A 69743-nucleotide genomic window follows, 5' to 3' on the forward strand; every position below is an offset into this window, starting at 1 on the left:
TTACATTCATAAATTAAGAAGAAAACCTGTATCTACATTTAAAGATGAATAACAGTACAGGGAAACTGTACTTTATATAGGGCCCAGTTACATACTGATAATGTGGACAATGGTTACTGTTATAATCCCTTTTCAAATTGGTTTGGTGGAAGGATGACCTTTGGCTGTGGTCCAGTTTAAGACATGTACCTAGTTGAAAACACAGACCAATTTCTCCTCTTTGAAAACAAGGGCTGTTGCTCTGACATAATCAGTCACACACCTTTTAAAAGGCTGAAAAAACTGTACTTAAGCAACTGAATATTGATCTGTTTACCTATTGATTTGTGAAATTGGTGTGATAATGGCCTGCAACATCACCTCTGACCCTTGGTATGTAAAAACTTAATGGAAGGCTCTCCAGCAGCTCAGTGCCAGCTCAGCTTGTGCTGCCGTCCAAGGCCAGACGCTCTGGGGAGGGAGGGCAGTTTGCTCCTATGCACAATAGCTTCCAAATTGGTGCCAGCTGCACCGAGCTTATTGAATTGGAGCCTCCAAGCACGGCTGTGGAGGCAGGGAGGGAAGGAGTCAGCCACACTGGTTTAGGAGATCTTCCAGGCACATTGCCAGGGTCATTTCCTGGAATATTTTATTGCAGTGCACTGGGCCAGAGGATCCATTTATCAGCAACAGCAGCACCTGGTTTGCTTTTGTATGGAAGAAAGCTATTGAGGATCTAAGTCTGCAGGGCAAACGAGCATGCTTCAGGCTGCTCATCTAATCTAGTCTGTGGGTGCCTCATCTGGCGCAGCCTGTACAGCACTGGGGAGGAGGGCAGCTGACTCCAGGAGAGAGCTGCCTGAAAGGGGCTGGCTTCTGCTAACAAACCACAGTAGTGTGTGGCTCAGTGCTCACCCCAGAAGGCACATCAATGGCAGCTAAATGCAGACAATGTTCCAGCAGCAGTTTCCTCCCCGTCAGACTCATCCCAGATTTTTGGTCCCATTCAGAGATGCAGACCACTCTTCCCAGGCATCACTGGGTGCAGTGTGAGCCCTCCCTTGCCAAGGGTAACAGTGACTAAAGCACCTTCCTGCTGCGCCTAAGCTGTTGTCATGATGTGTCCTAAGTGTGTGCAATAAGAAGACAAAAAAAAAAGGGCTGTTTATAACATACAGAAGCTCCCTGCTCTGTTGGGGTACATAGCTCTACGTAAACCGAGGGTAGGGCATGGACCCAGCTGTTGGCTGGAGCTTGCCCAGTGACAGCAGAAAACAATTTCTTAGATGTATTCATGCCTTTAGCATGGCACAAATACAAATGCTGTGTCACTCAAAATCCAAGTGAGGCCAAAATGTGTTCACCCTTTTATGCACCAGCAAAGTAGGAGACCCCCACCAGCAGTACTGCAGTCACCTCTGGGGCCCCAACACAAGAGGGAAGTGGACCTGGTGGAGTGAGTTGAGAAGAGGCTCAGGGCACTGGAGCACCACTGGAATGGAGACAGGCTGAGAGCTGGGCTTGTTCAGCCTGGAGAAGCTTCCTGTGTTCAGCCTGGGAGCAGCTTCTAGTGTCTGAAGGGAGCCTACAAGAAAGCTGGAGAGGGACATTTATATAATGGCATGTAGTGACAGGACAGAGGGGAGATTAAAATTAGGGATTATTAGGAAGAAATTCTTTACTCTGAGGGTGCTGAGGCCCTGGCACAGGTTGCCCAGAGAACCTGTGGCTGCCCCATCCCTGGCAGTGCTCAAGGCCAGGTTGGACAGGGCTTGGAGCAACCTGGTCGAGTGGAAGGTGTCCCTGCCCATGGCAGGGGGTTGGAACTGGGTGAGCTTTAAGGTCCCTTCCAACTCAAACCATTCTGTGATCTTCCTAACCTTCTAACAGCAGCACAAGTACCACAAATGTATCTATCTCAGTAATTTATCTTCTGAGTAACTACTAAACAGTCTGCATTTACAGAAAACATTTATGCTGTAACATAAGTAGGTGAAACCTCAAACTGTTAGATTAACATTTCAAGTCTTTCCAAGACAGTCACGTCAGGGAGTTGCTCCAAGGCTCCAGCCATTTGCCTTCTGGAGTGGACAGCATGGAAATCGACATATAAAAGTCCCCTCCCTCTTCAGGCAATGAAGTACAACAAAGAAATAATTACAAGGCTGCTACTAGAAAGCAAAATTTGGGGTACTTCTTAATACTGCTCAAAGTCACTTGTGCCTAATAGCTTTCTGTTAAAGGAGAATTATCAGCACTGCCTATGAGAGAGGTGGTTATCGCAAAAGTCCCCAGCAAGAGACATTTAAAGAATGCAAATAAAAGAGGATGCAAATGAAACCACGGCACTGGAGGGTTTGAATCCCCTATGATGGCATATACCAAGGGTGCCTCTTTTAAGTAGCACTTGGAATTAACTGCGTATTGATGAATTCCATGTGTGCATGACAGCATTTGGTAACTTGGTCAGATACAGAAATAACTCTCTGAACACTACGTGCCATTTGGGACACACGGAAACACTTTGTCTCTTTTTCTCTTTGAAGATACCATATCTAAGCCTTTATTTTAAGGAGCTGCTGTACCAACTTAGCAATTATGTCATATATTAAAAGCAGATGCTCATGCGAGGCAAGAACCCCCTCAGTAAAACAATGACAGCAAACTAAGCCCAGCCCCAGTTCTTTTTGTTACTGCCAGGGCTGTTAAATTCAACAAGTAACATGGAGTACTTCAGGCTTTTGAAGGATTCTGGGAGTAGACCAAGGAGCCACTTTACCACCTTTTTAGATGACAGATTTTCACAGCTTTCTGTTAGGCACATGTGGACAGAGTTAGATGAACAGAGATCTCTTGGGCCTTCCTCCCATCCCTTCACATCCCGTCCATGCTCTTCCCCCTCTCCCACCTAAGCAGCCCAGTCCCTCCATTTCTTTTGCTCTGCTGCTTCTGTCTCTGCTGAGCTGGTGGCCCAGCAGAGCAAATTCACACCATCTGTCTCATACAGCCTGAAACTAAACTGGGTGCATAAAACACATCAGCATCCCTCCCCTCTGCCTTCCAGGTATGAACCTTCTGTTTTCCCTCCTTTTCCTCTGCACAGCAATTCCCACAGCTCTCTCCAGCAGCATGGATGGCCGAATGATGGCTTTTGTGCTTGACTGGAGGATGTGCAGGCATGGAGAGCAAGGGAGAAGGAGGTCACTCATTCTTGGAGCAAGAGGAGCCATTTTAGCTCATCTTCCTGCTACTTTCAACTAACTTGCGGAAACACTAACAGAAGGGAACTCCACTTACCTTCAGATCAGTGGACAACATACTAACATGATTTCACAACTACTAACAGGAGGAGGAACGCATTAACTGCTAACACAATACCAGCAGCCAGTACTCCACCCTGGAGATGCTTCAGCATCAGAAATGGAAGCCAGAGTAAGAGCCCTGGTCTTTAGCTCACTAAGCATTGTAAAAATACACCAGGAACCAGCTAACATGACAAAAAAGAAATCCCACATTGTTTTTAAGATAAATTCAGAAACCAAATTCAAGTCTGCCTTAAAGAGAAGGTTACTCCTACCTGAAGAATCTTAAGAGGAAGTAAAAAGCACAATGAGGGAATTCTTCACCGATTGTTTAGTTTTTTCCATGTTTTCCACTTACTCAAGGATCACAAAATAACTGAATATGACATCAGTTACTCTATTATAATAGCTAGGAACACAAGAAGAAATCAGTTCACAGCAGACAGCTTTTAGCAGTTTCTTAAAGAGGTCTAGAAACAATCCACAGACCTTTCCATTCACTCGCTCCTCTGCTTCTAGAAACATGTACTCCTTATTTCCTAAGGAGCTCCCTATAGTCAACTGCCACACCAGTTTAGCAACTCACCCTAAGACTGTGATGTTTTGTGCAGAGCTGGACCTGCACACAATTCATATCCTTAGAAGCTGCCTGAGCATGGGAAATGCACGCTAATATCCCATCTTTTTAGCAAACAATGCAATACCAAACTCCTTGTCATTCATTTTGAACAGTAGTGACATAAACACACCCTCTCCTCCAACAAATGTACTCACTTCTACCATCCCCTTTTCTAAAGGTGGTCAGAAACGTGGAAGTTTGTACGCGCACACCTCTGAAAAACACAGACATACACCTCAGTGTTTACAATGTGTTTGATAGGACAACCACTTTATTACAAAGAACAAACAACGCTCTGAAATAAGACTGATCAACTTGAATAGTACAAAATGTCAGTTTCCTTGTAGAGGTCATTAAGTAACAGGCTGTAAGACTAAGTTCACGTCAAAGCCGCTACCCTGAAATATCAGGTAACAACAGTAATACTTATTATATCCTCAGAGTTTACGGCATGATCATGTGCTCTACTCCAAACTACATTCAGAAGATATTGCTATAATTACTTTGAAAACACAAAGTGTAGGTTATTGTTCACTTAATTTCCATTTTCACAAGAACATTCTTGAGGTGAAGGTGTAGCCGTGTCTGCCGTAACTGGCATGACCTCTGCTTACACAGTCACAACTTCCCTAAGGAGTTTAGTAAACCTAGACACGTCTACAATGTGGATACTGTCATCTGATAGATTCAGCTTCTGTTACAATGTCCTTTAGCAATATAGGAAGTAAATGGCTAACATGGATTCCCAAAGAGCCAATGTCAACAGTCTTCCAAACAAATTCAAAAATCAAACAGTCAGTATTTGTCTGATATCTACTTGATAGATAGGCAAACAGGTGGGATTTAGACGTTATAAATACAGTTCTGAAAACAGACCACAAAGTGTATTTTACAGTGTGAACCACGATTTCATCTTAAAGTAAAACTGTGAGGAACTGAAGATTTGCGTATGATCACTATTCAACGTCACCCAACTTGGACAAAGAGGAGAAAAGTGACATCTTATGTCAGGGCAGCTGGAGAAAGCACACTTACAAGGAAATTATACTTTCATTGAAAACGCCACACTTTTACCCTTTGGTAGTTGTGACATACCCACTGAAAAAGAAATTGTGCAAAGCATGTGAAACCAAGTGCAAAGAAACCCCACCCAGACATACCCAACAGGTTTTATTCTTAAATAACAACTCTACAATCACAGCTACCAACCAACAAAATCAAAGCCACAAGTGTTTTCTCTAAAGGCTTCTTTCACAGTACTAATGAGAAAAACCAAGTTCTATTCTTCTAGTTAGCAGTTCATGTGTATGTTATTTCAGTTATCAGACAGTATTGGTATTGATGAAATGGACCATTAAAAACACAAATATTTTAAAGCCAGTTAACTTCAGGAAAAGTCCTATACATTCATACTATAAACACTGTTTAAAGTGAATGTGGGGCATCTGTCGTTGTCATAAACACAAGATTTTTCTCTGGAGCAAACCCACGTGTATTACTCCTGTGCCACAATTAACACTATTATGGCAATTAATGGTCCCCAGCACTTTTTATATGCTATTATAGCATGTGATGTGTTGTGACAATTAAGGCTGTATCAGCACTTCCATCACAACCCTGATTTTCAGGGTAGCCAAAAGTTGGCTATTAAGTCTGTTCTGGGATACTGGAGCTGTTAAATCTCTACTATTTTAGTGATCCTTCTCCCACCAAACCAGGCACATCATTTGTTTCAGTTTATATATTTACATACGCTCTTAAGACAAATTTAACTGGCAGAGGCAAGAAATTCTACCTTGACATACAGTCTTTTGGCATTTGGGGCAAAATTAAAGTGCAAAGTATAAACTTCATTGCACAGTAAATAATTTAGGTTTTCTTTTAAAATAAATCTTATTTAGGTGCCTCAATCTATTCACCTAGTGACCTTGTCCAACTCAGCCATTTTCCTCTACGCTTTGGTAAACATAGGTTTATATATAGATACATAAATAGCATTTAAAATGTTTACCTTTATTTCACTACTGTGAACACTTTTTTTTCCTCTTAGCATAGGAATGGATCAACCTATTCCTAGAAGTAATGCTTGTTGAATTCATCAGCTAGCTACTTAATGTAAAATGATGCATAGTAAAAAGGGAGATACTGAACTTGATTGGTAGAATATACTGGTAAAGCAAACAAGCACTTAAGAAGATTAACTGGAATAAATATGTTGAAAGTTGCCATGTAATATGTGCAAAATTGCTTACCATGTATTCAAAACTTTGGTTAACGTTTTCAGATTGAAGTCTTACAGAAACATGATGGAAGCAACACAAGTGATTACAAACACAGGAATGAGGTAAGTTATTATTAGTGCAAAAAGCAAGCATATGCTAAAAGCAAAGCATATGGATTTAAAACAAAAAAAAAAAAAGAAAAAAAGAGAATGAATCTCATGGAAGTTTTAATCCAAGACCAGAAAGGTCTCTTGTAAACATTGGTATTTACAAGTTTAAGATTTGTACAACTACAAAAGGATAGTTCTAAATAGTAGTAGTGCATTTACAATGAATTTTCGGTTTTCTTAGTAAGAGAAATGACTAAGTTTTATCTTTTTCCTTTTAAATCTTCAGGGGCTATCTTTCAAGATTAAGATATTTGTTACAAATAGTAGAAAAATCACTTCTTTACAAAAAAAGTATATATTAAAATATTTATACATTTTAAGTTACTATATAATAACTGGAAGGTTTTGCCTTGTACTCAGGCACTGCAATGAAGAATGTGCTATAAGGAACTGAAACCAAACAGAATTTGCTCATATACCAAATCTTATGAATTACCTATGCAGGATCTGTAGCAATCATGGGGACTCTACCTCAGTACTACTGCATGTGCCAATTATATATGTATTCATTTTCAATCTGAAGGTGTGTCTTTTTTACATTTTAACTATCACTACCAAAAAGAGCTGCTGGATAGAGTATGGTCCTCCAGCCCACCATCCTCAATATACCTTCTATATGGTACTCATACCTGAGCAAGGCTGTATAATGCTGATGTTCCAAACGTAAAAAAGGTTATATATTTTTAAGATAAAAACAATGCAAAAATAAAATATTTGTAGCATTTACAAATAGTACAAGAGTTACATTAAACACTACATTCGAAATTTGAGATTTATCATGTTGTTTCTACTTGGAGCTTGATGTTTTCATATCTGCAAAACAAAGGAGACATTGTTAAATGTTTCATAATTTCACATTGTACACAGGGTCAAACACCTTCAAACGATGACTATTTCAGAGTTCTGGGGTACAGATCAAGGTCAAACCCCTTGCTAACTAAATGGTTAAACCAGCACTGGAATACTCCACATTACAGAAGACAACTTCTTCATTGTTGCTCTCCATCTTAGAAAAAAGATCAGAAAACAAGCAGTGGTGTATTCAACAGCTGGCTTTCAACCACCCCCTGGGGATCACAGCCCACAGACTGAGAGGTCAGCTAAACCCATACAACAGTTCATTGCTCCCTGAGGGAGCGTGCACACTCCCCTCACTCTGCCCTTCCTAACCTTACTCCATGCTCACAGGACCTCTGGCTGAGCAAAACCAGCTCCCAGCTACCAGAAAGCTAAGGTAGAGTGAGGAAGGAGTGGGGTAAAAGGCAAAGGAAGCAAAACTTCTTGTTTTGAGCACCTGGATTTGCTTGCTTAAAAAGGTGAGCCAGAACTGATCAGGCTTAAAGCTAATCTTTATTTTCAGGAGATCCATTCCCATCCCCAACTCATCATGAGCCTGTACATATTCAAGCACGGGGACAAGGTGACAAAACCTCTTTTGGCTGTAATGTACACTTTAAAGTGTACATGCCCCACAAAAACACACCTTACATTATGAAAGATTCTTCTAGTGAAGAGTGGGGAAGGATTGAAAAACACCCTGATTACACCCATGCATGTAACTGGATTGCTTCTTATTAGAATAAAAAGCTTTTGAGCTGAAGTGAAGCCCAAGGAACTTGGAAACATACTGGGCTTTTATTATTTGAGGGGCTGGGTAAGACTCAATAATCAACATTCCAGTCCTTGCTTGTCTTTGCTTGTGAACAAAAATGCTTTTAAAATGTTAGGCCAAATTCAACAACTGAATTTTCTTAAAACTTCTATGAGGAATAAAACAATATTTCAGGAACTTTACGTGCATTGCTCAGAGAAGCATTAGTTCTAGTGACACAATACACCACTTCCTCCATTTAAATGCTGCGCCTGACACTGACTTTACCTTGAAGCCATCGAACTTGCGTCGCTGGTCCATATCCTCGCTCATTCTTTGCGGAAATCCTGAACACTATAGCAGGTCGGGAAGTATAATCAACATGAGCATTTGAAAGCTGGGCAGCAGTCACTATACATGAAGTTTTAAGACCACAGTATATTCTCATAAACACAAGCTGACTTGGGTTTTCCTGTAACTGTGTGGAACGGATTGCTAAGTAGGCAGAATATTCCAAAATATTTCCAGAGGGTGAAGCAGGAGGCTCCCAAGAAAGATGAATACAGTCTACGCTCTGAAGAAAAAGGAACAAAATGGGATGGTTATGGAGGTAACCCCATTAGATACTTAAAATATATATATATATATAAAAAAAATCAATATTTACATATATCTTTACATATATCATGTATTATATATAATACAGAGAGCAATGCAAAATGCCCAAGTTTTCAGATTTAGCTTGTGATGAGAATTTTACACATCAGAACTAGAATTACTTCTATTTCTCACCTTGGTGATTTTGACTGTTGAAGGAGCTCCAGGAAAACCTGGAATGCAAGTCTTGAATTCACTGATTTTACTGAAAGGCCCAACACCACAGCCATTAATTGCAGCAACTCTGAACCTGTACACTGTGCCTGGGAAAAGATCCTGTTTCTTAAGTAATCTGTAGTCTGGTACATCTGCACTTTCCATCTGAAAATAAAGCAACATTTGTGTTAATTCTTAAAATATTCTAAACATGATTAGTCTACAAAAATATAAAGTGGGCAGTGATAAATTGAGATTAATATGTTCAACTGAAGCTGAAAATCTAATATTTTTGTATTTAAATCAGAATTTACAAAAAAGTTCTAACTGAAGCATTAACTCACCTCAAAACAGCTGACCTAAGATGCAATATGAGACTCCATCTCCAACCAACCCCATTTTTCAATCATTTAAATTGAACTGAAGCTCTTGGCTATTTTTACTTAGGAAAATAAAAGCAAAGTAGCGTTTCTAACTGTACAGATTATGATGATTTAAATATCAGACTTGTCTGCCCTAAAAAAGTAAAAAGTTTTATTTCAAAACCAGTTATTCCTATGGTTAGGAGCTGCACCACAGGTAATCAAAATGTTTTTGAAGAAAAGCACTGTAAGTTAGTATCAAACATGTTTCTGAAGCATTACTTGCTACTATAGTTCCATGTTTAAAATATGCATCGATGCATCACTAAAACATTCAACAGAAGTATTTTCCTTCTGAATAATGTATAAGACATCACAATTGATGATAACACTGTAAAATGTACCACCCTTCAAAACTAAGATGTGCAATATTTTTTAGTGAAGTGCTTTCAAATAGTGTTATGTTCTTTGGTTTCTGTCTCAAGGAAACATACAACCACCAGTTTTCGTTTCTAGTTCACCAGGATATCATTAATTTAAACACCATCAAAGCCGCAACATTTTTTCAAGTTTCACACATATGGCATTTTAATAGATAAGCTTATACATGCAACAACATTAAGTTAGAGAAATCTAACACAAAACCCACTACAGTTCCATATCTAGTCTTTTTAAACAGCCTAGCCTATGTCTTATTAGTATCTCTAACAACTGGTAAGCAAAGATTCTGAAAACAAAGAAGAAACTTTGAAATGTTTCAAAGCTGTTCTGAAATAACATATTTAAAAGTTGTGGGTCTTTTTTTTTGGGGGGGGGGGGGGCTGGGTTTTGTTGTTTTGGGGTTTAGTTTTAATATTTTTTACTAGTTTTAAAGTTCACTAAGTTTAAAATTCTTTACTAAGGCTAGAAATTGAAATCTGTAAAGAATTAGCAATAGCAAAATAAGATGTTCTATATTATCATAAAAAAACAACATAAGAAAATTCATCTGTTTTAGGAAATGGTAAAAAAAAGGTGAGCAAAATACATGAGGAACTATGGGTCACAAAATACAAGACTCCTACAAGTACCTGATCCTGCTGTGGTTATCAGGAATCCTACATTTTGTTGTCAACCATATAAGCAACAGATTCCAAAATATGTATGTGCAAGTTATGTCAGAGAAGAATCAGCAGCTACCTTGTTAGAGATGTTCAGTGTTTCCTCTGGCAGCAAGTAGAACTGGCTCACCACAGCACTGTTGTTCTTAAAAATCCCAACGTCGTACCACTGCCGGTCTCTTGCTTTCACCAGTGGTCTTTGTGGAGTTTTCTAGTATTTGAAGAACACATTATGTAGACTACCCATACTTCAAGGTAATGTAAAAACAAGAAGTTAAGACTAATATGTGTAAAAAACAACCCCCTTTTATACCAGTGTTACTTTCTTATGCTTGAATTGAATATGCATATGTTAAAATACTGTTCAAAACCAACTGGTTGTAATACACTGACAGACACAATCCATCATTTTAAAAAACCCCACAACCAACCAACAGTTGGGATGCCACCTCTGACGTTCTAGTTTAAACAGGCATGGGAAGAAGTTTAAAGCTGTAGAACTAGGTGTCTGTAGCAGAATGTAGTTGCGAGAGGTCAAGAAGTTCCACAACATGGTCCAACGTCAGCAGCTCTACCTGGGATTCAGCTGTACCTCAGCCCCAAACACACTCTCTTTCAAGGTGCTGCTGAACTCACTTGCAGCTGAGAACAGAGCCTCTGCTGTGGCATGGGGTGATGGTGGTGGATGGCATGGGAACTGTTCCTGACTGACCCAGAAAGACAAACTGTCTTTCTTGCTTGTCTCCCGGCACCAGGGAGGGTGCTGGGGTGGTCAGTGTGCCCCACACAGCCAGGCCATGGTCCTGCTAGCATGGAAGAGGGGCAGGAGTGGCAGCTGCTCTTGGCAAAAGCACCCCAACCCTTTAGCAGCAGCTGCTTCTTCCCACTAGCTACCAAAAGCTACTCCCTTTTGGTGGCAACAATGGCACCTTGGTTTTATGCATTAAGTTGTAAACGGGTGAAATAGGAAGCATTTACTTTTTCAGGCAGTATTTACAGCTTGCATAGCCAGTCCCCATCTCCTCTAGGGAAAAACATCAAGATATCAGTTTAGTAACGTTTCAAACCTACAGATCAGCAGCTAACACTAGTCTGATGTAATACATACTTCACTTTAAATCCTGCTGTCCATTACAGAAAAAACATTTTACATTTGCACATCATGCAGCAGAGAACCATACCACTGTGCCAGTCGATAAAAATGATTCAACAGCTGAACACATACTTGGATCTCCTCCCAACTACACAACTGCTGCTTAGACTCAAATCAAACCCACACAATGCAATTAGTTTTACAACAGAAATGTTTACTCCTGTATTATTCACTTCAAGCCCTAAATATACATTGCTTTTCTTTCAGAGAGATAATAAAAGGAAAACAGAAGAGTCCTTGCAACTAATCAACAGAACAATAAATACAGCTACTTAATTATACTTTTTCAGACTTACAGAGGAGTGCGAATCATTTGTCTGTCCAGAACCGACCCTTGTTGAAGGCATGACATACGCAGTTTCAGCAGCTAGAAACAAAAAGTTTAAAAAGCTTAAGTGATAGGAAAAATTTAATACAAAGCCCACAGAGTATTGAAAGTTGACCTCAACAGGCATTTACAAGTATTTGTTGCAAAAATAGGTCTCAGACTCCTTCTGCATGCAGTTCTATTTATAGCATGGACAGCTAATTGTGGCTTGCATCATATTTACAGAACAATTGTAAGAGCCTGGAATTGCAGGCTGCTACAGATAACAGAAACAGAAGGCAGGACTCATAAAACACTAAAAAGTGATAGAATTATGAAATCAATATGCAGTATTTGTGAACAAATAAACTAAATTTTAGATCGAAGCACATGCTGGTAACATTGTATGAATAGTCTAAACATGAAATCTTAATTTGAATGCACTCTGACATCAATACAGTCTGAATGCTGAACATAAGCAGGTCATCCTTATACAATCCTAACAAAAAGAACATTTATTAAATTCAAAATGGAAACTTAAAAAAATTAAAAAGAAATCAAAGCACATAAGCACATGGGAAAATCAGAATTCTATACTTCTGTTTCTGGGGTTTGCTTTTAAAATAGAATATACTGTTTGGTAAAAATTCTACTACTCACACAGCATCAATAAGAGAATACAGTTCTTAACACTCAAAACAACAGCAAGCACAGCCTGTCGATATTCTTGAAAAACAGAACCTGAAAAACTACTAGTATGTTTAGTTTCTGCATCACCGCTTATTTTGGCTATTTCTGTCAGACTGAAGAGGTCACCACATCCGACTGGCGGTGAGTGAGGCACGTGAACTGGCCATACTTGTTACAGAGGTCAATTGTTTAAAATCAGAATCAGAGATTACTAATTGTAGTCTTTTGCTGACTGAATAAACAGACAATCACTGAATACAGCAAATGTGCTATGGGCACCAAAACTGGATGTCTCTGCTGTTCAGAAAATTGGCTTCTGTGTAAATGCAGATTTAACAGACTTTTCACTTACAGGAAACAAAGTGGTTTACAAAGGTATAAAAGGAATATCCTGATTTTAAAAGATGTTTAAATCATAGCAGAGATCATCCAGGCTGCCCAAGGTCCTCAATGCCCAAAGCCCTATCTCAGTCCCAACACAGTCAAGATGGGAATCCCACCACACTAGAGGAACTCTGATGGCCTTAGATATATATGGCTCAAAATACAGTATGTGAAACACATTTCAAACCTTCAGATTTTGAATTGAATGTTGTTAGTGAAGTTTCATCTTTAACAACTGCCCCATTTGTACTTGATGATTCAGTTTTAACAGCCTGCTGGGTTACCATAGTTTGTGTGCTGGAGACAGTACTGGATACAGAAGCATCAGGATTTACAGTTTGTTTATCCAAGTCATGTAATTCACCTACATTTGCTGAAGTTTGAGGACCTTAAAAAAAAAAGAGAATATTAACCAGAATTCAATATTGGTAACACCAAATCTCAACTTCATCTAACAGCTTCAGTTCCATTTAAAACCAGCGTTTAGCTCAGATTCAAATTAGAACAGATCTGATTATATTAATTGCTTTCTTTAGGTCTGTAACTTAACAAGAGTCTGTCTGCATGCTCATAAACAGGTATATGTAAACAGTTCAATTAAAACAATGATTTCATTTGTTTTAAGCTTGCTATTTTATATCTATTTGGTTACAAAATTATTAATTTGAAAAAAATCCTAATATAAAGTATCCACACAAATCAGTATCACAGATTTGGAACCATCAGCTGAAGATTAACTACTGTGGAACATCTGTTTCTAACTTAGCACTAAGATTCAAAATTTCCACATAATACTTAAATTACACTGTGAAGAAACAATCTATAAATTACATGAAAGACAAATATAAAGATCAGGTGATTCTGGATTCACCACACTGAACTTAAGGCACTTCAGTACAACAGCTGTATCAGTGCCTATTCGTCTTCTATTTCCTCTACAGTCAAAGGGAAATCTGCTCCTCCCTATGTTGCCTGAAATTTTACATCAGCTAATAGCTTTTCACGATTAACAGACAGAAGTAGTGTCAAAGAGAGCCTGGAGTTACTTTTACCTTAATGCTGTAAAATTAATCTGGTCCTGTCAGACTGTTCTTTGATGTTAAAAACAGCTATTTATGTTTAAAGATATGCATTTGCTATCATAATAATGATTATATTGAAAATTTCATGTCCCTTGCAACACTTCAAACAACTTAAGATTTCATTTTTCCTCGTATCATCTAAAAATACGTATAGTAATAAGTAGCACAAGCTGGGGTTTATTTAAACTACAAAGGCCTCAAACAAACTGCAAGACAGATATAATCTATGTTTATGAGACTAATTTTAACTCTCAATTTTTGATTAATTTTTATTCTACAGTCATCTTACTTGAAGTACAAACAGGCAAAAGAGAAGGGGCATTTGATTCTTTGAATCCTGTAGCATCTGCATGGTTTTTCATAGTCTCATGTGTAATCTTGTTTTCAGGTGCTGCAACCTTTTCTTTTCCTTCTACTTTTAATAATGAGTTGGATGCAAGGGAAACTTGGACCTAACCAAAACAACAAATTTATTAAATGTTTAACTGCAAAGTTCAGAAATGTCAGTTGCAAACATGGCATGAAAACGCTCAAAACCAACAAAAATCCTCCAACAAATCCCCCTAACATTTTAATCAAGAACCACCCTCACAACCCACATCATCTTAGCTAAAACAAAGACTCAAACTGTAGGTTGGCCTGGAAGTGTCCCTGACACATACTAAATTTTACCTGAGAGTGAGCTCACCTTTGTTTATTGTATAGAAGCTCACTGATGCATACATTTAGTCTCTTGAAGGAACTTGAGGGAATGGGAGAAATCACAATTACAGAGGTTTTCAACCTTTGCGTTCCTGGCACATGCTTAGGATAATTCTACTGTTAGTAAAATTTATAGTACTTCTACATGTGTTTTCTACAAGAACACACTATGAATCCCATATAGACCTGAGGCCTTAACCCAATTATGAAATTATCTACATTTCTAAAAATGTAATTCTTTAGCCAGTTTGTCCTCCCTCATTCTTTTAAATCTGCAACAGTGGAACACGCACAACTGCACAACTAGAATAGGTAATAACTGAATTTATTCTGTAGTAGGCACATACAATTAAGCAGGCTAGCATAAAAACACTAACAAAGAAGGAATATGCTTTTCCTTTTTGCCTCCCACATTAATTTCACCAACACTGAGAGTGAATTATATTTCTACAGATATCAGGCTTCCAGTTAGCATTCTAGAAGTCAATACAGTTGCATTTTCCTTTCTTGATTACAAGGAAGACTGCCAATCGTAAAACTAAAAGGACATAAGAAAACAGACATAACTACTGCAGCAGGTGTCTTTTTTTGTTGGATCTGGATCTTTTTCTAAGGCCTGAGAAGTATGGAGGGACTTATAAAACTGAGAAAGTGTTTTGGCAGTTCTCCTGCTTCCTATACTGCTTTGCCACTTAGAAGCAGTTTTCAGTTTACACTTACATTATTAGGAATGACATTATTTGTTTGGCTGGGATGATCCGCCTTCATTTCTGGATAAGGGACATTAGGCAATGATTGTGGACTTTGACGTAGAGAAGAGCCACCTTTCAGGTAAACAAAAGCAAATTCCAATCAGTTACATAAAGCTTAACATTATGATCATTGGAATCTATTCCAGTAAGCAAGAGGGAGACCCAAAGCTGCCTGAAGGAAGACTTGGTTGTAAGACTAATGAAACTGCATAGCCAAACAGCCAGATAAAATCCTTTCCTCATTGTTTCCTTTCTCAAATTGTGCCCAGCACTGTACAAATACCTTCAGACAGATGGCCATAACTGACAAGGAGAAGTTAAAGCTGAGATTTCCATAATCACAATGCTTGCATTTAGGGAATAACCAAAGAAACAGGGTCTATGTGTCTCAAAATCATATTTAAAAATTGCTTATTTGTGCAATCCTCTACCTTAGCACAAACATTAGCATATTATGATCTGACTACTACCTTGCGGACTCAGCACTGATGTCTCAGGAACCCCAGTACCAGGTATTCCGGCCGCTGGTGGCACTGGTGAGTCAGCATGTAACTGAAGAAGATAGCCTTCAACTGTAGGTACTTCATCCCATTTCACCTGGAAAGAGTTGGTTGTAGCTCTAATCAGCTGTACCTGTGATGGTGCTGGAGGTTTCTCTATAAAAAACCAATAAAATACACATGGCATGTTTAAAATTGTCGTCCTTATCAGTTTAAGAAATACCTATATAATGCAAGCCAAATCAATAGTCCCTTTTTTGCAATACACAATATATACCATGTTCAAAAAGAAACAGTTGTCACAGGTAGTAAGTCAAGTCAGAGAACTGTAAGTCTTCAAAAATGCTTAAATTTTAATGCTTTGGGTTTTTTAATAGCTCTTCTGCTGCCACTAAGTCTTTGTTTGTATATACATTGTTATAGGGATTACAGAGAGAAGAGATCCTTATCCCTTCCTAAAAGGCTGCAAGCAGCTCTTTGCCTCCTAAAGCTTTATGCATTCCAGGAAGGGATTCACAGAAGATTGTGCTTTCTTTTTTCTTGCTCTCAGGAGCTAAAGTGAACTTCCCCTTAAAACTTCTCCTGCAGAGGCTGAAGTCTAGGCATAATTCAATACCTATGACCTGCTCCTCCCACTTGCCTTCATGGCTGACTAGGCTGCACTCTCAAGCACATACCTCCCCTGCTATTTTTTTTTTTTTCCCATTTTCTGACCTCCCTGAAGATTAAAAAAAAAAAAAAAACCCAAAACAAACATAAACCAAACACCAAACCAAACCCAATCTCCTAAATGTTTCATAATCTCCAGTAACTATTCTCATGTTACCGCTTGAGCGGGCAACAATTCCCTCCCAGAAGTACTATTCTAGTTCCCTCTCTCCCAGTACCATTTCAGTGTTCTGCCATCAAGCCAGCCAATGAGTGACTGGTGCTCCAGAATTCCCTTAAGACCCAGGAACAATTTGGTCCTTTCTCAGATTTGGCAGTATCTTTTTATAGTCCAAGAGATGAGGTAGCAGCAGCAGCAGCAGCAATGATCCCAAGAGAAGCAGGGGTTTGGTAAAAAAGAGTAAGTAGCAGCAGAAAAGATCACTAAGAAGAGAGGCCAGGAACCCTGAGTTTAGATTAAAAACCCTTTAGCACCTTGTATCTACTATGACATACAATGAAGAATCTAGCCACAAAGTTCTTTCAGAGGCTTTAAGCAAGCCTTCCTACTTTTCAGTTTGAGCTGGAGCCTTCAAACAACACTGAAGCATGGTTTATTTAAATCAGGTTTAAGATCTAAACAATCTTTGAGTTTGCTACAGCTTTAGATGTTGTGTTCATCAATGATGCCAGCTTCCCACATAATAATAAAATTTGGAACATAGTACAAGTCACTTATTTCTGACTCACCGGTATCAAGGTACCAAAGATCTTTGCAGCAGACTTGATTGTTCCAAGCTTTTCTGTAACCATCTCTACCACTCCAGATATACAGACGAGTGCCAACTGCTACAGCACAGTGTCCTGCTCTTGGCCCTGGTAACAAGTTACTTTTGTCCTCCTGGCAATCTGAGATCAGACCTATCCATTCTGTGGTATCTAGTGAATGAAACTCAAAAGATTTAGTTTCTAGATGTCTTCCAAAACAAGCAAAGCAGATGTTAATACACTCTGTTAAGGTTAATACACTTAACTGCTCAGAGAAAAGAAAATAAATCACCTCTGGTTTTCTACACAATTGCATTTAAATTTGCAATGTTACAATGAGAGAGTCACTTTCCAATTAGTTTGCAAGATACAATCAGTTAATACAGGATGAATTTCTGACCTCTGGTTGTCTGTCTCAGGCAAATACAAGATCAGAAGTTGAGGATTCAGGGACAGTGCATTTAGAAAAAATTCATTTCAGGATCTGTCTTTTGTGTTCTTCTATAAATGAAGGAGGAGTATTTATATCACTGAGTATTAAAGTCATATTAACAAAGATTTGCAGAAGAAAACCTGCTGAATGTTTGAAGAAAAGTATTACTAATTAAAATAACAATTTCTTAAGGAAGATGTAAAAAAAAAAATAAAATAAAATAAAATGGCATCTTCTTTAGTCAGCCAGGATTACAACTGTGTATCCTAAACGTTTTCTCAGGATATTCAAAATATTTACTCCATTCCATTATGAAAGTATTAATTCCAAATGCCCACTCCCAGAAAGGCAGAAACACTAACCCAAATTAAGATAAGAAAATGAACCGGTACATTTCCATTCACCATCATGAGCAGAAATTTCACCTCCTGCTGACTGTGGAACCCATCCACCAAAAACATACATTCTGAAATACAGGAAAAGAAGGAAGAGGGGAAAAAGACAAGAAAAGCCAATTAATATCTAGATCTGCTGCATGTGCTCTCTCAAACTAGGACAAAACAGAAAATATCCAGTGCTTCACAGTTCTGGTTTACAGCAGATTTTATTGTGTCTACTCTCTTTAGAAAGTATTGTTGCAGACATTCACCTTCTGAAACTTTTGAGTAAGTTAACTGATTAAAAAACCCCAACCAAACAAATAAACCCAAAACTACTCCAACAATTTCTCAGAAACAGAAGTTAATACTGTGTCTTTTTACAAACCACAAAACTGACAATACTCTCCAAAAATCACACATGTACACACAGGATTTCTACAACCCTTTACTGCAGACTTCTAAATAAACCCTTCTAAAATTAGAGGACCAGTATCTAAGTCAGATATCAAAATTTAAAAACATAATGCAGGCTACAAACTATTAACATCTTAGTAAATAATAAAAAGAAGCTGTTGGATCATAAGATGGAAAGCTTTCATGCTTACTTCCTCCCTTGTCTCTGACTCCTCATACCAGCTTGTAAACTAATATAAAATGGACTGAAACCCATGTTTAAAAGCCCATTTTATCAATGCTATCCACCAAACCATAACGGCAAGAAGTAATGAGAAAGAGTACAGAAAAACTGGCCCATAAAAATGTGCAAAGGTTTTACTGAGAAGTAGTTCCGCCCTTTAGCATTTTCTTTGTTTAGCTAGTTCACTGTGTCACAGACACAGAGGGACTCAAGTTGTCTCCTGACAGAGCCAGCTCAGGTCCAGCTGAGACTGCTCCAGAATGCATGAAGAAGCCAGGAAAGCTACTTGTGGGCTAGGCAGATTACCCTGCTAAATGGACACTGACAGCTTGATACCCTTAAGTTAACAATGGTATTTTCACATTTCCTCTGAGATAGTGTAATAGAAGCAGAAGAGTACTCTACAGGGCTGATGGTTTATACTGAGCAGTAGTGGATAAACATCATCATTCTCCTACTAGGTGTACCTTTCTAGAGCTGAGCTTTTAACAACAGACATACTTGTTTCCTATTACATTGGCTGTATGGAGACTGCGAGGAAGTGGTACTGTTCCTTTAGTTTCTGGTCTTGACCAGGTCATGGTTTCTAAAAGAAAAAGAATAAAGCTATTCAAAAAAGTGCTGCTGTGTAGTTCACTACCTGAATTTCAGGATGGAACATACGTTTAACATTCAACAAAACAGAATTCCACCTTCTTTAAATGGCGATTTTAAGAAAGAAGGTGCAATAATAAGCACTTAAAGCTTCTTTTAAAAATCACAGGAAAACTAATTGCTAATCAGTTTATCAGAAAGATACGTTATGGTTTCCTTATGGTTGTTCAGCTTGGTTATCATACTGACAGTCTTTAAAGCACTCTATGGAAATAATCTCACAGTGTAACCAAAACCAGTAAAGATAATATGTGCAAACAATGCTATATGTATTTAATTCCAAAAGGCTAACACTATGGTGTAAGTCCCAAAAATATCTGCACCACGTCATGCCATTAATCATTATATACTATAATTTTTTCTCTTAGCCTGTAAGGCCTCTGCACTGACTACTAGTGGCTCATCAACTTACCTATGTCAAGTTCCCAGAGATCATTAAGCCGACAACCACACATCCCTCCAAAAATATACATCTTTGGACTTCCCAAATCTTTTCTGCAGTATATGATGGCTGTGTGAGATTCTCGTGGAGATGGCAAGATCCCTTTGGTCACAGGAATACTCCAGCCGACAACGCCAGAACCGTGTTGCAGCTCCAGTTCATAGAAATCATTTAAATATCTAGGGTATTATTGTCAAAGTATAAAGAATTCACTTATAAGCAAGATTACAAGTGAGCTTTAAACCCTGACCCCTTACAAGTATCACAGACTTCAGTCTTGGGAGAGTGTAGAATTTAAAAAATCTCAAAACATCTGATGGCGCTGTGGACACTACCAAAACTAAACGGATTTATAACAAAAAGTGAACTACCATAACTTATGGCCTCTAAGAAAACATGCTTTTGTATCATACTTGATACACTGTATTACATGAAAGAAACATTAAACATTGGCAAAAAAAACGTTTGTAGCAGAAATGGCTACATATGGACAAACCTGGAATAATCTGCAAAGTTGTCCCACATCATCATTTACTTCTCACATTTAGAGATTAATTTCTGCAACTCTAAGGCAACAAAGGTAGAAAGAAGCTGTTTCTGATATCTTCAGGCTGGCCAACAGACAATTAGCCATTTGTTGATGAATCTATCGGCAAGTTACTTTTAGATAATGGTCACTGAATTTTGGCATTCACACCAGATACCTCTTGCTTACTGAGCTTAAAATTACCAGTTCATAGCTCAGTGTACATAAGCTCTCTGAACTGCAGGTGAATGTGGATATAAAACTTTAGCATTATCACAGAATAGGTTGGAAGGGACCTTAAAGGTCATGTAGGTCCAACCCCCTGCCATGGGCAGGGACACCTCAAAGCCCCATCTAGCCTGGCCTTAAACACTTCCAGGGATGGGGAAACCGCAACTTCTCTGGGCAACTTGTTCCAGTGCCTCACTACTCTCACATGGAAGAATTTGCCCTCTCTCAGTTTAAAGCCATTCCCCGTTGTCCTGTCACTACATGCCCTTGTAAAAAAGTTCCTCTCCAGACTGGAAGGCTACTCTAAGGTCTCCCCAGAGCCTTCTCTTCTCCAGGCTGAACACGCACAGCTCTCTCAGCCTGTCTTCGTAGGAGAGGTGCTCCAGCCCTCTGAGCATCTTCGTGGCCTCCTCTGGACTCACTCCAGGAAGTCCATGTCCATCTTATGTTAGGGCCCCAGAGCTGAATGCAATACTCTGACGGGGGTGTGTCTCACCAAAGCAGAGTAGAGGGGCAGAATCACCTCCCTCGACCTGCTGGTCACTGAAGCCAGCTCATGTTCAGTTTCTCATTGAACAACACCCTAAGTTCTTCTCCGCAGGGCTGTTCTCAATCCAGTCTCCACGCTGACCCACATGTGTTTGGGACTGCCCCGACCCACATGCAGGACCCACATTTGGCCTTGTTGAACTTCATGGGTTTTGCACAGGCCCACCTCTCAAGAGTGTCCAGGTCCCTCTGGACAGCATTCCTTTCCCACAGCATGTCGGCCACACCACACAGCTTGGTGTTGTTGGCAAACCTGCTGAGGGTGTACCGTTATTATAGTGCTGTTTGCCAAATAAAGGCAACTTCAGCTTTTACTTTTAAAAAATTCGAGATGAATTCATGACTGTTTTCTACAGCATTATAGAGTAAACTTCTGTTGTGAATTCCCTGGTGATTTGTAAGACTGCTGATTTAAGTAATTCTAACAAACAAGCCATTCTTAAAAACATCACCCAAAGTACTAAGAAAAAGGCCAAAGTCTACTCAGGTTTCCCTCCGAAAGCGGCAGGGCTGTCAGTCAGTGTTGTGGGATTAGCAGAAGAAATATGTAAGCTTCTTAGCACGTAACCCCTCCATTGCACATATAATCCAAACGTGAGTACTTGATATGTAGGCCAGCCTCCCTAGAACGTTCCTCTTTGAAGTTGCCTATCTAGTAATTATTTTTTTTTTTTTTTTAAAGACATTGAATTCAAACCAAAGCAGCATACCTGGGAACATTATTATTTGAATCCTCACTTTCATTTGCCAGGCCACCAAACAAATAGCACTTGTTACCATATAAAGAAAAGCTGTGGCCAAGTCGAGGACAAGGCGGTGATCCAGTGGAAGGAGCTTGAGGTTTTACTTTTTTCCAAAGCCATCGACTTGCCTTAAAGATAAGAAAAACATATTCAGAAATACCTTCATTTATAGTTGTTCATAGTCAACAGAATACAGATAATATTAAGACTCGTATACTTTCTGAATTATTTTTAAGGGAATGCTGGGCTTTTCTTAGAATATAGATATTAAAAGGGACAGACAGAAGCTAGCCTTTATAAAACATCAAATACTTTATACTTTATTCAGACTAGATGGAAGTCTCTTTTTCAAAGTTATTTATATTTTCTCCATCTTCAGAATCTATTCAAAGAGTTTATTCTTCCTGGAGCACAGCAAAGCTCATCTAACTCTCCTCTGCAGCTGGCAATATAAAATGTGTTTGCTCATAAATATATAAATTAGTCCTCAGAACTGAAACATCTTCATACATTTCATACCTGCAATTCATATAAATCATTACTGTATCTTCCATATTCAACCATTCCTCCAAAAACTAGTATTCTCGTGCCATCACAAACAAATCCATGTGCTGCACAGCCTGGAGGAATATCTCCCCTTACAGCAGGAAGGAACCACTGATTTGTAACTATAGTAGAGAGGGAAAAAAAAAAAAAAAGAAAAAAAGTATTTTTAAACACCTCTGCTTTCTAAAGAATTACCTTTTACCTGTAGATAACTGTGAATGGGCTGTTTAACACTAACTTTTTAACAAAAAAAAAAGTAATAATTCTATTAAAAGGAAAGCAAATACCTCTATCAAGCCTATCTTACTCAATCGGTAAATGAGCACATGAGGTCTCTGTAATAAGTCAGTTACCAAGGGTCACCCAGCAATTTCAATAGACTTGCCAAAAAAAAAAAAAAAAAGGCTAATGAGGAACGTAAGTGCAGTTCCACACAAGAGAGATAACTACATTAACTCAGAGGGAGCAAGCCCTAGAAACAGAATTATTAGAGCTACAGGAGTATAGCAATGTGCCTGGACTTAATAGTGCTATTGAATGTTAATTACAGTGTTCTGGGACCCGTGTTAGTATCTCCAGAGCACTGCGCTGATACATGGGAGAGGAGAGGCAAAGAAGCAAGAAAGAGCAACGGAGACTGCCTGATCCAGCATGTTGGTGTTTAAACTGTTCTGGAATTAAAGAATTACAGGAGACGCTGCCTCCTTTTTCCTAAGCTTTTTACATGAGCACAAAGAGGAAAAGTGTGAAATTAGAAGCTACGAATGAACATTGCTTCAAGGGATTAAGACGCCTTTACTGGGTGCCAGCTCCCCAGAAGTCATCACGCTCATAGCAAAACCAATGATGACATCCCAAATTCAAGCAGCTCAGGTCATAACCCTGCATCTTAGCCACCAGAGAAAAAAAAAAAAAAAAAGGTCAGTTTGGGCCAAACACTCCTCTGGGAACTGGAACAACCAAGTTGTGATGCTTTTCGTCACTGCTGCAAATAGGAAACACTTTCTTATTTTTCCTGGGCAGAAAAATAAAGTGATGTTAAGATTCACTCAGAAGGCACCCATCAGAACCTCTGTTCCGTTAGACAGTATAACTGTGCTATCTAAAAGCTTTCTTTAGATTACTCATCAAAACAGAAAGACTAAGAGATTTTTCTTTTCTGCCCCCAAAATGTAACTGAGTACAGCAGATCTTTAAGCTATATGGAAATACCTGCTTGGAAGAACTCTATCAGTAAGCATTTTCCACTAATAAACTACCCTCAAAACATGTCTGTGCTGCCAGATTTTACCTCAAAAACACTCAGCCAAAATACCATCACTTTTTTTTTTTTGGGGGGGGGGGGGGTGGTGGAGGGGATAGACTGGGGGAAGGAGGGACATAGCATGATAAGAATATTTGTTTAATGTTCTTATAAGCTGGCAAATTAAAAGGCTAGTTAACATGGTCTCACTTTCATGCTTTTGGTACGCTGCACAAGCGGCTAACAGCGGCTGACTGAGAAGCCCAGCAGCCCAAAATCTGAAATCACACAGAAGTTTTCCAGCTTCATCCAGTATCCCGTACAGTACGTACTCAGGCATCTAATCTTTCACGAATAAAATCGGTCTTGGGCAGCTTCCTGTTTGGAAAGGCTCCCAGTGCCAACATGTTCGCTTTTCTAACCCAGATTTGTTTCAGCGTGTTCAGCTCTCGTAAACTGCCACCAGAGGGAAGAAGAAGGGGGCTCTGGACACCCATGGGGAACTAATCCAGCCTGCAGTCATTTAGCCGAGACCTGCCAGGGGAGGCTCTGCACCCCAGGACGAGGGACTAGGAACTAGGAAAGCAGAACAGACGCAAGGCACACAGAACGATTTTCCAGGTTCCTGTCCTCCGAGAAAGGGGCATCATCCCCACAGCATCAACCAAGGCGCTGCACAACCCCGGGAGAACCCTCGCCCAGGCGTACTTCCCCGCTTTCCCCTCCCATTTCGGCTCCAGGCAGCCCTTCAGCATCCCGCCCGCAGTCCCCTCAGCATCAGCAGCTCAACCGTCCACGGCAGCCCGGGAGGACGGCAAGAAGCTCGGAGAGCGATCGCCCTACTGCGAGGAGGCCGGTGCCAGCGGCGGCGGCTGCGAACATGACAGCCCCGCCGCTAGCGCTCCCCTGCCGCCTCAGAGCGCCGGCTCCGCCCGGCGCTCTCCATGCCCGCCGCCCCGCCCCGCGCACCCGTGTTGTAGACGTGCAGCTCATCGGCGATGCCCTCGTTGCCGCCCCCGAAGATAATGACCAGCTCGCGGATGGCGACCGCGCGGTGCCCGTGGCGGGAGCGCGGCACCGGCCCCGTGAAGGAAGACACCCGCCTCCAGTTCAGCCCAGCGGCGGCCGCCGCCATCTTACCGCCACTCCCACAATGCACTGCGCGGCCGGGGTAGGCAGGCGGTGGGAAGGGGGAGCGGCGGGGTGCCGCCGTGGGTCACGTGACGGCCGTGGCGGGGCGGGTGACCGTTAACCGGTTGTCCTCGTCCCTGCAATGGAGGTGTTGTCGTGGGTCTGCTCCAGGCAGTGGGTGCCTGCTGGCTGCTGGCCTGTGCCCCTCGGTGGCGGGGGCCGCAGAGGAGGAGTTGCCTCTTGTTCCCGGCCGAGGCAGAGACTCGGAGGCCGCCCTGAGCTCACCCTCGGGCTGTGCCGCAGCCGCGTCTGCCACAGCGCTCTCTCCGCCCCTCAGGAGACTCGGCCTGGCTTCGTTGGTGTCCTGTGAAGTGCACATGGCAGAGGCGAGCCTGCCTGCAGGGCACCCGCCTCAGAAGTGCTGAGGTGCGCGGTCACCACGGCTATTTAGCTTAGGACACCCAGCTGTGCCTTCAAACCCTCAGGAGCGTGTAGCGTTATTTGTCTGTTCTACCTCGCTAGTGGCAGGCGAGGTGTGCTGCCAGCGAGATACGTGTATGAGAGAGAAATGAGTTGCTGCTCAAGCGCTGAGGGCTGAGAATAGAAACGAAGGTTTCAGTTCTACAGTTAACGGCGGGTAATCTGAGTAAACCTGAAGATCTCATTTTGCAGGGTGGAAGCTGCTGTCTTTCCTGTGTGAGGGGGGTGTTAAATGAGAATAAAAACGGCTGAGGCTGAAGGAGGTCTAAAGGTGCTACTGAGGTGCCAGTAATGTAAGCATTGCTGCTAGGTGGTCCCAATGCTGCAGGCTCATACGCCCGTGTGTTTCTTGGGTTGATTCAGATGCAGAGAGACACGGATGGGAGAAAAAACCAGCAAGGGTGGATTTTCGGAGAACACAAGCTTAATAGAGTTTAAACAAAATAACGTAGTGCAAACAAATTACGAATCATTGTGACCATCTACATGAAGCCCATAGCTGTATGTATAGCTCTTCATTTAATTTTCCTTAAGGCAGCTCTGCAAAACCTGTATTTCTGTACGAAATCAGTCACAAGTAATACGGTTCGGCATGTTTGAGACATTTTCAGTTGAAAACTCACTTTTTCAGTTCCTACAAATGGAACAACAAATTTCATTTAAAATACTTTCAGATTTTTAAAACTTTGGCTGAATGCTTTTTAAGTTTTGCACTGCCTCATGCTAAAAATAGTTTAGAATTGAAGATGACTATTACTCCTTTCTGTGTTCATGAAAGTCTTGTAAAAGAACTGCATTATTGTATAGAAGGGAGGCTCCTAGAAGGGAAGGAGAAAATCTGAATGAAATAAGTGGTGTAGAAATAAAACCGCAATAGCATTCAGGAGAGCTTAGGAGGCAACGTATCAACATGTGCTGGTCACCTTTATCTAAGATCCCTCTGAATCTAAACCAGATCTGTGGATTCAGGTTCCCCTGAGTGCTCAAGGATTTGGAAATTATATGGTTTGAGTAAAAATGCGTGTGCAGAGTTGAATTTTCCAAGTTTTCACTGGCTTTTGGCTTGCAGGAACTCTGCAAACAGATACTGTAAAAACTTTGGCATGCTGTTTGGCTCTTGCACACTAGTGATCTGTTCACATTGACCATAAAATAATGACTAGAAGCCTAACCTGCAACTTAAGCTGTTGAAGTAACTTCTGGAAGGTTTTGTTTCCTTCTCTTTCCCCCACCCCTTAAGACAAAATGTCTTAAGGGATTTGTTTGCAATCTGCTAGCTGAAGCTCTGAGGCAAGTTTGCCAGATCTGGGGCTGCATCATCATTCTACACATCTGGAAGTGGTTTATGGGCTCTCATTCCTGCAGTGCAGCGTCTGGACCCTGTGCTATTCCTCAGCAGCAGAGAGAGAAAACCAGCACAACTCCAAAGTAAACTTTGAAGAGTCTGAAAAAGGAATTGAAGCTTAAAACTGTTACTGTGCCCTGTAAGGCCCTTGTGCGGGGGACTTCAAAGGAGGTTGATGGTCAAGAAAGCTTTGGCAAGAGTGCTTACATCTGTGGGCTATTTAGGATCCCAGTAAATAGCTCTACAGCTCTTCAGGAGAGAGGAGTCCCGAATACTGTGCTGCTTTGAAGAGGTAAAAAGACTAATTAAGCAGGAAATATCTAAGCAGTAATGTCACTGTTTCTGAGCTTTCCCTTCTGCAGCCCCTCATTTTGTTACAGGACTTGGCAACTGAGTTAGGGGCTGCCAGGTTCCAGGAACTAATGTCTACAGTCAGGGAAAAATGAGTAAGTATTTGCAGGGGAACAAATATTCCTTTCTTTCCTTAAAAATCAGTGGGTAATCAATCTTGAGTTTCTGAGACTTAGGAATGCTGTAGTTTTAGAACTCAAACTTGTATGAGAGTCTGTCTGAGTCTGGATCTTAAAGTTTAAAACATGATTCAGTTTATATTGATTTAATAATTTCTGAAGGTATCATGAAGCTGTGGCTACCCAACTTGCATCTTGCCATGATCGTCAGTACTGTTTGTGACTATCATTACAAGTGTTAATTAAAAGATAGTACTCAGCTCTATGGAAATCAGTGGAAGATTGTGATTTGCTAAAGTGGTGTTAGAAAGTTCCTCCAAGAGTGTAGGGAGTTCTGCTGTCTCTCTGCTTGCCTAAATGAGTAAACATATAAAATGGATAAGAAGACAATGCTTATGTGTAATGCATGAGAGAAGGGCTTTCTTGGCAATGGGTTTTTGTTTGATTTTTTTTTGACCGATAAGCTTGATTTCCTGTCTGTGTAAATTAATGCCACATGAAACGAATGGGCTGCTAGAATGTAGATAAGTACTGCAGATTCGAAAGAGCTTTAGAAATACTCCTCTCAGTATGATTTTAGTTATTTGTTGGGACCTAAATACGTGCAAATACAAGTGCTTTTTATCTTAGCTTTTTAATGTATTATTGTCATTTAACTTTTTAGTCGAAGTAGAGACTAATTTAGGATGCTGCCTGATCTTGAGCATTAACCAATGAGAAGCAGTCAGTTTTGTGACTCAGATTTCAAGAATTCTTGCTGTTCGTCTGCTTTCTCAGGGAGTCGGAATAATTTTTATGTATGCATAGAAACCGCTGTATATCCTTATGTATGCTGTAATGTGTCTATGTCTGGATGCATGGAAACAGGGAAAATTGGGTTCTCTCTTATATACAGCTACCACTGCATAAAGGTTAGATCACATGGGTGTATTTCCCCCTCCCCACACCCCCTGCACCAACTTCGGGTGCTGTTTCTTACTGTTGAGTTGTTTGGGGTTTTTTTTGTCTGGTATTTGGGGTTTTTTGGGGTTTTTTTTTTTGGTGGTGGGTTGTTTTTCTGTTTGTTTGCTTTGTTGGTTTTGTATTTTTTTTTTTGTTGCTTTTTTTTTTTTGTGGTTTGTTTGGTTGTTTTTGTTTGGGGTTTTTTGTTTTTTTTTCATTAACAGTAGGTTTGGGTTCAGAATTCCAGTGAATGTAATTTCTCTTAACCCTGTGTTTTAGAGATTCTGTCTTGACATCTCAGGCAGAAAGTCATGGCCATCCTTGGGCCTAGTTTAGAAGTACAGTTTTGGAGAAGACTACCTCATTTTCTTCAGCATCACAATGTGCTTAAAATACAAGTCACATTGCATAAGCTCTTCCACCCCTCACCCCTCCCCTACTGTTAGTGGAAGTGTATTTTGCTGTTAGAAAGTATTTTCACTATTGCTCTGAAATTTTATGAGAATCTGGAAGATGCTGCTCCGGTATAAGATTCCCATATGTTTGGAAAGATACTCCAGATAATTTGTCACTATGTTTTAAGTGAAATCAGAGGCAAATGTATTTACAAACTGCACCAGTGGAGTGTTTTAATACTTCTTTGTAGGTGATTGGATGGAATTTATTAAAATGATGTTCTTTTCAGCCTGTTAGTATCTTAAATTAGCATACATAATAGTTCTAACCCAGAATGTTAGTTATTTGTTTCAAAGAGTTATTTACAAAGATAGAGTTCAGGTTTACCAGGTCAGTAGTAAAATTTGATGGTGCAAACCCTTGTCCCTGATATAACTGCTAGTATTCACATCTGATGTTAATGATTTTTTCTCTCTCCTTTAAAAATTGTTTATTTTTATTTTACCACAGATCACAGTTCTCATCCAACAGGACACATGGCTCTTTTAAAGAAAAGTAAGACAGATTAAAAACATTTGAAATATCTGTTTTTAAAAGAGGACAGAAATGTTAAAGGCAATTTCTCATGCAACTGTTGTTACAGTTGCATGCAAATTTATAGTTCTAGTTTTGCTATATTGTGCTTAACTTTCAGTATACAGATAAGACTTTTCTTGTTAACTAAGTCAGATCATTACAGCCATAAATCCCATTAATTTAAAATTACTTCTTGCTTTACTGCATGACAACAGGGGTCTGCAGTTTCCCACTAAGAGTGCAGGTAGCTGCTGGTTTCATGTGGGTTGTGCCCATAGCGCTGAAGCTGTGTTTTTTTACAGAACTCTGCACTTTAACACTGCTCGTACTTGCAAATGAGGTGTGGCCCCGAGAAATTTGGTGCTTTCATCAACTGTCAGGATCAGTGACTGAAACTGGACCAGTGTGTGCCTGCAGTTATGCACCCAAATTTCTCCAAAGGCAATGGGCTATTTCCTCAGCTGGCTTAAATGGGTGCAAGTTTGGTGACATATGTTTACCAGTTTCAGTTTATTCTCAAGCCCAGTTCTGGCCAGGTGGCCGTTTTGATTGGAGTAGTTCAAAACTCTGTTCCCTTTGCTTTTTTGTACACCTTAAATCTTTTTTATAGTCGTGCAAAAGTAACAAAGTGTCTGATGCAAAAAAAACTAAAACCCAACAAACCTCCCATTATCAAGGTAACTGCTGACGATAGCAATGTTTTCCTTCCCTGTTGTAGTCAATGAACTGTCCTGGTATGAGCTTATTGTTGGTTTATGTTGAATGACTTAAACTTGTACAAGACAGTGTGGTAGGAACTGCAGATCACAGTATACAGCAAGGTCTTTGCTGTTGCATGCTTTGTTTTGATTTTACTAATTAATCACATAAAAATATTTGTGTTTTCAAAAATTTTGGATCATTTCTGGCTTTAGTAGCATGCTGGGTTTCTTTTCCTAGATTTTTAGAGTTTTTTTCTCAAATACACCTTGAAGATCTGAATGTTGAAACTGGAAAAAAAAAATTCTCCTGTGTTTGAAGCTTTATGAGGGAAGCCTGAGAGAGGGAAAGGGCTAGGTAAAAATAATGAACTCCTGAAGTCCTGTGATGAGAAACAGTGAGCTAGTCAAGAAAAGAGAGTTTGGCTGTGGTAAAACTCAGAAAAGTGTGAATTTCCTAGTATGGATAACCCATCTATATTAGGAGCTTGATGATTTTAGTGAGCAAGTTATCCATGGAAATCAGATAATTGGAAATTATTGCAATGGGGGAGAGATACTATTATATTTTTACCATAATTTTTTTTTAGCTTGAATAATGGGGAAGCAGAAGTTGATAAACACAGCAAATACAGGTTATGTTATGTGCTGGTTACAAATTGGATTTTGGTTTTAAAAAGGTGCTTGGAATTAGCTATAATACTGACGGTCAACAAATTCTCCCTTTTCTTTCAGTTAACCAGATCTTACTGTTACTTCTTGTCTTAACTGTATGCGCCATCCTGTATAATAAAGTTCACCAAGTGCCATCTGCATTAAAGAATGAAACAGGTAAATGACTTGTACTTCTGTTTCATTTATGCTCTTGTTTTATATTCCTTATTTCCTCATTTGAACAGTGCTTTTTGTCTTACCGAATCCTATTTTCCCTGCAGTAGATGAACTACTCACACTGTTGCATATGGTCTGGGATGCAGAATTTTTTCTTCTGAATTACTTGAATAAAATAGTAGGAGACTGATAGTGATGACTAATAATTGTCATTCTGATTCAGATTTTTATCCAGATTTTTATTTTTTATCCAGATTTTTTAATTTTTTATCCAGATTGTTTTAGCCAGATTTTTATTCCATGTAGATGGAAGCTGGAGTATATCCTTATTTGTTCTGAACAGCATTGCAGTTGTTGAGTGGTAATAAACTTTGATCACAACTTGTCCCTGTGGGAGTGCTCTTAGCCTAGCTATTCATTTCAGATAGATCATCAGATTTTGCTGGAATTTTTATAGTGACATAAACCCACTAGGGTTGATGTGGTTGGTCTGGTGGTAAATCTTTATACTAATAGCTTATTCACTGTTCCCCATATAAACAAACTCTGTCTTGCTATAAACTATTTTTTTTTTTAGTATATTTCTGTTGTATATCAACTGTTAAGAGTTTAATGGTATGTTTTAACCAGTATAAATATATCCATATAAGTTCTGTAAGTTAATCCATGCTAGGGGTAAAAACCTTTCTTAGCAGTAATGTGAACTGATTCAAAAACCATGTAGATGGGGCCCTCAGTGACATGGTTTAGTGGTGGTCTTGGCAGTCCTGGGGTAACGGTTGGATTTGATGATCTTAAAGGTCTTTTCCAATCTAGTTTGTTCTATGATTCAATTTTGTTTAGGCTTTTTTTCCTTTTTTATCATTAGCAACTTTCTGCTGGTATAAAATTCTGCACTATTTCTTTCTAGCCTGCTTACCAAAGAAGTGGAGCTCATGCAATTGCACCATCTCTTTGACTTACCTCTTTCCTTTGATAAATTTGGAACCTATTGTTCGCCTTATACTAGATGTAACTGAAAAGTAGAAATCTCAAAGGTATTTGAACTTCTTCAGGTTTCATGTGAATAAGCAGCTGCATGGATGACAGGCTGACCTGTGCCTCTGCTGTGCCTCTGCTGAGTAGAAGATGCCAAGAACTCTGTTATATATTCTGTTTGGAGGCATCCAGCAGTGAAAGCTCATGCTGCATGTGTTGCCAGATGCGGATATGTATAGGATGTGGTAAGGAAACGGGGTGAATGTGATATGATTCAGCTTCTTCTGGAACTACGTACTTGTTCCCGATATCCAGATCTGATATAAAAACATTCTTAATTTTCTGTTATAATGCATAGTTTTGTTTCTTGTAGTTGATTTGGAGAGTCCAGAGGAAATGGAAGAAGAAATCCCAGTTGTAATCTGTGCTGCTGCAGGCCGAATGGGGGCAGCTGTAGCAGCAATCAGTAGCATCTACAGCAACACAGAGGCTAATGTTTTGTTCTACATAGTAGGGCTGAAGACTACCATCCCACATATTCGGTATGTACCAGCCTTATTTTGTTTCATGCTGTGGTTAGAACCAGGTTGCTGTGTTCCTCAAAATGCATGTAGAGTTTGGAGGACTTTCCAGGTAAATGTTTTTCCCTTTAATTAGTGCTATACTAAGTAGTGTTATACCCAGTAGTAGCAATACCCAGGATTCTCTATGTTTAGGAAATGGGACCATTTTGCCCTCCACAAGGCACTGCCTGGTGTAGAAGGGTGTGAAATAGCCAGCCCATGTCTGTAACTGCCTCTCTGCCTGCTGTAGATCAGCTGCAGATAGTCTGGAGTATATAAGTATATACATGCTTGTGCCAGTCCCACTTTGTAACACTGCACTATCATCTGGCACTGTCTTAAGCTTAAGTGTAGAAAAACTTGATGTTTAAGGCTAATTTCAGCTGAGAGGGTGTATTAAAAGTTATAAATAGAGACACCAAAAAGCTTGTAATGAAAGCATTGGGTATTGAAATTCGAAAATATTTTCTAAAAGAGAAGGAAGGTGTGACTCAAAATTAAAGCAGTTTCTTACCAGTGCTCACCTCTGGCTACTCCACTTCTGTAGCCTGTGTACCCACATTTTGTGTAAAAGTGAAAAGCTGTAATGAGTGGAGTTCCGCAGGGAGCTTTTGCATTTTAGTTCATCAGTAACCTATATAATAGTGGAAGATGTTCTCTATGAATCTGCACTTGGCATGAAGCTGGAAAAGAGACAGCAGATACATTGAGAACAAGAGCTGAAAACAAAGTAATCGTGATGAATTGGAAAAATGAACTGTACAATGTGATCAAATTCAGCAGAGGTAATGACAAGTTGGGAATAGCTGATTGTATTGGCTGGGGTGAAGCAGGAATTGGGTAGCACTCATTTGAAAAACTACAGAATTATATAAGGCATGCTTCATAGTGTATATACATGTTGATATATGTGACCACAGGAGACGTGAAGAAACTTTTTCTGATCTTGCAGACATTATTAATGCATCAGAAGAAATGTGGTGGTTAGTTCTAGGTGCTTTCAGGAAGGATTTAGAAGAGAAGTCAAAGGAGAAAATAAGCAATGGTGTCAAGAAAGCTGACACAACAATGGAAAAATAAGTCTAAAGACAATGTTGTTAGGAGCTAATGGGACAGGCATCTTGACAGATGTAAAACTGTGAAAGGGAGAAAATTAACCTCTGCTTTAAAGACAGATAGGATAGGAAAAATGGTCTTTATAGGAGGAAAGCCTAGAAAAATAGCATTTGATGCTAGTGACAGTGGAAGAGTTGTTTGGGCAACAGGTGTAGTCTGGTTTTGGTAGTGGGGTAGGATGTTTTGGGGGGTGTTTTGTTTTTTTACGTATGTGTGCAATAGCTGTTGACGCAAGTGATTCTGTCTTTGGACAGAATAGATCAAGTGAGCTTTCAAGTTCTCTTCTCCTATAAGTCTGCACATTTAATACTGGAAGTACTTGCTACATACTCAGTATTTCTTTTACCGCTTCTTTTTTATCACAGAAGATGGATTGAAAATTCTAAACTGAAAGAAATAAAGTTTAAGGTTGTGGAATTCAACCCTATGGTACTAAAAGGAAAAATCAGACAAGATGCATCACGTCCAGAGCTACTGCAGCCTGTGAGTAAATTAATACCACATAACAAACTTTCAGTGTTTTTAATGCTTACTAAAGGCTTTACAATGTACTAGAAATTCTGTTCCATTACATGAGGGGTGGAATGTAAGTCAGAGAAGCTACATCAGGTCCAAACATTATGCTCTCACTCAAGAAGGAAAAGTGCACTATAACAAGCTCCTTGCAACTTAGCTGTCTTGCTGGGACCTCAGTATTTGGTGGCATAAACTAGGTGATTGGAATGTGTCGTATCTTTAAGAATATATTTACGGTTTATTAGAGAGAGGACCTAATAGTGTTCTTCATGCTTCCATGATGCTGAGTTAGCTGCACTCTGCTTGTGTCCACAGGTAATTCAGAAGCTAATGACTAATCTAAATATTACTAACTGGCAGAAAAAGGCAAATCAGATGCTAGAAATTATTAGGAAAGGAATATGGATTAAAATAGAGAATATTATTATGCCACAATACAAAGATATCGTTTTCCTTCATCCTAAATACTATGTGCAGTCTATGTCCCCTCATCTGGAAAAGATGTAGCACCACTGGAAAATGTTCAGGTCTGTTTGGAATGTTTATTCTTGCTGCCCTTCTCTGAGCCTTTGACACGTTTAATTATAGAATTTCTTCCTTCATCCAAGGAATCAGTGAGTTAAAACTGTTTAGCCTGGAAATGTGACCTCTAGTGTGAAAGTAGAGGTCTGCAGAACTGAGTGACATGGAGGACTGGATGGGGGATGGTTGCTCACTATCTCTTCCAGTGCAAGAGCTAACAGTCATTGGATTAACTTAGTGAGAGTTACAGTCAGAACAAACAAGAAATGTTGCATGATTTTCATGCAGTGTGTCCACTTATGAGTTCCTATGTACAAGAAAGTTACAGACTTACTGGGGCAAGTCCAAAACAGGGCTGCAAAGATGTCTCAGGGACTGGAGCATCTTTTGTATGAGGAGAGGCTGAGAGAACTGAGGCTGTTTAGCCTGGGGAAGAGAAGACTCAGGAGGATCTTATCAGTGTGTATCTGAGGGGGGTACAAAAGGCAATGGGCACAAATTAAAACACATGACATTTCCTCTGGGCACAAGAAAAAACATTTTCTTTCTTTTTTCTTTAATAGTAAGGGTGGTCAAACACTGGAACAGGTTGCCCTGCTGTTGGGAAGCTGTTGAGTCTCCGTCTTTGGGCATATTCAAAACCTAATTGGGGATGGTCCTGGGCAGCCTGCTCAGGTGGACCCTGCTTGAGAAGAGGGCTTAGATAATATGAACTTAAAAGGCCCCTTCCAATCTAAGTGATTCTGTGAAGAAGCAACTATTTTGGGCTGCTTTGTTAGAGCCATAGTAAATAAATGGGGGTAAATAATAATGGATTCAAGATACTACTAAAGATACTGCTAAAGCTGGGGAGGAGAAAGCAAGTTATTGGTGGCTAGTCCTCAATGAAGAGAGAAATTTAATTTAGCTTAATTAGTTTAATTACATAGTTAAATAACAATTTAATTGTTAATAGAGACAGAAATGTGAGACTACTTCATTAAACAGCTTTACCACTTAGTGTTTACCTTTTTTTCTGTTTAATAGCTCAATTTTGTTCGATTTTATCTTCCTTTGCTTATCCAGAAGCATGAGAAAGTCATATATTTGGATGATGATATCATTGTTCAAGGTAAGCTGTCATCCAAAAGACAGTTTCTAGTAGAATTACAGTCAAAGTTATTGCAGCTTTTACAGTCATTTGGAAATATGACATGTAATGGAAACAGAGGCAGCTGCTAGGAGTGTTGTGCTCAGGGAAACTACAAATCGGCTTGGTTTTAAAGGAAAGTCTGTAGAATGTCCCGCTATATATCTTTTGAATTGTTGATTCTGATCAAAGTTGTATGCATGGGTTTCATTTTAAGTGAATCTGGTCAATTGCTGAAAGATACAGATTTCACTTAGATGCTGCCATATTTATGAAGTATGTGACATGCATATCCTGCTAGTATTTGAATTCACACAAACGCTAAGAACATTAAGATCAGTGAATTTTTATTCTCCACAGCTTCTCTTACACCTTCTTACAGTTTTTTCTCTTTAGTAGCAGATTTCATAACATCTGCATTTAAAGGGGCTGATACTGGTCACTTTATAAAAACTATCTCCTCTGCCCATCTCATTTTAATTTGCAGTAGACTTCAAATGACAATTCTTCAACATGCATGTTTCCAGTGGCTATCTCTGCTTTTTGGTTTTGTTGTTCTCTCTTTCACAAATGGGCAAGCAATATTTGACTCTCTGAAAGGTTCTGAAGTCTTCATTTATGTTCCAATTTCATGAGCACTGCAGGCTGAGCCCCACTTCTGTATCTCTCCTTGCACCTACACAGGCGTTCACCAGAATTGTGATTGCTTTCAACCTGAATTTGTTCCCTGGCAGAAGTCAAGGCAGTGTGGCTGGAAGAGGGGTGGTAGGGCTTTTCCTTTCTTGAGGGGTGTCAACTTCTGTCAGCTGATAGCATTTCTGGAGCCACAGGATAAACCTGCACCTAGTTTCATCTTACAGCTCATGGCAAGCTGCTGCATCTCCTGTCCCCTGCAGCTCCTGTTACTCTTGTCCTATCTACAGTTGTGCAGATGCAGGATAAGCTGATTCAGCTGCTTGACCTGGCAGAAGACTAGCGGTACAAAAAGAAAGAAACTCCAACCCTTTATTTTCTTCTTCTATTTTCTTTCCCTTGGCTTCAGCCAGGCTGTCTTGCTCACCCTTGGGTCACGCAATCACAGGGCCCAGAAGAAAGGAATGAAGAAAGACATCTGGGAGCAAGGTGGAGGGAGGGAGCCTGTTCTGGCAGCTTTTCCCCATGTCTTAGCTCTAATGTGAAACACTGCTCTCCATCAGATGTCTCTGTAGTGGAAGTGAATGGGGTTCTGGGGGTTTAACTCTGTGATCACTTGTTGGTCGTTACTTTCTGCAAAGCAGTAAGAGTGAAACATGCTGAACTTGGGGCTCAGCCCAGAATTGTTTGGTTATTTATTTTTTTCCTGCTTTTCTCTTGAAAAGCTGTTTTCTCTTCCTTTTTTGTTGCTTTCTCTGTAGCTTTTTGTTTTGAAAAGCAGAAGCTATTTAGAACCAGGAGAAAATTCTTGGCAAGGCATGTTGATCTTCAACAATTAAATGTCCCATTAGTTCAAATTCTATTTCTTGGTGGGACATGAATCCTAAACCAAGTTTTCCACCCAGCTGATGAGCTCAGACAAATAAGTAAATAAATTCTGCTTATTTCAGAAGGAATAGTTTCAGTGTTTATAGTATGGAGAATGTTTTTGGTTACTAGTCTTTGAATGAGCTCACCTCAGGCTGCTGGGCCATATGTGGCCTTCCAAGATAATTCTTATCCGTGACCAGCCCATGTCTAGCAGGAAAGCTGGTGGCTGTTGGGAGTTTGGATATAGACTCATTCCATTGCTGTTGCAGCACTGTGCTTCCTATCTGCCTTGAAACTGTTCAGGCACATCAGGGTACCTGCTAGTCAGGAGATGGGTGAGGTGCCATGCATTGTGTTGTTTCCCTCCACCAGGAAGCAGTTGGGTGGTCAGGAAGCCAGGGGGAATGGTAAAGTATATCAGGCACATTTCGATTGGCCAGTGCTGGGAATCCATGTATCTTAGCAGGAGGTATAAACACGATAAAATCAGGAAAAGCCGGATCTGTGCCAGAGATTGAAGTGGTGCTTTTGTGGGACTTGAAGAGGTTCAGAGAAGCTGTCTGTCCCTCCCTCTCCAAAGGCAAGCTCTGTGAATGCAGAGCTTTGTCACCAGGCGTCTTAACAGTGTAATCAGCTTCTGCTGTAGCCAATTTTGGACATTCAGAATATGGTGTGTTGAATACTGATGAGATCTAAAGATAGGCCTCAGACATCCAGGTACAGGAAAATAATGGAAAATTGTCCCATATTACAAAACTCAATCTTCATGAGTATCTGGGAATCCTAAAATTGGAATGTTCCTAAGTAACATGCATGAGAACAGAAGTTATCCTACACACTCTGCATCAGTGAAGCAGGTTTCTTGTTATGCTTTTGACGTTTCTGCAATCAGGTGACATCCAGGAACTCTACGATACTAAGCTGGCTCCTGGACATGCTGCAGCTTTTTCAGATGACTGTGATCTGCCTTCCACACATGAAATGGTTAGAAGTGTAGGGATGCAGGTAAGGTGCCAATTTGGAATTCTAGGGGTGAATGTATTGGCCTACAAATGTAAGGTGATTTGATATATTTTCCACAACGTGAAAGTTATATATATATATATATATTTTTTTGTAGTTTTGTATTTTACAATAATTGCGGTAATTCTGTAATGCTCTGCAGTTGTTTCCTGGAATAATTCCAATATCTATTGTTCTTTAGATTCTACTAAATTATGTTCTCTATTTTGCTGTCAGTAGATCATGAGCACTTATGGAACAACTAATTAAGGCAGAATAGATGGTATATCTATTAGTCAAATTGGGAATGAGACTTGGGAAGACGAGTTTACAGGCTAGTTCCTGAGCTGAGTTCCCTAGAATTGTCAGAGTGTCCCTGGCATTACAGCAGTACAAGTGTGATATTACATCATTCAGAATAAGCTGCAAAAAGACAAATGTATGGTGAGAGAAGAACTCCCATGGAATAATGCTATGGAGAAACTAATTCAGTAGCTGGAAGTATCCTGCCTTTCAGCCTTGTGTGATGTGGAAATGAAGACAAGTAACCACCTTCTAGAAACTCAGCTCTGGGAGGGCGTATTTAGTTTCCATGTGAGCGCTAGAGATGCATTTAAGCTTATCTTTATGGAGATTCATATGGGATAAACATACTTTTTTTATTTCTTAGAACACGTACATGGGATTCCTGGACTACAGAAAGCAAGCGATTAGAGATCTTGGCATCAGTCCCAGCACCTGCTCCTTTAATCCTGGAGTAATTGTTGCTAACATGACCGAATGGAAACATCAACGGATTACAAAGCAATTGGAAAAGTGGATGCAAAGAAATGTAGAGTATGTGTAGAAATCTAGCTTTGCACTTTTAATACTCAGTTTGCAGTTTAATTTTCTGTTTAAAAGCTCTTTAAAGTTTTATAGCAGTCTTTCTTTGAGATCTCATCAAGCGAAGTAACTCGCATTCCAGAATTTGGCTGCTTCAGTCTGACCAGTTGTGTAACAGGAAATGGCCACCTGGAATTTTAGTCTTTAATCACAAACCATGCTTAATCTCTAGGGACATTGAGAACACGTGGTTCTTGTTTTGGGTGACCAACCGCACTGGGGATGAAACCACTTAGAATCTTCTCTTTCTGAGGCTTGTTTAAAGAAGGAGGAATGTTTCCCTGTTTGTGTGGGGTCTCCTGTATTGCAACATCAGCCAGACTGTGACTGGTCACTGCATTTCTTAAATACTAATAGAAACCACATTTTTTTTCTATACATGAACAAAAATTGACCATGAGTAGGTCATGACACAATGAAACAGTTACTTTTTATTTCTTATGTTAGTTCACTGGTGACCTGTACCTGCAAACGTGACAATTATTTTCTTCACAAAGGGTTAAGTTTAAATGTAGTAAGGCTGAACTGAAACTAAATAGCTTGTGCCCTTGGACTGTTACTTGTTTCAGAAATGAGTAGGGGAGACACATAAATGGTAAGTGTGTGTGCAGGAATGAAAAGCCAAATTTCTTTCTCTTACTCTGCTTGTGTAACATATTTTGACAAGCTCTTGTGGTGCTTTTAAAGAGTGTTTAAGAGAAAAAAACCTCCCTGAATATTGCTGCAGATTATGAAGTTGATTTTATACCTTAGTAACATATTCATGTTATTTTTAGCTGGATTTCGAAATGACAGTGCAATAAATGACTTGGCAGTCAAACCCCAGTTTTGAAGGGGAGGTTCACATCTTTTTTTTTTCTTCTCTGTACACATCTCTCGGTGCTTCCCACATTTCCACCTCATGGGGCTGGGTGGCGGGCATGGAGCCCCAGAGGTGAGTGGCTTCAGTCATGTGCCGGCCAGGCCTTCAGCACACTGTTGCCTCACCTTACAGTGACTGTGCTTAACCTAGCCCTGGATATATCACAGGATTCATAGGGAATGGATGACCTTCAGCTGTTTGTTTGTAGAATCATAGAATGGTTTGGGTTGGAAGGAACCTTAAAGCTCATCCACTTCCAACCACCTGCCACGGGCAGGGACACCTTCCACTAGACCAGGTTGCTCCAAGCCCCATCCAACCTGGCCTTGAACACTGCCAGAGATGGGGCAGCCACAGCTTCTGTGGGCAACCTGTGCCAGTGCCTCACCACCCTCACAGGGAAGAATTTCTTTCTTACATCTAATCTCTGCCCTCTTTCAGTTTAAAGCCACCCCCACCTTGCCCTATCACTACATGCCCTTGTAAAAAGTCCCTCTCCAGAGTTCTCGTAGACCCCTTCAGATATTGGAATGCTGCTCCAAGGTCTGCCCAGAGCTTTCTCTTCTCCAGGCTGAAAAATGTAATTGGACTTTGGCAAAATCGGAAGTTGATTTATGGGTCTAAAAGCTTAAGAGAGGGGAAGAGAGGGAATGAAACACATGGAAACATGTACATTAAGAAACAAGTCTAAATTATGTTTAATTCCTTTATGTTAACAGCTTTTTTTTCTACTGTAAGCTTTGTCAGCTGCGTAGACTGTCAGCAGTGTGTAGAAGTGATTGGCTTCAGCTGGGTCTGGCTCCTATTTTGCCTGGAAGTAATGAGTTACTCAACAGGACTTGGAGTTGCAAAGACAAGCAATTGAGAGCAGTAGGAAGGAGTATGCTGAAAATCAGTCTGTTCAAAATGAGTGTGAATTTTGACAGGGTGCTTAGTTTCAATCTTCTGCCTTTTGTAACTGTGTTTGAAATTTTGAATATTTTCTTTCCTCCCTCCCTTCTCCCCCTTTTGCAGGGAAAACCTTTACAGCAGCACCCTTGGGGGAGGTGTGGCAACCTCTCCAATGCTGATTGTGTTTCATGGAAAGTATTCCACTATTAATCCTATGTGGCACATAAGGCATCTTGGTAAGTTTAACTTCCCACTGTTTGCAGTTGGAACTAAATAAAGTGAGTGGTCTGTAGGCTTCCAGCACAGGACCTTATGTTACTTTAGCTCAGTGCATCACTTCATACCTCAGATCCCTAATAGTCATTGAGTTGGATTGGAAAAAAAAGAAACAAATACCAAGGACAAAGTTACATGTTTGAAGACCAGCTAACTTGTATTGTCATAAAGTATGGGAAGAGTGTGTGAGAGGTGAATAAAGTGAGAGACTGAAAAACAATCAGGCACTCTCTTAGAAGGTGTGGTGGGAGATGGTGGGATGCCTAGCAGTGTTTGTCTCCTCAACGTTTTGAGAATGTATTTACCTTTTGCCTGGCAATGGTGAGTTATCCTGTCATAAGACAATGGCTCAGCTGCTATAGTAAAATGAATAGTGAAAGGGTTTTTTTGTTTAACCCCAGCTATGCCAACATCTTAAAATGTTAAGAGGGAGGAAACCTGCTGAGATTTTTGCTGCTGAAGCATTAGAAGCATGAAGCTGAAAAAAAGCTACTGTCTTACAACCAGTTGTCTATTAACAGGTGGAACCACCCTAATAAGACTTCTTAAAACCCCCACTGAGTATATGTCACTATATAGGGCCTTCAGTATGAAAACTGGGAAATTTTAACTTCCTTTCTTTTTTTTTAATCTACTCATGCAGGGTGGAGCCCTGATGCCCATTACTCAGAGCATTTTCTTCAAGAAGCGAAATTGCTTCATTGGAATGGGAGATACAAACCTTGGGACTATCCCAGTGTTCACACTGATCTCTGGGAAAACTGGTTTATTCCTGACCCATCAGGGAAGTTCAAATTAATTCGGCCTGACAGCTGATATGGAAACCTCTGCACTGCACCCAGACGCCATGGTTTGCAGGATGTAATAGTTTGAGATGCAAGATGTTGTGTAATTCACTGATTTTTTAGAAAGCTAAGGATCTAGGTGAGTGACCATCGGTTTTGTGTACTTATGGCTGGAGTGACAGACTTTCATGTAAGGTGAGGAAACAAATTTACTCCACAATGATGTATTTTTTAATTAAATGTTTACAGAGGTGAAATTCAGTGCCAAGCAGTGTGGTTTAATGTAAAGTCTTTACAAGTAAGACTCCAATGTCTGATGGTAGAAACACAAAAAAGACCTTTAAGATTATCAGCCCCAAATGTTATCCCAAGACTGCCAAGGCCACCACTAACCTATGTCACTGAGGGCCTCATCTACACAGTTTTTGAACACTTCCAGGGAGGGTGACTCCACCACTGCCATGGGCAGCCTGTGCCAATGCCTGACCACCCTCTCTGTGAAGAAATTGTTCCTAATACCCAGTCTAAACCTCCCCTGGTGCAATATGAGGCTGTTTCCTCTTGTCCTATCACTTCTTACTTGGGAGAAGAGACCGACCCCACCACATTACAACCTCCTTCAGATGGTTGTAGAGAGCAATTAGGTCCCTCCTGAGCCTTCTCCAGACTAAACCCCCCCAGTTCCCTCAGCAGCTCCTCATCAGACCGGAGCTCCAGACACTTCAGCAGCTTCACTGCCCTTCTCTGGACCTGCTCCAGCACCTCAATGTCTGTCTTGTAGTGAGGGGCCCACAAATGAATACAGTATTGGAGGTGTGGCCTCACCAGAGCCATACAAGGTATTTTTAGTTGTCTGGCCCACATTAAACAGCCCAAAATGAAAATGCACGCACCAGTTTAGTGAGCAGAGTTCTGTTGCGTGGTGACTCTGTTTTTCAGGGTTTCCATGTGTTATGCACCCTGCAGCCCATGCAGACCCCTGCTAGCAAGATGTAAAAGCATGTTCTGAGACACTGCAATACAATTCCTGATTTTATTGTGAAACTTTTGATAGTTTTAAGACAGGTTTAAGAACTTCTGTATTACTGTAAGGAAAAGAGCACCAGTTCTGACGAGTACACACAGAATTGCAGTACTTAGTGGAATGGTCATTGAACACTGAATTCTATACCTAGATAACCTAGTAGCTGACTCCATTAAAGAGGAGGCCTTTCCCTTCCAATCAAACAGGATAGCCTTACAGTAGTGTTACCCTACTGTGCTACATACTCAGAAGTGCTAATTACATGCTTCTAATTTTGTTGAAAAATAAAACTGAATTGTAACAAATCCCTGATGCAAGATACTTTGAGCACCTGTAGGAAAATGTCCATGTAAACAGCAATACGTGATACAGTACACTTTAAATAACAGACAAGACAAGCCCCATACCTTTTCGACAATATACTGGACGGCTTTCTGCTGAGGTTAATAAACACAATCAGAATCATAATGCACACTCGCTTGATTTAAGACACTCAGAATTAAGCCACATCATTTGGGAAGAAACTGTAAACATTGTGCCTGCCTCACAACAGGCTGACGGTGTGTGATCTCAGTGAGAGCTGTTACAGCAGGTTTAGAATCTATGCTAACTCATTATGCTTGACGCATGACAACTGTCACTGGCTGTGAGGAAAGGACAGAAGACACCAGTTCAGGAATCTCTGACCAGTGTGGATTGTGCAGATACTGTCTGTATCTGTTTTTCAAGTATGTGAAGCACCTATTGTCATAAGATCATCAAAACTTCAGTGTCTTGATCAGCTTATTGCTTTCACTTCATTTCTTCCTCACATGGTGAAAGAGGGAAAGAATATGATGGTTAGGCACAAGCATGGAGTTTCATTTCTCTTTCAGTCATTAATATTGGCCAAAAAGGTGTAGTGTTTAAGCAAGTTCCTGAGAAGAGAGCTGGAGTTTCTACAGATGGCTTCTCGTTCATGGAACACGTGCCCTTAGATTTAATTCAAGGAATAATGACAACACCCTTCTTCCTAAGGTCTTACAGACTGAAGAGAACCGGATGTTAAAACCCACTGAAGTGCAAACCTCTTTCACCCTGTGCTAACTGTATCTGATGTAAATGATGCAGCTCTATGTGATTTTTACAGGGAGCTTGACTTTTCACTTCCCTGCAATGGAATCTGTGCAAAGGGGTTGTCTCCTGCTAAAGGTCAGCTGAAGAGACTAATCCCACAGATATCACTGAGAGTTAAATGCCACAGAATTCAAGAACCACTGTTGTTCGTTTTTTTTAAAGGAATTCCAGTTCCTTACATTGGAATTTAATGGGGGAAGAGATGGAGTGCTAGGGAAACCTTACCCTAAAGACAGCTTAGCTACAATATTTAGGCCCTGTTCTGTGCAACACAAATTCCCCTCCAAAGTGCTGTGACTTGAGATGATGTCTCCACTCACGTTAATCCTGAATAGACAGAGCGCTCTCTTCCCACCTAGAAAATACACTGCAGAATACAACTTTCTGCACTAAGAAGGTAAAAGTCAGACTTAAAAAGCACAGTTTGCTTAACTGTGCATTATTAAAAACACCATTTCATGTAAGATAAGAGTACACTTTCCATTTTCCCCTCAGGATAGAAAAGGATTATGAGAGATCCCAATATTGAGGCGTCAGTGTACTGCTGCTGTTACTACTACGTTATGATTCATGGAATGAAATTAACGCCCCAAAGAAATCTTCACAAATGAGAAACCCTGCAATAAATGGGATACATTAAATATAAAACTCATATACAAAAAAGGGCTAACTTTTTAAAAAGCTTGGACAGTTCCTTAAAATTCTCTAGTTCATTGATTGGAGCTACCACACACATACTTGGGACTAGAATAAAATAACTAGGGGAGATAAAATCCTATTCAAATGCTTCAGTTGGAGAACCGAGGTACCAATCTTGAGCACTGCATTAAAACTGCAGCAGGTATGCATAGCTGAGAAGACACAGCTCTTACATGTTGTTTCCCTCTTCTTCCTGTGTCACACCAGCACTGAACCCTGGAATCTGGTCTGCAAAGGACTGTGTCATCCATTGTCCATTAGGAACTTCACCAAAGGATGGCCCCTCACAGTACTGTGGATTACCTGCAGCCAAACCAAACACAAACAGGAAAACACAGTTTGTAAAATGCAGCTGATGGCACGAAGTATTTATTCATGCGAAAGGGTTTAGAGACTGAATGCGCCAAGGTCTTCACTTTACCAGTTCCATTTGAAGAGAAAGTGCACTGTTCACTTTCATAGGGCGCACGGTCGCAGTATGCTCCTCCATATGCTGCTTCATAACCTGGATCGTATTTCTCTTCTTTGACAGCCATCTTTTTAGCATCCTCTACCGAAAGAGAAGACCTCAAGTATTAATATGCAGAGTAAAAATGATCAAAGAGCATTTTTAGCAGAGAACACTTGACAAAACAGCCACACATTCTACATGATAATCCCTGCTCCCCCCCAGACAATTAAGGCAGTACTAAAAAGACAGTGGAATCTGTAATTCTACACTGCATGCTTTAGAGAACATAGCACATCTTCCCCCTCTCCTTAAGTTCTTAATTTCTTTTTGCTTGGGAAACTGCTAGTTGTGGTGTATGGTACACCATGTTTTAATAAAGGATTAACGAAATAAGCACTATACCTTGTGCAAGTTGCAAGTCAAAGGTGTACCGCACCTCCTGCACCTCTGTGTTTGGTGCAATGCCTTTCAGTTGATCCCTCAAGTCTTTCAGCTTTATGTAATAATGAACTTTATCTTGTGCACGGGGAAACTGAGCACATCTCGCACTGGATGATGGCATAACGTAGCACAGCTTGAGACAAAAAGCAAGAGAAATAGTATTAATGGTCCCTGAGCTAAATACCCTGAGTTGGTATTTAGTACATCTAGAATAACTTAACAGTTAACTTGCTGCTTTAACCCTTTGCACTAACTTCAACTAATACACTGGTAGCTGTGGAAGAGGATAAAAGGAGTCTTTCATTTTTCTTGGCCAGCCAGAAGTCTCTCCCTGGAGGGCTGATGACCAGCTGCTGAAGCAGGACAATTCTCACCAGTTGTTTCTGTGCTGCAGGAGATGTAGTAGCAGTATGTGTTACGAGAAGTGCAATTTTTAACTGCCAGAGAGTGGAGCACACTGCAGAGCTCTGAGACAGCAAGCCTGCAGAGGAGTACAGCATGCAAACACCCCATAGTAGCAAGGGAGGCATCACAGGTTCATCAGCCTGGCTTCTTGGCCAAGCACCTCTGCATCACACTTGCCAGGGTTTGAAACTCTAGTTAAGAGTGGCTGAAGCCAACTTAAGTGTCCCTGTCTCTGCCAACTGCCCTAAACTAATGGCATACAGTTAGTTCAGGAAAAAGGAACTGTAGCCAATATTTTTATTATTATGCAGTATTTATGAGCATGTACTAGTAAAAAGGATTATTCATCTTTCTTACAAATATATCTACTACAGAAGTCTTTAAGAGCTACTTAAGAAGCAAGCACTTAATCAGCAATGGTTCTTCAGGCTCCGATAGCAACACTTCACCTTTAAAGCCACATAGCTTAAACTGAGCTCTTAAACTTGCAGCACCAGTAATTTGGGACAGAAATAAAACCAACCCAAACTTTTGAACAGACAAGGTAATGAAGCTTTGGCACAAGCTATGTTGGCAGGTCGTGTAATTGCCTTTGCCTTAACTGGTTTACAAGAAGAAGTTAAACAAATGTATCTGTGATGAGACATAGCTGATCTCTTGAGATACTTTCCAGCAGTAGATGTCTGTGACTAATACACTCTTCACCAAACTGCTCATTTTATCTTAAGTGTTTAATTTCAAGCTGCAAATCAGTGGAAGAAGGTTGAGTCTGATGGAAGTGCTTGGGCACACCCGGATCCAGTAAGGCTGGAGCTGTAGTATGCAATAGCACCATGGTCATATTTGGTATCAAAATTCAATAATGCAAACATAACAGGGCATTGGTCACAGATGATCAGATGAAAGTAGATGACAGTTATGATAAAAGCAAGTATGTTTTGTTCATATTTTAGACAGGCCTCACAGAATGCACTGTCCTACTAATCCTCATACACTACTTCCCAAATAAAGCCTGTAACTCTAAAGAAGCTGCATTAGAGCTGTGTCTGAAATCTGCACTATTCCTCTTTCTCTGTTTAAGTCTTTCCCATCCCTTGTACTTTGGGCAAACTTTGATGGTATCCTAAGTGTGTGCAAGTCCTGAGACTCTGCTGGTTTTGAGATAACCAAAATGGAAACCCTGATTTTGTTCCTCAGCATCAATACTTACAGTTTCTGTATCTGGCACCTTGTGTGGCTGCAGTCCAAATTCCAAGTTCTTAACTTTTATTCCAAAAACTTCTTTACTAAAAATTTCATAAATACCTGAAATGAAGAGAACATAGGATAAAATGGGGGGGGGGGAGGGGAGGAAAGAACTACTGACAAAACAATTTCATTGGAAAGCCAAGGTTCTCACATTTTCCATTGAAAACTGCTATACGAGGTTTATACTTTTGTAACTTCTGCATCAGAATCCGCCCTCCTTCCCGAAACTCTTTGCTAAAAGAGAAAGCACTCAACATTAAAATCACAACTATTCATCCATTAAAAAGCATGATACTCCTCCTTGTTATCCAACCTGGAGAGGTCTTTGCTTCCAGGTGTTGTCCTTTCAACCATGTTTGTAAATCCAATCCCATATTTATGTGGCAAGGTGTGGTCATCCATATGGTTCAGCTGTTCATTACTTAGACCAGACATGAACAGACACTTCCCTGCAAAGCAGGAAGATAAGCATTAACCATCACAGTACCGGAATGCTTAAAGAAGAATCTGTTAACAGAACATCAGTTAATTTGGGACGACTACTGCCCTACCGGAAAAGTTTTAAATAGCCAAAATTATTTTATTTACTGCCAAGAGGATAGAAAATCCCAAGTGAACAACAGGAATTCCTCACTATGATCCTGTTTATGTAAACCAGGCTTTTATTTCTAAGTTAAGTTCAGTAGACAGCTTGAGATTTTGCAGTTCCCTTAAGCAGGCACTGAATGTGATCAATATGGATTTTGTGGGAAAGAACGCGGCAAATATCATGTGCCAGCTTTTATACCCTTGCCATTGTTTCTCCTTGCACTAGGCCTCTCTGACAGACCCTACTGACATCTTACATTAGTATTTAAAGCTATTGTTTGGGTGAATTAAATCACTCTTGATTGGTTAAAAGCAAAATCCCTTTCTGCATAAACAAAAAAAAAAATAAATCCCCAAAGGGCAAACAAGCAAACCTGAACGCAGTTTAATTAAAATGCCACAAGTTCTAACAAAGTTCTTCACATTCTCTAAGAAGAAAGGAAAATAAAAACGTACAAAAATGGTTTCCAGGTCCAGGGTAATGATGTCCTTTGTAAGCTGCCATTAAGCCAGGGTTTATGCCAATCTACAAAGATACCAGTCAGGAATTCAAGCAAGTTACAGTAAGGGTGCTTATTCAATTCTCTTTAAGTTGCTGCCAATAAACAAAACTGTTAATGGTCCCTTCCAGCATTATTTAAAAAAATGTGAAAATTGACAATTCTATAGCAGAGTCTCATTTAGATGTGCAATATCAAAACAACTGCTCACAGTGTGTTTTACGGCCACTGGTGAGTGCTTCCAGTAAATAAAGTGTCAAGTAACAGTCTCTCATGACTCTGTATTATGTGTAAGCCTCAGATTTCTCAGAAATGAGAACTATGTTACTATGATTTTAAACAGAAAATGCAAAGTGGCTCTACACACAGGAAACAGTTCATATACTTTATCTTGCAAAATCTTGCCATATAAGCAATATAGGTAAGTAGGCATGAGGAACGTAAATCATAACCAGTGAGTACAGACTATTCACTTCTCTACCTAATCTTGTAACTGTGAGCTACTTACTATTACAATGTCCAGATCAAAGGTCAGGATATCAGGTAAAGTCTTGGTCAAAAGTTCAGCTTCAGATACCCCATTAAAACGGTCCACTTTTCTTTTGACTTTAAACGTATCTGTGATCTTTTCCTGTTTGCCTTTTGACTTGGCTGATTTTTCTTTTTTAGCAGCAGGCTTTTTAGGTTGCTTTGGCTCAGTTGCTTTGGCTTTTCTTTTCCTTCCTCCTTTTTTAACTTCTGAAACACACAACAAACATCCTTTTTGTACATTTCTAATGTTGAATGTGGATATTTGGAAAGACTGAGCTAAATGTATGGGTACCAAAAGAAATCAGACAGCTAAATTTACCTTCAAAATTCATTCACTCAAACAATTCTCAGATGAATCTCTGTTTTGCAGGCTCAACACAAAGCTAGCTTGGGTGTCTCTGTGCCACAGGCACACACACAATTCACAGGCAACTATGCTGACTTAGGATACAAACCAAGGCTAATCTCGTGACAAAGTTATGTTGTTTACATGGTGTACACAACAATCCTTTCTAAATAGTTTCATTTCTTTTGGAGGATATGCCAGAACATTAAGGCTTAGGTTCCATGTTTGAAAGTGCAGTCAAACAGCATACCCATGGTGACATTGTGTTATCTAGTAATAGAACTGCAAAAGAAGCCTGTCTGCATAGGGCTGAGGTACATCCTAACTGTAGCGAATAACATCCTGAATGAATTGAGCAGTCACAACTACTGTAAACTGGAGGGTTTCTTCCTATGATTTCATCTGGCCATATATTACAACTAAAACAACACAAACTTCTCAAAGGATGCACTTAAACAGCAATTTAATTGCATGAACTGACTGATATGATACCTCATACTGAGAGCTCTGACCTGTATGTGAGTATTAAAAGCAAGACAAAACTCAGTGTGTGAATATTGTCTGTAGAATCAGAATTTCAGCCTGGCAGAGATCACTGCTTTGTTACATGGTAAAGGGCAAGCAAAGTAACACAACAAAGGGTCTTTTCTTGGCACAGTTACTGTAAAGCCTAAACTACTATGAAATCCTAGTGAGGGAAAAGAAAGGCAACACAGAACTGCATAAAGTACAAAACTTGTGTCACCTACAGGACACTTTCCAGCACTGTTGGTATTTGTTTAAATAAACCTCACTAAACCCAAACAATCTTTACAGTACATAAACAATTCACTGATTTCTACAACACACTAAACCACCACTTAAACAAAAAATATTTCAAATAGACAGTATTATACTGTATTTCTCTTGCAGAAATGAAAAAGAAAAATATTTTGAACTCAGCCTTTAAAAAGAAAACGCCACTAACATAACATTAAACCCCATGAAATGAGCTAAAAATTATAAATTTATCTACTGATACAAGATCTGCTTCTTCTACAAGAGAATTTTGTGAAGCTGAACAATGTAAATACTATCACTTGGGTTTACTTCTGTTCTTTTTAACTGTCTGATAAGAGAATGTTACTTAAAGACACAGTTCATCAGTACTTCCTCAGACAGCATCAAGAAAAAGAAATCCAATAGGCCCAAAGAAGCAGTTTAAGACCAACTGATCACTATCTCAGCACAGCTCAGCCAAAGTACCTTTTGGAGGCTCCTGAGCAATGTTTGGCTCTGGGACGCCCTCTAGAGTCGGCTGCTCAGCAATCATTTCCATGTTGGGCACCGCAGTCATCATCTGATGGAACGGGAATGTGTAAAACGCTTGAGCTTGCTGAAGATACGCGTAGTATCTTAGAGAGGGAGGGGAAAAAAGACACAATTTATAAACAACGTAGGAATGTAGTGATACACCAAATAGAGTGTAAATACCAATCATTACCAAGGCTGGCATGTACTGCACTTACATTCTCCAACTCTATTAACATGGCAGTAAACTATGCAAATGCACTAGACAGTCTGACTGCTTAGCTGGTATCAGGTGATGTTAAACAGTTCTTTAGGGATTACTGTCATGTAGAAAAAACACAACTTTTGTAAGCACACTGTAGAGCTTTCCTTTTTTTTTTCCCCCAAAAACCAAACAACTCCATAACACACATTATGAAGGCAAATTGTCTATCAAAGATGCCAACAATATACAACACAAGTGAATTAAAACTCTTTGGACTTCAAGTTTCACAAGTTTTAGATTTTCTTAATGTTATGTCAGTTACTTTATCTGATACAGCACGAAATGGATGAATCATTCTGGGCTACAAAGCACTACGAGTACATACAGCATTAGTTACCATGCAGATTATTAGAGAGCTTTAACAAATCATGTGGCAGATGTTGTCCAGTTATCACATATTGAATCCCAACACTTATTCTACACAGAAGTGCTCACACACACATTCAGTCTCCTTCCATGAACAAAGACACTTTTCCATTTACAGATCTTCTGCTCCACACATTTATTAGTCACATACAGCCCTCACACCCCAACACAAACTTCTGCTTCATACTGTCATTCCCTTCTACCTACACAGCCTCCTTCTTGTCCACAGATTCCACGCCATAAAAATACATAGAAAAGATTTCATGAACAGCAGATTTTCAGGAAATAATTTTGTCATCTCTAAGCTATTATAAAGCCACCAAATAACTTTTGGATACACAGAAATTTGGCCAAGATTGATTATCTGACTAAGAATGCCAGTAACATCCTGGCCTGTATCAGCAATAGCGTGGCCAGCAGGGCCAGGGCAGTGATCATCCCCCTGTACTAGGCACTGGTGAGGCTGCACCCTAAATCCTGTGTTCAGTTCTGGGCCCCTCACTACAAGAGAGACATTGAGGTGTTGGAGCGGGTCCAGAAAAGGGCAATGAAGCTGGTGAAGGGCCTGGAGCACAAGTGTGAGGAGGAGTTGCGAGACCTGGGGTTGTTTAGTCTGGAGAAGAGAAGGCTCGGGGGGACCTTACCGCTCTCTACAACTGCCTGAAAGGAGGTTATAGTGAGGTGGGGACTGGTCTCTTCTCCCAAGTAACAAGTGACAGGACGAGAGGAAACAGCTTCGTATTGCACCAGGGGATGTTTAGACTGGACACTGGGAAATTGGGTTGTCAGGCACTGGCACAGGCTGCCCAGGGCAGTGGTGGCCTCACCATGCCTGGGGGTATTTAAAAAATGTGTAAATGTGACACACAGGGACATGGTTTAATGGTGGACTGGGCAGTGTGAGGTTTATGATTGAACTTGATGATCTCAAAGTCTTTTCCAACCTAAATGATCCTATGTATCTCAAAAGAAGGGACCATTCTCTATTATGCAGTGTAACCTGGTATAGTGGAAGGTGTCCCTGCCCATGGCAGGGGCGTTGGAACCAGGTGATTTTTAAGGTCTGCTCCAGCCCAAACCATTCTGTGATTCTATGAATACTTAAGAATCCCACTGTAAATCAGGTTTACGCTAGAGTAGCCCACAGTCTTCTGACCAGGCCACTGATTTTGAACCAAATACCTGCCCTCAGTCAAGGAGAGTAAGTCTGCATGTAGGTCTGTCAGATTCCCGGGGAAGCTGCCTAACAAAGTCAGGGGAGGTTTTCAGAGCACAGTAAATACATCACCCCCCCCCCCCCCCCCCCGCTGGAGGAGCTCCTTTAACATCAAAGACTTGTGCACTTACTGAACCAAACACCACTGATCTTCACGTGCCTTCTTATTTAATGTATACATAAAGTCTCCTTGCAAGAGGAATTTCCCTTTAAATAGAGGACAGTTTGCACCCTGTCATGGACAAGTCCTCTCGACACACAATAATGCCATGAAAGAGAACTTTTTACCCCGACCTCCAAGCTTCACATACATGGTTTTATGTCATTATTCTTGCACGGCGTGAGAAGCACGATTTTTTGTTATTGGTGTATACGTTACGGAACACTTAAATAACTACTTTCGCCCCTCCTGGGGCTGCCTCAGCACCACCGCCCCGCACACAGGCGGGGCTCACAGCGCTCCACGCCACCGCAGACCTCCCGGCCGGGAGCACCCACCAACTTTCCGCCCTTGTTCCCACCCGCACCCCCGCCTGCGGGGCCCCACCGCACGTCGGTCCCACTGCACCCACACCGGCGCCGATCCCGCAGACAGAGCTCCTGCCCCGGGCGCTCCTCACCCAGGACGCACACACCCGGCAGCGCGCCCCACGCTCCCCACAGCCCAACGCCCCGGGCCCCCCCACCCCGCTCCCCGTAGGGCCGCGCACGGCGCTAGGCCCACCCCGCCGCGCTCCCTCTCCGCCGCCTCAGGGGGAGAGCGGAACCGCGGCACGCCGGGCCTGGCTCCTCCCGGGGCAAGGAGCAAAACGACAGCGGCGCTGCGGCCCCGCCGGTACCTGCCCAGCTCCTGGGCCTCCATGCCCGACGCAGACCTCGGCACCCGGTGGGGCTATTGTCACCGCACGCCCCGGGCCGCCCCCGCCCCCTGCCCCTCAGCGCCGCAACCGACCTGCCGGCCAGACCCGCGTCACGTGAGCAGCACCGCCCAATGGGAGAGCGCAGCCGGCCCGGCGAGGGGGCGGGGCCTGAGGGTGTGTACGACAACGTCACGACGCTCGGCGCGTCACATGCAGCGTGGGCTTTGGGTCCTCCTCTGCCGCTGTGAGCCGCAGTAGGTGGGGTGACGCGCATCCGGCGCGTGCCGTGCGTGGGGCGGGGTGTCCGTCCGGTGCCGGTGGGTGCCCCGCGCCGCCATGCCCGCCGGCGTGCCGTGGCGCACCTATTTGAAGACGCTGACGGCCAGCCTGCTGGCCATGTTCGCGGGCGCCGAGGTGGTGCACAGGTACTACCGGCCCGACCTTGTAAGTGCCCGCGGGGCCGCTCGCCTTACCGAGCCTGCCGGTGGGGTGGAGGGGCTCCTGGGGGAGAGGGTTTGGCCCCAGGGCGCAAAGCGGAGCAGCGGTCAGGGCGTCCCTGCGCAGCTGCCTTCCAGCGAGGGACGTGGTGCCATTAACAGGGGAGCGGTGCTGGCTGCTGTGGGGAGCCGGGGTTTGGGAGCAGCGCGCAGAAGTGGCGAGACGGGGCCATACCAGGCTTAAAACAGACTTGTTATTCCTCCAGTAAGGGAAATGATGACCGAAACTTTGCATTAGAAGCAATGACAGTCAAGACTATCAGCGTTACAGTCACAGAGAGCTCGGCTCCAACTGAGACCAGCCACTGGGGTATCAGTGGGTAGTTTGGTCCCTTGGAGATCTTTCAGCTCGTAAGCCTGGTGTCACCCTCCTGTGCTTGTATACTTTGCTTTTTAAAAGCACTGTGCTGTATTCAAATCAGAGAAGGGTTAAAAATGACCCTGCTTGAGCTGCCACATGAAAATTTATGCAGTGAGGTTCAAGTCATTGACGTGAAAGTGTTTAGGTATTTTAATGCTATCCACTGTGGCCTTCATAGGTGTATTTATTCATAATGATCTAATGATCATTTCAACTAGCACACATTTTGAAGGAGGTACAGGTCTTGAAACAGCGTCTGGTGTCTTTTCCTTCTTTTAAATTTCATCTCCAGTTTTGGTGCTTAATTTCTAAACCAGAACAATAGAAGCAGTAAAACCTTTTCTTCTGTCACCAAGAACCTGTGTGGAAGCTGCAGCTGTAGTAGACATCCCAACCAAACTTACTTTCTTAAATGGCAGAAAGCTTTGTTCTTTCAAAACAAACTGTCCGTTACTTCTTTTTGTATCTTTCTTTCAAATCATATTTTGCTACTTTAAAAGTCAAATTATAAAAAGGGGCATAGGTTGATTTTTAAGATGTTTTGCATGTAAGAATTAGTACTGTGCTCAAAAAAGAGGGCAGTGTAATCACAGCTGTAGTGCCATTTCCTACAGAGTGTGCTGATTTACCATTTTGTGAGTTTAGTTTTGTTTCTGCCACTGTGCTGATGTCTTCCTGTTTTGAACAGAGCATCCCTGAAGTACCTCCTAAGCCTGGAGAACTGCAGACAGAACTGTTGGGTCTAAAAACAAGATCAAGCGACGTTCAGACTTCGCAACAGTGAGCAGACTTTACTTACACTATGAAAACCAGAACTGATAAAACATTTGTTCAGCTGCCTCAGCTGCAGAAATCTATGTGAAATACCGTACTCTGCAACTTTTTGTTTCCTTTAAACAGTTACAGACAGTGGTAAAAATAAATGTACAGCAAATCTTGTTGTTACAAGTCCGATCAGTTGTGTGCTGAAATGCTTATGATTTCATCTTGATTGCAGTGTAAGTATCCTTCAGAATAAAAGATGTAAACTCACGGTGGCAAGTCCGAGGGAATTTGAAACTTTTCAGCTGCTTAACAAGCGCAGGATGTTTAGTATATTGAAACCTCAAGTTTTTATGGCCTCTCATTAGCCTCAAAAAGCTCTGCTGTTCATCTGCAGTGGAACCCTGCTTACCTGTTGGCATTTCCCCCCCTGTGAAGCTGAGTAGTACTGGATATAACCCAGAATGTAATGCAGTAAACGACAGCAGGTACAGATCAGATTCCTTATGGCAGCATTTTTTGCACTACCCTCCTCTTCGTGCTGGCTAACTCCCTTAACAAAGTTAACATTGGTGTTCTGTCTGTATCACTGACAGGAAATATGCTTTGGTCTGCTGTAAGGCTGGGGAGGATCTTACAACATGGTTGTGTTAAAATGGGGTGAATACACACAGATTACACTGAAATTGTGTACGGTTGTACTCCACTGGGACATCTTCCTCCACTTACGACTGACAGCTGTAAATACAGTGCAGGTTTACTTTTCAGTCCTGAAATAGGATTGCCACAAAACTCCCACAACAGGACCTTGAGAAGACACACAAGGTCATAGATACAAGGATAGAGTTATACCAGGACGGTACAACCACCTGTGTTTGAATGGTATGCGTTAGAGCTGGTGAAGGATGGGGATTGCTTTCCTTGAGCAAGGCACATGCTCAAGTTTAACTCGGGAAAGAAAACCACAATCATCTGACAAATTACCCATTAAGGAAACAAAAAAGCTCCAGATTCCTAGTGGCAAAATACCTAGAAGCTCTTTTAATAGCAGAGGGATACAGCATCGCTGACAGCGCTACTTGCACATCTGTTACAGCTGTTAGTTTATTTATGTTTAAAGTTGGAGTGGCTTTCCTAAGAAGAAACGTTTGCTCCCACAGACTTCTGCAACTATTGGCTAACCTACAGAAGGAACTGAACAGAATGAGATCCTTTCCTGTTCTTATCTGCCCATGCCTGCATTACTGTATGACAGGTTTGCTCTCTCACCCTTATCAAGTGACTGCAGTCACTAATAGAAAGGCCCCAAGTAAACCTCAGCTGCTAAGCCCAAAGAAACCAAGCAGTGAGAACATCTTACCAGTCCAGGTTCATTTCTGGTGAAATCACTTTTTCCTTCACTGTTCCTAAGCAAAACTAGGTTGTTTTGCTATGTCCTCAGCATAAGTTTATTGAGACAAAATTGAGTAGTTCAGCAGTGTTTTGTTCCTGTTTTAACTACATCAGCAACAGCAGTTTTTCAGATATCCCTTTAAAAAGCCAGGTTTCACCAACCATTATCCTGGTACTCAAGTATTTTGCAGGGTATCTGTCACTGTGTTGTTGATTTCTGACCTGCTTTTCTAAAGGCTGCAGAGGGAGGTTACTAATTGTGATATGGCTGGGATTTCAAGTGTATCCTGCTGCTGATGGCAAGTAAGCAACGGGAAGCATGTTTTACCCCAGCCTTCTCTAGCACTAAGGGAACTGGTGCCCATTTGGAACAAAGCTGAGCAGGCACTGGCTTTTAACAAGTGAGGTGACAACCCCAGAATTGGTGACTGCAGCACTGAGAGAGCCTGAGGCTGACTGGGAAACACTTCTTCTGGCATTGACACCGCTTTGCTTCACAGAGCTGACCCAAAAAGCAAGCTTACAACTGCAGTTTTTGCTTATTAATAGCAAACACTTGTCACTCCAGGGCAGAGGAGGCAGCTGGACCACTGCATGTTGTACATTACAGAATCAGCTGAGGAAGACAAAGCGCAAAGCATGACACTCATGTGTGCTCTTTATTATTTCTGAAATTGGGCGTTATCCTAAAACCAGTCAAGGCAGCAAGAACTTCAGCTGCTCAAGTCTGCAAGTGTTAGCTGTGAAAACTCCCCTAACCATGCAGCAGGCACATGCCATACTTGCTACTCAGGCTGGTCAAACAGGTAAGGAAGGGTACGCATTGCTAATATTGAGAAGTGCATTACTAAACTGATACTATAGGAAGTATGAAATCAAAACCTCAGCAGCAGTCGATTACTACAGAGCACAAAAGTTGGACTGCCATAGTAAGAGGACCATGCTTTAAGAAGAAATTGTGCACCTGCCCAATAACTAGCAAAGGACTGCTATTGAAGTCAGTGTTGCTAGCTACTGAACTGCACTCTAGGGGTAGAATACGGCCTGCATGCCCCTACAAAAAGGCTTCTAAGATACTACCACAGCAAGCAAACCCCGAAACAAACCTAGACTCACTAAAAAAAAAAAAATCCACAGAAAAACCAAAAAAACCCAAACCCCAAAACTAGGCTCCCTTTTCCTTGAACTCTCAGGCAGCATACTTCATTAAAGGTTAACATCTCTGTATAAATCCTAACACAATAACCACACTGATACATGGCATTTGTGTTTATTGCATGGAAACAGTATTGGGGTGATTACAGGAGAACCCTAGTAAAGTAAATGGAAAGCAACTCCTTCATGTCAGTGTTCAGTACCCTCACCTAATTTGGAACAGTGTATTTTGCTTCAGATTGCAGAACTGCCAACTTTATAAAACTTACATTAACAAGAGTGTTTCTTCAGTGAAGTCACGGTTCAGAACTACTACTCCTACGTACTTCTTCCAGAGCAAGGCAAAATACCAACACACTTGAGCATAAACACTTCCTACTAACCACATGAAAGTGTTTCAAAGTAGAGGCACAAGTAACAAAATGTAGTGCTTCACCCAAACACCACATAAAGCTAACATAATGAACAGAAGAGAAAGCAGTGCCTCCGAGTTTAACCTGTCTACATTACAATTTGGCATCAACAGATCCAGTCTGAGTGACAGTTAAGTACCTACAGAATTCTGCCAAGAAACACAGAACAGGAGTGAAGGTTCAGGAACAACAGCATTAAAGGAGCAACAACTGTAAGAGATGAGTTTCTAACTTAAAAAAAAAAAAAAATAATGGGGAAAGCAGCCCTGCTGCATGTACAAGTCAAAGGCAGGGCTACCAAATACCATGGAGGACAGTGTATGCTCACAGGCAGTAAACCACTGCAGACTGTTCACGTATTTAGTGGAAGGAAATGTTTTTAGAAGTTACCCTTGCCTATTCTATAAGTGGAGTCAAGTCATACCTAGAGTCCAGTGCAAGCTGGCAGGACATCAGTTCCAATGCCATTTATAAATGCCCTATCATCTTTCTTAAGATGTCAGCAGACATAGCTTCTTGAATACTTACTTCAACTATGAATTTAAGTACAGCTCTCAAGATACCAGTTACATTTTGGTTAAACAGCATAGCAGGTTTGTTAAACCAAAACCTAACCACAGTTACATGCTATGACAGTTAAGTGTGGCTGTGCTAGTGCGGACAGGAACAAGGACTGCAAACTGCCTGTTGTACAAAGGAGCTGAACACTCAAGGCAATCCCTTTGTTTCTTTGTGCTAGCACCCAAGATGAGCTTATTACGTATAAATTTAGAGTTAGTGGTGTTTGGGAGCATTTTATTTTGTACATGACAAGATTTTACACCAAGTCAGTTAAATAATACAAATTTACATTCATGAGGAATGTTTTTAGAAAAGTGAACTTAAAAAAAAAATCCTCCTTCACCCTTAAACCCTATTACCATCCTTCAAACATTTTACAGTGGAAAAAACCACAACAATCTAATTCACATTCCCTCTTAACCCCCCAATGCAGGACAGTAGTTGAGTGGAGCTTACAGTTCATCTTTCACATCTGTGGATTCCTGTGAAGACAAGAGAGTAAGAATCTCACTTTTTGAAGGTGGAAAAGGTTACAAAAGCTGTCCCACAAGAACTGAACCTAACCGTTGCTGATGCTTTTGCAAGGCACTCATACAACTTTCTGAAGTATTAAAGTCAAATTTCTGTTCAAATGATGGCATGTTAAGACTTTGCTATTAAAAGAAAAATACTTTCTCAGCTTGCTCAAATGTAGACCTAGCAGTAGACCTAGTCATTTGTGCTGCAGGTTTTTTCCCCCCCCTCCAACAAAAGCTTGGAAAACTTCACACTAAGAACTCGTGTCATGGAAAGGTAAAATGAACACCATTTTCCAGGCAGCACCACAGACAAAACCACACAAATACAGGTAAGAAGTCAAACTTTAGACTGTACCTTCTGTGTTTCACTGTCTTCAGCTTCAGCATCAGCATCAACCTCCTCTTCATCTTGCTCTGTCTCCTCAGCTGCATCTTCAGGCTCTTCAGGTTCCTCCTCCACCTGTAGGAAGGTCACAAGCAATTTGCTTTATTTGCTTAGGACACTTACTAGTTGGTTCACTAGCTAAATACAGGCTATGGAAGTACTCACTATCAGTTCCTAACACTTGTCCTAAGCTACCTGAAGGAGAAAGCAAAATCTTTTTAGCACTGACACATTAATTATGCCTCCTCTGGCAAGACACCCAGCGTAAGTTCTTGCACAGCATTATGAGAACCCATTTTACTTATACCCACTTACTAGTTTACCCATTAAGAGACAGGCACACATGCCTCTGGCCCCTAATTTACTCCCATAGAAAAACCACTTAGTTAAGGACAATACTTGAGAAGCATCATAAGAAAGTAGAATCCCAAAGAAATAGAGAAGGGTGGAAAGGAGGACAGGAGCATTGAGTACAGACTCTAGTTTCCCATCCACATACTTGCACTAGGGTCCTGGTGGCCCTCCTAAGTGTAGGAAGCCAGACAAATTTCATTTTATGCAAGTCTATCAATTAGTCAATTATCAAGCCCCAAGTTGAAGGCAAACTAACCTTTGCATCCAGGTCAATGTTTAAACTTAAACGAAGCATCCTTTCTATTCTGTCTCCATATTCTTTGGTGTCTGGTAACATATATCCTGATCTCAAAGTTGCAGTTTCAAACAATACCACTGCAAGATCTGAAACTGTTTTGTCATCTTCATTTTCCTAATGCGGAAGAACATTTAAAACAAAAAAAAAAGCAGAACTGTTAGCCAGGCTGTATGCAGCCAAGTAGTCAATATTCCACTACTGTTATTTTTTTTTTTACCTTGACTCGCCTCAGCATGTCCTTGATCAGTGGATGCCTGGGATTAATTTCAAATGTCTTCTTTTGGCTAGCATAGTAACTGAAGAGAAGTACACTAGTGAGTCTTCAAGTACAGGACCCAGCTACATCTTTAAACCCTTGAATACCAATTATAGCCACAGTAAGCATATTCCTCCCCCTGCCCCACTTTAATACTAGCGCAACTCTAAAAAGCATTCAGATTACTAAGAAACTTCATCTTCTCTTGTCATGAAATCACAGATATAACGAATGCCAGTGATGAGGTCTTGCTCACAAAGCAGTTTTACATATTTGGCTTCAAAATAACAAGACTATGAGGGAGACTGCAACTGTTGTAAGTGACCTTAAAAATATGAAGGATCATCTAAACTAGATGGAAGCTTGTTGTGCCCACACTAAGCAGGGCAGGTCAACTACGGTTCATGTCTACTGCTATGAAACTAAAAGCTTACTTTGTAGATATATCCTTCCCAGTTTGGTAAGCTTGAGCCTTCATGATTCTTTCCATGTTACCAGACCATCCATACTGACTAGCCACAAGAGCACATGGAGACTGGGTTAAACGTTGAGATAGCACAGCTTTTTCAATCTGTAGAAAAAAAAAAAAAGCCTTGATGTTAGTTCACAGAACTAGCAGCTTATACAGGGACTGAAGCAGGTAACTCAAAGCCTTCAGGAAATTCTGACATTTCAAAGATGACATTCTAACTCCTTATTTTCCTGAAATTAACAGTATCAAAGAAAGGCTACCCTCAAGTCTATGCTTAAATAATCTGCAAGGTGTGTTGCAGCAAGTACAGCAGCATTTACAAATAAGCATTACATACAACGTAACATTTTACCTTGTCTTTTAGAGCTTTGTCCTTCATCCAGTTTAAGAGTGGTTCAAATTCCTTTTCCAAGGCTTCCCGACTCTCCTTAGACTTCTCACTTTCTTCAAACTTAACTCCTTCTTTTGCTACATTTTGAAACCTCTTGCCATCAAATTCTGGCAGAGCCTGAATACAGTATTCATCTACTGGCTCAGTAAGATAAATCACTTCATAACCCTTTTTCAGAAGGCGTTCAACAAATGGTGAAGACTCAGCCTAAGACAAAAAAAAATAGATCAGATGCCAGTTTAACTGCACTGGTACCAACAGCTAGTGACGTATGTAAAACTATTTGACAGAAGTTGGTACAAGGAAAACTGAACTGCAGTAGTAACACATGCATGGAGTGCTCGCATTTACAGAGAATGTCACAATGTTTATGGTACTACTGTAGCTAGGAACTGTAGTATTTTTTTTCCTTTCCCTCTTTCTTCCACATTCACATACCTCCTTTCTGCTGGCACCTGCCATGAAGTAAATTTTGTCTTGCTTCTCTTTCATTCTTTCCACATACTGGTCAAGGCTAGTGAGGTTACTTTCATGATGAGAAGACTGAAAGCGAAGAAGTTTAGCCAGTCGTGTACGATTGGAGTGATCCTCAATAACTCCAAGCTTTACATTAGTACCAAACTCTTTCCAGAACGTGTCATTGTATTTTTCTTCAGCAATTTTCTTGATCATGTCAAGAGTTTTGCGAACAAGTTTCTTTCTGATCACCTAAAAAAGCAGCAATACCAAGTTGTAACAATAAGCACTTGGAAGAACCGTCAATTCACCCTACTGCAACAAATAGATTCAAGACACTCGGTGTCCCTGATTCGAAACAAACAGAAATAGTTTGAAAACAGCAATTTCTGTGTTTCCTATACTTTATATGCATTATAACGTCAAATTAATCAAGCCATCATTCTTCTAAATCTTTGTCATGTTACAATGAAGGAATGTAAGATCAATTAGCTTACCTTTAACAATTTATGCTGCTGAAGGGTTTCACGAGATACATTCAAAGGGAGATCATCAGAATCCACCTGATTGAGGAAAAAGCTTTGTAAGTATAGCTAACAGTAGCCAAAGATGGAAAAAAAAGAGTAAAATGTAAGTAAGACTTGTGATACTTACAACACCCTTAACGAAGTTAAGATACTTGGGCATCATGTCATGGAAGTCATCAGTGATAAACACTCTTCGAACATACAGCTGAATTACAGGAGGAAACAGCAGCCAGGTTAAAGGTTTGTGGTTTTTAAGACATGAAAACATACCCTTCACACTTGCTTATCCTACCTTAATGAAATCACTTTTTTTGGATCCATATTCATCAAACAGGCCTCGTGGAGCAGAATTAGGAACAAACAAGATAGACTTGAAAGTTACTTCCCCTTCAGCAGTGAAATGTATGTAAGCCATTGGGTCATCATGTTCCTGTGAAGACAGAATTCTTATAGTTGATACGGGAAAAAATCAGAGTTAATACATTTCCAGTAAAAACACAAGTTTGCCAAGTAAGTGCAGTTATTTTACAATTAACCTATCTAACAATAGTATGGTTATTATGGACACAAAAAGTTCCAGATTAGTGGAGTTACTCACATAGCACTAACCTTCCACAAGAAGTAGTTTTTTCTTCTTGCTTTTTGTTAGTTTGTTAAGTTTTAACAAGCCGACCACCAACAGCACAGTAACCAATACAGCATTATCACAACAGTTAAGAGACTCCCAAGGCAGCATTACACCATATTTACACATAGACATCATTTCTATAAAGCTGTATCTCTTTCTTCTGTCATGTACAACATAAACACTACCACTACTCTCAGATGGAATAAAAATTTCACTGTCATCATTTGAAAAGATTGGTTAAGCTCCATATGAGCTAGAACATACTACTTCTTAAACCTAAGCCACTCAACACTTGGGTGGGTAGTACCATGTCTCTGGAAAGAGTATTAACTCCTGACTCAAATGCTATTCCTCCTAGGCACTCCACAATTCAGTCTACCTACTGACAGCAATTACTTCTTCAGGAATAGCCCATCCTGTAAACCTTCAGTTTTGTTTATACTTCGGAACAATCTTAAGGCTCAGAGCTTACCTTGGAAAAGGTTTTGTAAAAAGCTTTGTATTCATCTTCTTCAACTTCTTTAGATGGTCTCTGCCAGATTGGTTTTATGTCATTCATGAGCTCCCAATCCCAGACAGTCTTTTCAACCTAGGTATGCGAACACAGTAGTTCGTAAAGACTCAGTCTTTGCTTCTGGTTAAGTCAAAGGCACTCCACTGAGGCTACAATGTCACCAAGGCAATGTAATACAATAGCATGCCAAAAGTACATGCTCTATTTTACAAAATAAGTGGACATTCTCATTCAAATACACACATCAGTGTAACACATGAAAACAAAACTCAACTTCACTAGAGTGTGTCCTATGTACACTGAACACATTCACTGAGTATCAGTATTTCTATTCTACTGCCATTCCAAAATAAGCTTTCCAGCAGAGTGCGCTCAATTTAAATTAGTCAACAGTGTCAGATTACTGGAGTCCACTGCTGTTCATGTATTTATAGTTAAGACCAGGGACCACTGCCTCACAAGGCAAACAACACTGCCAAGTGCCAGTCATTTGCCTGATTTCAACCAAGTCTGTTTTGCTTATGATGTTCTTTACAGACACGGTATCTAACTACACTTAAAATAGGAACTGCTGTTTGAAAGCATACATGTGCTACTGAAATGCATCTGGAAGACTACCTGTGAAAGTTACTGAACTATCTGACATGAGTTGCAAAACAAAGTCTGACAATGCTCACCTTCTTAGTCTTTGGTTTCTTTTCTTCTTCCTCTTCTTCAACTGCAGCTTCATCATCATCTGTTTCTTCTTTCTCCTTTGCTTCCTCCTCTTCAATGGGTTCTTCAACAGTCTCTGTCTGAAGAGACAACTGAGAGTGAGGACTTGGACTGCTTGGCTTCCTACAAGGTATGCTCTAGGATCCTCTCAGATAGCTTAATCTCTCAGAGTGCTAGTTTAACTTGTGCTGTTTGCCTGTTGCAAGCATTTCTCTATAGGCAGCTATGTTTTTTTGCTGCGTTTTTTCATTAATACATGCTCTCCTTCAATACACTGGGCAGTCACTGTACTCAAACTTAAGTTTCTTGTAACTTTACATTTAGCTTTACCCATAATGCTCAGAGGCTTTCGGGATATAACTTAGTGCTTCACTGAGAAAACATCAGAAAAGCAGGCCTGAAAGTTAAGATGCTGCCCTTCTTTTAGGATACCTATCCATGGCCCTGCTTGAGAGCTTACCAGAGCGTCCAGCTATCAAAGCCAGTGGAAGAATGATCTTTTTTAGTAATTCATGCAGTCTTTTTCCTTTGGTAAAGTTATTCGAGTCAGAATAAAAGCAAGTTCATTGAAGATTAGTCATTTTAGCAACACACTTAACTTTCAACTAGTTATACTAGCCAGGAGTCAGGAACAGAAGGCTTTTGGAAACTAAACCCAACAAACTCTATAGTATTCCCCCATCCTTCCTGAAAGATCTGGCCAGAGTTTTCACAACCAAAGGTCATACTCTACAGTGATCTGTTAAATATACTTACCTTGCTGCTCCACACATATATGGGGAAGTTTATGAACTGTGAGTATTTCTTTACTAGATTTTTAACAGTATCCAGCTCAAGATAATCAGATGCTTCCTCCTTCAAAACAAGGCTAAAGAAAATGAAAAAAGGTTCAATTAAAGTGCTGGACAAGTATTTTAAAGTAGTTTTACAGGAAGAGATGCATCTTCCTTCCTTTGCAGCTGTAGAGATTCAAATTTATTCAAGTGAGCCTTTATTACTTAAGCTCAAAGTGATCCTTAAAAACCAGAATCGCTACTGAACTGCTCCAAGAAGGAAAGGCTGTTTTCAACAACTGGGACAGACAGTAATCAGGAGTTTAAATGAAAACCTCAAAACACTGATACTTAGCAGGAGTTTAATGAATTCTTACTACTTGGAACTAGAGCACCAAGATGAACTTCTTCATGCTAAGTGCCTTCTTCAGGAAGAAGTCATCTGAACGCTGACCAAATAAACCAATCTGCTCATGAAAGCCATGAAAACAGGCCTGTTAAACTATCTCCAGTTTAAGATTTGCATCAGACCAGTTCCACTGGTACATAAGCAGCAGCCAGTTTCCCAGAGGGAGCTCTACAGCCTTATATAGGTTTTGAAGGGTCACAATGGTGTGAGGAACCAAATGAGTCTGCAGGCAGCTGAACTGCCTGGAATTACTTGCTGACAGTTGTCAAGATGCTCATGGTTCTCTTGGTTTATCTAACGGAATGTGAACTACGTTTATTTTGGATGTTCTATTACACTGAAAAAAGCTGTAATAGAAGAAGCGAACAATGTATTAGGGTCACAATTCTAAAATAATCCACATATTCCAATAAGCAAAACATAACACTTTTTAACTCCAAAGAAATTTACTACTTACGTTATGGTTGTGCCACGTCCTAAAGTGTTTCCTCTTGGGTCATCAATCACAGAGAATTCATTTGAATCAGATTCCCAAATATGTTGAGTATCATTGTTGTGTTTTGATGTGACAATAACTCTGTCTGCTACTAAGAAAGCAGAATAAAAGCCAACACCAAACTGGCCAATTAACTCAGATGTTGACTGGCTATCATCCTGCATTTCATTCATCTTGTTTAAGAATTCACTTGTACCAGACTTTGCAATGGTACCCAGGTTTTTAACCAACTCCTCTTTTGTCATGCCAATACCCGTATCTGTAACATGAAGCATGTTCTTCTCTTTATCACACTGAAAAAAAAATAAAATATGCAGCATTAACTTAATTTTGAATTTTAATAGCTAGTAAGGTGCCACAGAAAAATATTAAGTAGAATAGCAGCTATTCACATTCATGCCTGGCTACAATAAAATCAAACTACAGCAGTGAAGTAAATCTACTTTGCAGTATTTCAATACCTCAGTTATTCCTCATAGAAACAGAAATGTATTTTCACCAGTAAAGAAGAACAGCATTTGACAAAGTCAATTGCAAAGGTCCTGATGTGGTCCTAGTTTCTATTTGCATCAGTATTAAGCCAGAAATTTACGTTTTATGATCCACTATCTTTTTACATTCCTCCCACTACTCCTGTATAAGAGATGATTGTTCCTAGTGCTTCTTACCTTGATTTTGACAGTAAGTTCCTCATTACCAGCCAGAGCATTTTCATCAGTTAAGGATATTAACCGTATCTTATCTAAAGCATCCGAAGCATTTGAAATAAGTTCCCTGAGGAAAATCTGAAACAGAAATCAGCGCTCAGATTTCTAGAACACACACAAAGATTTCTAGCATGTTCTATTCAAAGGCACTAACCTCTTTATTTTTATACAAGGAATTGATAATAAGTTTCATCATTCTGTTGACTTCTGCTTGAAATGCAAACTTTTCAGATTTTTCTCGGATTTCTTTGATCTGGGATGCATTTAGACCGTCTAGTTGGATAGCTTCTTCCTCTCTGTTAGGACAAGGAAAACCTGTCAAGTAGTCTTGCCTATAAAGAGCATTGCTAATTTTATCATCCAGCAACAGCAATAATAGTGTAATTACAACAATACTAAGACTCTTAATCACTGCCATAGCCCAAAAGTAGTACTATCAAATAAGCGCAGGAATAGCTATCCTCAACTGCATCACCTTAATTTAAAACTTAAGTGAAAATCCACGCTTCCAAGAAAGAGTGTTTTCTCCAAAGAAGAAATTCGGGAAAAAACCCAGCTATGTTAAAACCACTGTAATCCTCAGCATGTGGATCTCACAGGAGATGAGGTGGTCCATGGGCATAGAGCTATTTCATCAGCAGGCACTGAACTGACTCCATTTACCACATGCAGGAGAAAATCCTTATGAACATACTGTGGTTTATGTTAGCTATTGATATTAGTCAAAACCAACTTGAATATTTCTGAATCCGAAGTTCTCAGGCTCACTTTTATTTAGAAGGATTCAGTCATTTAAGTGACTAGGTCTCTCTTTTGCATGGCATTTCTCCCTTTGCCCCTCATTTCTGAGGCTTTAAGCATTACTGATGCTCGAATTGACCCTTCAAAAGCAAAGAAAAGCCTTAGCGTTTCAGAAGTAACTTACCCAGCATTTCAAGTACTAACCTCTGAACAACTTCATCATCTGTTCGGGACCCTTCTCTGCTTTTACCCAAGTCATCTTCCACGGTCCCCTCTACATCCACCTCTTCAGCTCTAACAGATACTGGGAAAACATGCAATCCAACCTTAAGAACCTGATCGCTACTACACACTACTTAACTTAGCCACTTACCATCCCCATAGTTTTAGCCTCAGTCTTGCCCCTTTATTCTACTCCCTGAAGAAAGTTCAGTCCAACCGGAGACAGCCCAATGGTGTAAGAAGACAAACCCTTCCCCCCCACTCCCCACCCGTGGCCGCGCATGAGCAGCATTACAGAGGCCGGCCCCCTCTCCCTGCCACCCCAGTCACCGGACTAAGGTGCTGGCAACGGCCTGGGGAGAGCATAGCAGGAGACGGGGCGCCGCTCTCCCCCGCCGCACGGAGAGCAGCGGGGACGGCAAGGAGGGGACTCCCCGCCTCTCAGACATCAAGGGCCCCACCGCGCTTCTCGTCGGCCCCCCATGTCCCTTACCCTAGGGAAAAGGTGGGGGAGTGCGTGGAGAGGTGTGGGGGCAACTGTTGGCCAACCCTCAGCCCCTCCCCGCCCCCAGCACCACTCGACAGAAGCTTCTAGAAGCCCGGGGGCACTCACCGGCCAGGAACAGCGTACACGCCAGAGCGAGCCCCCACACCGGCTTCATAGCGACGTGGGCTGCGGTCGCACACGATAACGGCCCCCAGCGCCCCCACCCCGCGCTCCGACCCCAACGCCAACCGGCCGCCGCTGAGCCCGCTGGAGCGGCCGCAGCCCTCCCCCTCCGCCTTATGAACGCGGGGCGCTGGAGGGTGGGGGCCGCCGCTCCGCCGCTGACAAATCGGAGCGTACCACGCTAAAGATACAGCCAATGGGAAGTCTGGAAGGGAAGGGCCTGCAGCTATCGCCGCCAATCGCGGCTTTCCATGTGCGGTTTCCTGCGGACGGAGCGTGGCCGGCGCCGATTGGCCAGGCGGAGGGGCAATAGGCCAATCGTTTCCGCTGAGGGGTTTAACCGGCACGGCCTACCGTTAGGTTTTAGTGAGTAAATCACTAACGTTTAACGGCGAGGCTGCGAGGGCCGCAGCCGCTGCGGCCAAGCCCGGGAGCGGTAACGGGAGTATCCACATGGGAGGCCGGCTCTGACCACTTCCGGGGGCACCCGGGATGTTTACAGCGGGGAGAGTTGCTACGGCAACAGGCGCTTCCGGTTATGGCGGTCCCGCCAAACCACCGGAGCAGTAAAGAAGAGCAAAGCAGCGGAGTAGCGGCAGGCTTGCCCTGCCGGCAGAGAAGGTGCGGCGCCGGCCGGCCCCTGCCGTCAGCCCCGGCGGAGGGGATCCGTCCCTACGGCAAGTGCGCGTGCGCCGCGTTGCATGCCGGGAGTTGTAGTCCGCACCGGCGGTGTCCATGGCTCCCCCTGCTGCGCGGCTCGAGGGATGTGGGGCTCGGGCGCCGTTAACCGGGACCGCGCTCTCTGCACTGTTCCTTGTCCTGTCTGCCCGGCTTTGGTTATCCGCTCCCGTCTGGTGTCTGGTGTCTCACACGGCCAAGAGGGAGGCTGACTGGCTTCAGACCAGCCTCCCCGCGGCCTCGTCTGGCGAGCTGTCGGTGTCGATGAAGGAGAAGGCAAGCTGGGTGCTCAGCAGGTCTTTTGTGTTTTCCTGTTTTCCAGTGCTCATCTGGGCGATCATCCTCCAGTGCGCTTATTAGCACTCCTCAGCCTACCCTTGGGGCCATTGTTTATCTATCAGCGGCCCTTCACTTCACCTTGCTCACTCCCCCAGTGGAATAGAGGAGGGAATTGGAGAGTAAAAGTAAGCAAACCTGTGGGCTAGGCTAAAAACAGTTTAACAGGTAAAGCACAAGTTTTACCTATATGCCTACTTTGCACACAAGCAAAACAAGGAATTCATTCACCACTCCCCATGGGCAGGCAGGTGTTCAGCCATCCCCAGGAAAGCAGGGCTACATCCTGTGTAATCATTGCTTGGGAAGATAAATACCATAACTTCAACCATCAGCCCACTTCCTTCTTCTTCCGCCAGCTTTATATACTGAGCACAATGTCATATGGGCAACTGGGGGCATGGTTCTGTCTCCTCCCAACTTCTTGTGCACCCCCAGCATGCTCACTGGCGTGGCGGGTGCGAGGAGCAGAAAAGGTCTTGACCTGTGTAAGCATTGCTCAATGGTTACTAAAACATTTCTGTATTATCAACACTGTTTCCAGCACAAATCCAAACCATAGTCCCCTACCAGCTACTGTGAAGAAAATTAACCATCTCAGCCAAAACCAGCAGATATAACCAAGATTTGCTTGTGACCTATTTAATCATTAAGCTTTTCTGGATGCTTTGCAGTTTCAATAGCTGTTCTTCAGAAGCTGTTGCTTCACTGATCACAAATTCTCAGAGAAACAGGAAGGTAAGTTACTCTCTCAAAATGTATGTGAGAATGACTGTGAAAAACATATATGAAAGGTCAGGGTTGTAAGTAAAAAACCCATGTCAGGTTTTTGCAGACACCTGTGTGAACTCTCAGAATGATTTCCTGAAGAGTAGCCTTAATTGAAAATACAATTCAGTTATTAATATATATTAATATATTTTAATATATATATTATAATATATTAATATAATTAATAAATTCAGTTATTCATTATTCTAAGCAGAGAAAGCTTGGCTTTTTCCGAAACTCACCTACAAGTGGTTTCAGGATTTGATTTCTTAATTACGTCTATTCTACATGATTCCCAGGGTGATATGTTGCTCTGTGACTATGAATAAGCATTTGAGAGACACAGGGATTCAGAGTAAATTTATCTCTTGTAGAATTGTTGCATTGAGAGGTTTTTATGGCAGTTCCGGCTCAGCAGTCATTTTGCTGGCAATGGGAAAATGTAATTCTTTGTGACAATCTTGTTGAACCATAGTTCTGGAGTAGTAGGAACGCAAACCAATTCTGTTATTGAC

At 41.1% G+C, this 69743-nt stretch overlaps 5 protein-coding genes across 14 annotated transcripts; 2 read left to right on the forward strand and 3 right to left on the reverse strand.

The window, feature by feature from the left end:
- Positions 1–4142: 4142 nt before the first annotated feature.
- Positions 4143–24994, reverse strand: HCFC2 (host cell factor C2). Of its 3 annotated transcripts, none has more exons than XM_065680001.1 (16): positions 24498–24991; positions 22259–22407; positions 21707–21867; positions 19661–19869; positions 19096–19180; positions 17940–18043; positions 17127–17315; positions 15699–15884; positions 15197–15300; positions 14064–14226; positions 12880–13080; positions 11608–11678; positions 10238–10369; positions 8676–8861; positions 8172–8457; positions 4143–7105 (listed from the first exon to the last, which is right to left on the reverse strand). In XM_065680001.1, the coding sequence occupies exons 1-16, from the start codon at positions 24661–24663 to the stop codon at positions 7080–7082; spliced, it is 2418 nt and encodes an 805-aa protein (XP_065536073.1). In that variant the 5' UTR covers positions 24664–24991; the 3' UTR covers positions 4143–7079. The 3 variants fall into 3 exon arrangements, with proteins under 3 accessions (XP_065536073.1, XP_065536083.1, XP_065536062.1); XM_065680011.1 differs by having other exon boundaries at positions 24669–24988; XM_065679990.1 differs by lacking the exon at positions 4143–7105 and having other exon boundaries at positions 7116–8457; positions 24498–24994.
- Positions 24557–41686, forward strand: GLT8D2 (glycosyltransferase 8 domain containing 2). 7 transcript variants are annotated; one of them, XM_065680068.1, is made up of 11 exons: positions 24557–24699; positions 26505–26776; positions 28803–28847; positions 30302–30397; positions 31749–31917; positions 33420–33537; positions 35119–35203; positions 37617–37729; positions 38397–38563; positions 40488–40600; positions 41284–41686. In XM_065680068.1, exons 3-11 carry the CDS (start codon positions 28829–28831, stop codon positions 41454–41456), a joined length of 1053 nt encoding a protein of 350 aa, XP_065536140.1. In that variant the 5' UTR covers positions 24557–24699; positions 26505–26776; positions 28803–28828; the 3' UTR covers positions 41457–41686. The 7 variants fall into 7 exon arrangements, with proteins under 7 accessions (XP_065536140.1, XP_065536131.1, XP_065536121.1 ...); XM_065680059.1 differs by lacking the exon at positions 24557–24699 and having other exon boundaries at positions 26386–26776; XM_065680049.1 differs by lacking the exons at positions 24557–24699; positions 26505–26776 and adding an exon at positions 26808–26930.
- A 758-nt stretch (positions 41687–42444) lies between these two features.
- TDG (thymine DNA glycosylase) lies at positions 42445–52921 on the reverse strand. 2 transcript variants are annotated; one of them, XM_065680026.1, is made up of 10 exons: positions 52864–52921; positions 50020–50168; positions 48406–48635; positions 47854–47923; positions 47123–47258; positions 46961–47043; positions 46772–46866; positions 45118–45289; positions 44686–44814; positions 42445–44567 (listed from the first exon to the last, which is right to left on the reverse strand). In XM_065680026.1, exons 2-10 carry the CDS (start codon positions 50111–50113, stop codon positions 44434–44436), a joined length of 1143 nt encoding a protein of 380 aa, XP_065536098.1. In that variant the 5' UTR covers positions 50114–50168; positions 52864–52921; the 3' UTR covers positions 42445–44433. The 2 variants fall into 2 exon arrangements, with proteins under 2 accessions (XP_065536098.1, XP_065536092.1); XM_065680020.1 differs by lacking the exon at positions 52864–52921 and adding an exon at positions 52751–52847.
- An 85-nt stretch (positions 52922–53006) lies between these two features.
- On the forward strand, positions 53007–54583 carry LOC136014980 (ubiquinol-cytochrome c reductase complex assembly factor 6). The gene is made up of 2 exons (XM_065680246.1): positions 53007–53215; positions 54318–54583. The coding sequence occupies exons 1-2, from the start codon at positions 53108–53110 to the stop codon at positions 54411–54413; spliced, it is 204 nt and encodes a 67-aa protein (XP_065536318.1). The 5' UTR covers positions 53007–53107; the 3' UTR covers positions 54414–54583.
- Positions 54584–58129: 3546 nt separating this feature from the next.
- HSP90B1 (heat shock protein 90 beta family member 1) lies at positions 58130–67535 on the reverse strand. Its single transcript, XM_065680076.1, has 18 exons — positions 67387–67535; positions 66756–66855; positions 65965–66106; positions 65772–65888; positions 65065–65396; positions 64182–64293; positions 63389–63505; positions 62670–62786; positions 61862–61999; positions 61697–61774; positions 61540–61605; positions 61025–61294; positions 60548–60793; positions 60158–60294; positions 59685–59763; positions 59426–59581; positions 58786–58890; positions 58130–58394 (listed from the first exon to the last, which is right to left on the reverse strand). Exons 1-18 carry the CDS (start codon positions 67433–67435, stop codon positions 58365–58367), a joined length of 2391 nt encoding a protein of 796 aa, XP_065536148.1. The 5' UTR covers positions 67436–67535; the 3' UTR covers positions 58130–58364.
- Between the last annotated feature and the right edge of the window lie 2208 nt (positions 67536–69743).

Source organism: Lathamus discolor, chromosome 1, assembly GCF_037157495.1.
Source record: "Lathamus discolor isolate bLatDis1 chromosome 1, bLatDis1.hap1, whole genome shotgun sequence".
Taxonomy (NCBI): domain Eukaryota; kingdom Metazoa; phylum Chordata; class Aves; order Psittaciformes; family Psittacidae; genus Lathamus; species Lathamus discolor.

Excerpts from the sequence above, each read along its gene's own strand:
- HCFC2 (XM_065679990.1), bottom strand. The coding sequence starts at position 24,663 with ATGGCGGCGGCCGCCGCTGGGCTGAACTGGAGGCGGGTGTCTTCCTTC. Across the intron at positions 19,870-21,706 it reads TCAAATAATAATGTTCCCAG|ATATTTAAATGATTTCTATG; the intron begins GTATGCTGCTTT and ends ATAATACCCTAG. Across the intron at positions 8,862-10,237 it reads CACTGAACATCTCTAACAAG|ATGGAAAGTGCAGATGTACC; the intron begins GTAGCTGCTGAT and ends CTTTATTTTCAG.
- GLT8D2 (XM_065680037.1), top strand. The coding sequence starts at position 27,808 with ATGCATGGAAACAGGGAAAATTGGGTTCTCTCTTATATACAGCTACCA. Across the intron at positions 30,398-31,748 it reads TGCATTAAAGAATGAAACAG|TTGATTTGGAGAGTCCAGAG; the intron begins GTAAATGACTTG and ends TGTTTCTTGTAG. Across the intron at positions 33,538-35,118 it reads GTCCAGAGCTACTGCAGCCT|CTCAATTTTGTTCGATTTTA; the intron begins GTGAGTAAATTA and ends TCTGTTTAATAG.
- TDG (XM_065680020.1), bottom strand. The coding sequence starts at position 52,773 with ATGGAGGCCCAGGAGCTGGGCAG. Across the intron at positions 47,924-48,405 it reads TTGATCTGGACATTGTAATA|ATTGGCATAAACCCTGGCTT; the intron begins GTAAGTAGCTCA and ends GTATCTTTGTAG. Across the intron at positions 44,568-44,685 it reads TTTCTCTTCAAATGGAACTG|GTAATCCACAGTACTGTGAG; the intron begins GTAAAGTGAAGA and ends GTTTGGCTGCAG.
- LOC136014980 (XM_065680246.1), top strand. The coding sequence starts at position 53,108 with ATGCCCGCCGGCGTGCCGTGGCGCACCTATTTGAAGACGCTGACGGCC. Across the intron at positions 53,216-54,317 it reads GGTACTACCGGCCCGACCTT|AGCATCCCTGAAGTACCTCC; the intron begins GTAAGTGCCCGC and ends TGTTTTGAACAG.
- HSP90B1 (XM_065680076.1), bottom strand. The coding sequence starts at position 67,435 with ATGAAGCCGGTGTGGGGGCTCGCTCTGGCGTGTACGCTGTTCCTGGCC. Across the intron at positions 63,506-64,181 it reads TATATGTGTGGAGCAGCAAG|ACAGAGACTGTTGAAGAACC; the intron begins GTAAGTATATTT and ends TTGTCTCTTCAG. Across the intron at positions 61,606-61,696 it reads TTAACTTCGTTAAGGGTGTT|GTGGATTCTGATGATCTCCC; the intron begins GTAAGTATCACA and ends TTCCTCAATCAG.